Source organism: Oryctolagus cuniculus, chromosome 6, assembly GCF_051225735.1.
Source record: "Oryctolagus cuniculus isolate XC-2025 breed Fujian yellow rabbit chromosome 6, ASM5122573v1, whole genome shotgun sequence".
Taxonomy (NCBI): Eukaryota; Metazoa; Chordata; class Mammalia; order Lagomorpha; family Leporidae; genus Oryctolagus; species Oryctolagus cuniculus.
Window position 1 is genome coordinate 202,134 of NC_142872.1, and position 63,814 is coordinate 265,947.

Sequence of the window (63,814 nt, forward strand, 5' to 3'; positions counted from 1 at the left end):
AAGTGGCCTGTGGCATGCCCACAGCCAGCAGAAGAGCCACAGAGATCCAGGTTCTGACCCAGCTTCCTGCTAATGCCGATGATGGCTTCCGCCTGGCCCAGCTGGCGAGTGAACCCACAGGTGGCAGATCTCTCTGTCCCTGTCGCTCTGCCTTTCAAGTTGATGAAAAATAAATAAGCATTTTTTAAAGTTGAGGCTGAGCCCAGCTGTGTTCCAGGGGATCTGGCCAAGGAGAGACCCTTTTCCCTCCGTGTCCCACCCCAATCAGGCCCACTGGGTTGTTCTTGCTGGGGCCATGAGTCAGGAGGCCCAGACACTTCCTCCGCTCTCAGTTGTGGCCCTGGGGTCCTGGCCAGATCTGATGGGGGCTGAGCTAGGGCTGCTGCTCAGCACCAGGCCCCACTGGGAGGCTCGCTGGTCAGAGTGACCAAGGTCTAGCTCCCCCTTACACTCCAGGAGCAGGGCCTGGGCTGCCCAGCAACTCAGAGAGAGACAAAAAGTTGTTTGTCTCAAGCAGGGGTGGAAAGAAAGGGCCAGAAGGTTGGGGCCGACTGGGATGCCTCTGACCCCTCCCATGCTCATTGCCTGTAGCTTCAGCTGGCTCCCTCCTGTCTTGGGGCCCCCGTTTCCCTGACTGGGTATCCTCCCACTGCCTGTCCACTCTGCCTTTCATGCACTGAGCTGTCACTCATTGACCTGTGCCAGGCCCCAGGGTCCACAGAGCAGGCATAGGAGCAGGCCTGGAACAGGAGCGTCCAGGTGCAGGTGTCTGGTTCTCCTCCCAGGAGGTGTCCTCAGAGAAGGTAGCCCAGGTGAGGGGCCATTGAGAGGGTCTTTTTAAAAAAACTGTATTTATTTATCTATTTGAAGATTGGAGTTGGTGGCGGGAGAGATCTTCCATCTGCTGGTTCACTCCTCAAATGGTTGCAATGGTAGGCACTGGGCGAGGCTGAAGCCAGGAGCCAGGAGTTCCTTCTGGGTCTCCCATGTGGGTATAGGAGCCCAAGGACGTGGGCCATCTTCCACTGATTTCCCAGACACATTAGCAGAGAGCTAGATTGGAAGCAGAGCAGCTGGGACTGAGACGGAGCCCCTGCTCAGAGAAGGGAGCCCTGGCCACAGGGATCCTGGTCTCCCGGTGTCTCTGGCTGAAGCTGAGTGCCGCAGGCCCCACTGTGAAGCATTGGGGGCGAGGGGCTGCCAGTGCAGTGGGCAATTCTGTATTTCCTTGGCACTGGAGCATGGGGTGAGGGCCAGGAGAGGGAAATGTGAGGGGGCCTCTAGGGGCTCCAGGCTATATTGGTGTGTGGGGCTCCTCCTGCAGCCTCCCGGGCAGTGGGGAGCTCCCTCCTCCTGGGGCAGCCTGTGGCTCTGGGGAAAATCACTCCTGGTGTAGTCTTCCCAGCTCCCAACAGTACCTGCACCTGGTAGATCCAAGGCCATCTGTCCCCGAGGCTGAGCAGCCCCAGGCTTAGCTGTTCTGGGAGACATAGGCCCCCTGTCTGGTTCAGCCAGACTCACAGATACCTAGAGAAGGAAGGGAAGAAGGAACAAATGAAGCGATGGACAAGGCCGGCGCCGCGGCTCACTAGGCTAATCCTTCGCCTTGTGGCGCCGGCACACTAGGTCCTGGTCGGGGCGCCGGATTCTGTCCCGGTTGCCCCTCTTCCAGGCCAGCCCTCTGCTGTGGCCAGGGAGTGCAGTGGAGGATGGGCCAAGTACTTGGGCCCTGCACCCCATGGGAGACCAGGATAAGTACCTGGCTCCTGCCTTAGGATCAGCGCGGTGCGCCGGCCGCAGCGCACCAGCCGTGGCGGCCTTTGGAGGGTGAACCAACGGCAAAGGAAGACCTCTCTCTCTGTGTCTCTCTCACTGTCCACTCTGCCTGTCAAAAAAATAAAAATAAAAAAAAGAAGCGATGGACAAGCAAATTAACGAGTGAGTGAAGAAACTGAGCAAGCAGATTAGTGCTTGGTCACTCATTCCTTCTGCAACACCTCCTGAGCACCCAGAGTCAGTGCTCTTTCTTGAGGAGGGGCCCTGGAGACAAGACCTCCAGCCCAGGACCCCAGGCGTGCTCCTGGGTCTGCTCCCTCACCTGTTGACTCTGAGGTGACCACCACTGGGTGTCCCACACCATAAGCCTCAGTTTCTCCACTGGAGTTCTGCAAGGCCCCAAAGGGGTGTACACAGAGCACAAGTGCACAAAACACACACATGTAAGGGCACCATAGGTGGACACATGCACACAGCACACATGCATGGACACACAGAACACACACATGTACACACATCCACAGGCACAAATATCACATCCTCTCTGGGTCACCTGCACTCTTAGCATGCAGTAACATACAACCTTGGGCCTGCCACACTCACTCACCCATAAGAACTTAAAAATTCTTCAGGCAGCTCCCAGGGGAAGGACCCAGCACAGGAGAGGTGCCCTGTGCTTCACAACCAATGCAGTTGTGTTGGAGACGTCTGGGAGACCTGCCCCAGGTAGACCGTACTGTGCATGCCCTAGGGCCAAGCCCTCACAGGAGGGGGCACAGGGGACCCTTCCCACCCCTCCACAAACCATATGCTCTGAAGAAGGCCAGGCCTGATCCTGCTGTGGAGTCCTGTGGCCACCGTTTCCAACGCCTGGATGACCAGTGTCCCAGGTGTGGTCTCCCCAATCCCAGTGCCTAGTCTGACCCCCCCGCCCCATGCCTTCAGCCCAGCCTGGTGCCTCCACCTGCAAACACCAAGCTCATTCCTTAAACCAAAGAGTATTGGGCTACACTGGGATAGGAGAGGGATCTGGGGAGGGAGGGGATCCAAGGAGCCAGGGAGCAACAGAGGAGGGGAGGGCAGAGTGTAATGCTGGATGTCAGTGACTGGGTCCCAGGTGGCCTGGCCCCCTGCACTGCTAACGTAGGAGACCATGAGGCCCCTCCTGGCCCAGAGACTGGGTGCGTGCCCTGTGAGAGTGGCAGACCCTCACCTGGACCACCCCAGGGGCAGCAGGGCTCAAAGTCCCCTCTTCAGGGCCCCCCATCCATCTCCTTGGTTTCCCCTAGCCAAGCATCAAGTGCAGCTGACACTGGGCTGTGTCTGTCCCTCTGTCCCCTCTCCTGTGTACCTCCCTTGTTTCCCTCTGGGCTGCCTGACCACGTGTGGGGTTCAGGGCAGCATTCAGCAGCTCCCATAATGCTCTGTTTTTTCACTCTCTTCATCCACGGCCAACCCCTGGGCCACACCTCCATCCTGCCCCTTCCCATGCCCTCTCAATGACCTTGATTCTTGGGACAGCAGCTGCCTGATCCCCACAGAGGGGCAACAAGACCTGCACTACAACTCCCAGGTGAGAAGAGCCCAAATTCTCAGGTCTTTCCTCTTCCTGCTGATTATAGAAGGGGGTCCGAGCAGCCTGCCACCTGCATGTACCTAGGGTTAGGGTTAGGGTCTGGATATCCGCTGTCCCACAGGGCCCCGTCCCCTTGCCTCCATGGTGCCCCCTCAGCGACATGTGTCCCCTGCATTTCCTGGCCAACAGCAACCCTCTCCAGAGGTGGACGTAGTGGAAGGAGCGTCAGGCGGGGACTCCCCTCTGCTCCCGGCACAGCCACGGAGTGCTGGCCCTGTGCCTGCTCCTCCTGTCTATCATAATCAGGCTGCAGGAACCTGTGCGGCTGTGTGGGGCCAGCAGACCCTGGTCTTCCCTCCTTCTGGCCCCAGGGTGTGGCTGGGGTGGCCGCCAAGGGCCTTTGCCCCAATGGTTTCCCCCGGGGGCTACTTGTGGGACTCTCGGTCACTGCAAGGCCTCTGCTGGCAGAGTCCCAATTGAAGGAGGCCCTGGTCCAGCCTTCCCATCCCTCTTGGCCAGCACCCAGGTCCCTGCACCAGCAGAGCCAGATTTCATCCCCGGAATCTGGCAGCACTCAGTATTTACATCAAATGCCCCACCCTGTCCTCTGAACCAAGGCTGCTGGGCCTCCCTCCTGCCCTCTGCTGGCTGCCCCTGTGCTGCACCCAGGGCCTGACCACTTCCTCTCTCCTCCACGCCCCAACTCCAGCTGGAAAGACACTAGGCTCTCTTCCGTCAGCACACCCTCACCCGTGGCCTTGTCTTCGAGACTTCTCAGGCACCAGTGCAAAAGTTCCTGCCCACAGCGGCCCCAGAGGTGCCTGCAGGGGGAGAAGGTTTGTTTGGGCCCTGCTGATAGGATTTGGACCTGCAAATGAGAAGGCCACAGGGTCCTGGGGTCTTGGTGGGTGTGGCCATAGGACACTGGCCATAAGGACGCTGCCACGGGGCTGCCATACGGGGGCAGACGAGTGGGCAGGTTGGTCCCAGGAAGATGTCAGGAAAAAGGAAGGAGGCCGGGTGGGGTGAGATGGTGGGGACCAACCTGGGGACAGAAACTCAAGAGAGAGGCCTAGGGGGCCAGCCCATGGGGGCACAGCTCCTGACTCTGACTGTCGTGCTCTCTCTGGGGCAGCGGCTGGGGTAGGCTCTAGGAGCAGGGGGTAACAACCGGGGGAGTGGGCTGGGCTAGAGGCAAGAAGAGGCCGGGACAGAGCGCGTGTGCCCTGTGGTGGTGGGGTGGGGGCCTTCATGCTGGCTCAGGAAGGGAGAAGGGCAGAGGCTGCCTGGGCAGGCACAGGCCTGGGATGGGGTGACAGGGGTGGGGCAGTGTCGCAGCCTGGCTCACCCAGCCTGAGAAGCCACCGCAGCTCCCCCACCCCCCAGGACTACAGAGAGGCCAGGCAGAGACAGCATGCAGCCAGCCGGGGCCCAGGGCGGACCGGAGGCCGCGCTCGATGGCTTCTCCTGCCTGCAGGGAACACCCAGGACAAGCTGCTTGCACAGGAGCAAGACTTACTAGTCGCAGGGTCTTGGAGGTTTGCTCTTTAAGATCGGAGCCCCCTGCTCCGGCGCCTGCTGAGCCTGGGGGATGGCAGAGGAGTACAGGAAGGGTCACGTGTTTGCTGGGAAGCAGAGGAATGCCCTGGCCAGTGTCGTCTGTGTGGCTGTCCTGGCAAGGCCACCAGGCTTCCATCCCAACAACCTCATGTAAGGCAGTCACCTCTCACCTCCGGAAGCCATGAACCCAGTGCCCACAGACACAGAATCTCATGCTGCCTCTGCGGAAGCCTGAGTAATATCCAAGCCCTGGTGCAGAGACCCCACCCTCCCTCTACCTCCCACGCCTTGGGACAGTGGGGAGAGGGCTGAGATCTGAGCTCAGGGAATCTAGGGGGCCCCACCCACCTTCCCTGATCCCCACCCCATCTGTACACACACTGTCGGCTCCTCTGCGCCCAGGGCCCCTGTGCTGTCAGTGGATTAGCCAGGACCAGGGCAGGTGGCACAGGGAGGGGCTGATCCCCAGGGGGCACAGCTCTGTGGGCACCACAGGAGGGCAGCCCCCTTCATGGGTGCTAGGTAGGGGAGTGAGCCACAAGCTGATGGCCCTGGGGTCTGGAGGGACACAACCCAGGTCCCGCACAGGCCCTGGCCTCCGTGTCTGTGGGGTGGCTCCTGTCTGCGGGCCTGGGGAGGGGCAGGGCACCGCCAGGTGCAGCTGGCCATGGCGGCCTCGGCAGTGCTGGTGCCCATGGCAGTGTGCCTTGCATGGTTCAAGGGCAAGCTCCAGCTGTTCCAGAGCCTTCTGCCTGAGCAGAATGGGCCCTGGATGCCCTGACCTCTGGGCTTGCAAGTCAGACCCTGCTGTCCCTGCCTAAGAATCGGGCACCTGACACTTCCTGTCTGGGGCAGATCCTCTGAACCCCCTCACCCTGTCCTTCCATCTCTAGGGTGCAGGCAGGGACATGACAGGACACACAGCTCTGCAACAGCTCACTGTCTCTGCGACAGCTCACCCAGCTCTGTGACAGCTCACCCGGCTCTGTGACAGCTCAGCCTGCTCTGTGACAGCTCACCCAGCCCTGTGACAGCTCACCCAGCCCTGTGACAGCTCAGCCAGCTCTGTGACAGCTCACCCGGCTCTGTGACAGCTCAGCCTGCTCTGTGACAGCTCACCTGGCTCTATGACAGCTCAGCCTGCTCTGTGACAGCTCAGCCTGCTCTGTGACAGCTCACCTGGCTCTATGACAGCTCAGCCTGCTCTATAACAGCTCACCCGTCTCTGTGACAGCTCAGCCTGCTCTGTGACAGCTCACCCAGCCCTGTGACATCTCACCCAGCCCTGTGACAGCTCACCCGGCTCTATGACAGCTCACCCAACCCTGTGACAGCTCACCAAGCCCTGTGACAGCTCACCCAGCTCTGCGACATCTCACCCAGCCCTGTGACATCTCACCCAGCTCTGTGACAGCTCAGCCTGCTCTGTGACAGCTCAGCCTGCTCTGTGACAGCTCACCCAGCCCTGTGACAGCTCACCCAGCCCTGTGACAGCTCAGCCTGCTCTGTGACAGCTCACCCAGCCCTGTGACAGCTCACCCAGCCCTGTGACATCTCACCCAGCCCTGTGACAGCTCAGCCTGCTCTGTGACAGCTCACCCAGCCCTGTGACAGCTCACCCAGCCCTGTGACAGCTCAGCCTGCTCTGTGACAGCTCACCCAGCTCTGTGACAGCTCAGCCTGCTCTGTGACAGCTCACCCAGCTCTGTGACAGCTCACCCAGCTCTGCGACAGCTCACCCGTCTCTGTGACAGCTCACCCGGCTCTGTGACAGCTCAGCCTGCTCTGTGACAGCTCACCCAGCCCTGTGACAGCTCAGCCTGCTCTGTGACAGCTCACCCAGCTCTGTGACAGCTCACCCAGCTCTGCGACAGCTCACCCGTCTCTGTGACAGCTCAGCCTGCTCTGTGACAGCTCACCCAGCCCTGTGACAGCTCAGCCTGCTCTGTGACAGCTCACCTGGCTCTGTGACAGCTCACCCAGCTCTGCGACAGCTCACCCGTCTCTGTGACAGCTCAGCCTGCTCTGTGACAGGTCTCCCGGCTCTGTGACAGCTCACCCAGCTCTGTGACAGCTCAGCCTGCTCTGTGACAGCTCACCCGTCTCTGTGACAGCTCAGCCCACTCTGTGACGTGTCTGCTAGCTCTGTGACAGCTCAGCCTGCTCTGTGACAGGTCTCCCGGCTCTGTGACAGCTCACCCAGCTCTGTGACAGCTCAGCCTGCTCTGTGACAGCTCACCTGGCTCTGTGACAGCTCACCCAGCTCTGCGACAGCTCACCCGTCTCTGTGACAGCTCAGCCTGCTCTGTGACAGGTCTCCCGGCTCTGTGACAGCTCACCCAGCTCTGTGACAGCTCAGCCTGCTCTGTGACAGCTCACCCGTCTCTGTGACAGCTCAGCCCACTCTGTGACGTGTCTGCTAGCTCTGTGACAGCTCAGCCCACTCTGTGACAGCTCACCTGGCTCTGTGACAGCTCAGCCTGCTCTGTGACAGCTCACCTGGCTCTGTGACAGCTCACCCAGCTCTGCGACAGCTCACCCATCTCTGTGACAGCTCAGCCTGCTCTGTGACATCTCACCCAGCCCTGTGACATCTCACCCAGCTCTGTGACAGCTCAGCCTGCTCTGTGACAGCTCACCCAGCCCTGTGACATCTCACCCAGCCCTGTGACATCTCACCCGTCTCTGTGACAGCTCAGCCTGCTCTGTGACATCTCACCCAGCCCTGTGACAGCTCAGCCTGCTCTGTGACAGCTCACCCAGCCCTGTGACAGCTCACCCAGCTCTGCGACAGCTCACCCAGCTCTGTGACAGTTCAGCCTGCTCTGTGACAGCTCACCCAGCTCTGTGACAGCTCAGCCTGCTCTGTGACAGCTCACCCGGCTCTGTGACAGCTCAGCCTGCTCTGTGACAGCTCACCTGGCTCTGTGACAGCTCACCCAGCTCTGCGACAGCTCACCCGTCTCTGTGACAGCTCAGCCTGCTCTGTGACAGGTCTCCCGGCTCTGTGACAGCTCACCCAGCTCTGTGACAGCTCAGCCTGCTCTGTGACAGCTCACCCAGCTCTGTGACAGCTCAGCCTGCTCTGTGACAGCTCACCCGGCTCTGTGACAGCTCAGCCCACTCTGTTACGTGTCTGCTAGCTCTGTGACAGGTCAGCCACCCCAAGGCTTGAGGCAGCTGCATATCACACTTGTGTAGCCAAGGTCAGCTGAGATTGGCCAGGGGTGTGGCCGGAGGCCTTGGACAATGAGTGTGGGGCCCTGCAGGTATCATCGGGACTCGTGTGTGAGGGCTTTGCAGGCAGCAACCTGGAGGACACAGACTCGCCCTAGTCACAGGGTCAGTCCCACATGGCCTGAAGGCCTTGGGGACAGTGCCCAGAGTGGCCCTTACTCGACACAGCCAGGCTGGGAATGGTGGGGCCAGGGCTGACAACCCCATTTAACCCAGCCCCTGGCAGGGACTGCAAATGCCTGTGCCCCTCACCTGTTGCAGGGGGCAGCCAGCCTACCCCAGAATTCTGTGCTCATGACCAAGGACCCGGACCCTGGGGTCTCTGGACCTTGTGGGCAGGGTCCTCCTCGGCTCTGGGCACACCTGAGTGCCTCCAGGCTCTGCTCTGGCCGGCCGAGGATCCCTTCTGGGAGCTCAGCTCATCTCCCCAGATCAGAGTCCCCTCCCCCTCCTTCTGTCCCTCCCCTCTGAAGACCCAAGCGGCTGCGGCCTCCCCTCCCCAAACCCCTCTGCAGAAGGAGAGGGCACGCCCTGAGCGCCACGTGTGCGGCGGCGGCGCGGCCACAAGGGGTCGCCGCAGAGCGCCCGGCCCCACCGCTGCACCGACGTCACAGCCCGCCTCTGGGGCGCGAGCAGTACCCGGGCGCGGGGCCTTCTCAGTCCCGGTGCCGCCTGGGCCTCGACTCCGTGGGCTGTTGGGCGTGGAGAACGCTCCGGGTGCAGTGACCACTTGCTGGGCGGCCTTTCTCAGAGCCCTGGCCCTTCCCCTCCCTGAGGTCTGACCCCAGACTCCCTCGGTGGACCCCAGCCCAAATCTGAGTCAGGGGACCTTGCTGTGCACAGACTGAGCCTGCTAACCGCGTCCAGGCACCAGGTTGCCCATCCAGGGCCTTGTCCCTTTCCCGGGGAGGGCGTCCTTAAGCCGGCAGGGTGGGCAGGGACAAGGAACCCACATCCGGGAAAGGCCAAGGTGGACAGTGGCAGTGATGGACAGAGCAGACCCTGAGCTGGTGGGGCAGGGGCTTCACCACTTGCCACAGGGGTTCCTGAGGCTCAGCTCCTGGAGGGCTGGCCAGCAGGAGGATGGGACTTGCCAGGTCTTGCAATGGAAGATTCCAGGCCCTGCTGCAGGTATCAGGATGCCAGGCCCCCGATGTCCTCACGTCATGGTCACTGCATTCAGCTCTGGGGGTCCTGAAAAGAATCCCCCAAAATCTGGCATCATTTTCACTCCTCTTCCCCATCTCTCTCCTCCAAGCTGTCCAGCTCACCCTGTGCCACACCAGCTTCCACGCCCCACACCTGGCCTATCCCAGCTGGGCCCAGAGAAACTGGGGTCTCCCAGCCCTCACCTGGGAGGGGTGCACCCTACTGTGACCTGGAGGCTGTCAGGGCAGAGCTGCAGGACGCCACAGGCATGCCAGCCGAGGTAGGTGTTTACCACGCTTCTCTTTTTGAAAGTCAGAGAGGTCTTGTATCCACTAGTTCACTCCCCAAGTGGCTGCAACAGCCAGGGCTGGGCCAAGCTGAAGCAGGAGCCAGGAGCTTCATCCAGGTCTCCCACGTGTGTGCAGGGGCCCAAGCACTTGGGCCATCCTCTGCTGCTTTCCCAGGTGCACTAGCACCTGGAGCTGCATGGGAAGTGAAGCAGCCGGGACATGGACCACAGTGCTGGCCCTGGGTCTCACTTTAAGTTCTGCACAGACGGTATCTGACGTGTGGCTGGTGCACCCCCAGTGGCCCAGCCAGCAGTGCATGCGACATGGAGGCACTGCTCACTGCTTCTGGGGGGTGTTTCTGCATCCACAAAAGGACCTCTGCCTTTGGTGAGGAGAGGGGTTTCCCAGGCCCTGCCTTCGGCGGCTGCATCAGGGTGGTACTCACACCTCAAACACTTGCTGCCCCAACAGTCCATGTGCCCTGCCTCCTGGCTGTCTTCTGCCATGGCTGGCCGGCAGCTCCGTGGCCACACCTGCATTTGGCAGGGTCTGAAGCTGCCCCTACTGGGGTCTCATGGGTTCTCTTGCTAACAGCAGCCCTTCCTCACCTTCCACTGACTCACCCCTGCCCGTCCATGCGCACCTTTACAACACCTGCAGGAGATCCGCTGGCTTCTGGACCCTTGCCTCAATAGCCCCTCCTGGTCAGAGCCTGTCCCATCCATCCGCACCAGACAGCTGTGCTCAAAGGTGGAAAGCCCTTCCCTCATTCTCCTTGTTAGGACGTCGCCCCTGCAGGCACCTTCTCCTCACCTCTGCTGCAGGACCCCCATTGCTAGGTCCTCCAGGCGATGAAGGCAGGGTGCCGTGGCAGAGTCTGGCCAAGGGTCATTCACAGCCTGTGTGGACGTGCACAGCAGGACCCTTGGCCACTGCCACACTCCACAGTAGCCTTGGTGGACCTGGTTGCTGTCCACATGGCTGGGTATCACCTCACTCACATGGCAGATGGCAGGTGACCTTGGCGTCCCCACTGTCACTGTCACTGCAAGGGATCCTCTGGGGTCACACCATGGCTGACTTAATCAAAGCCGGTAGGTGCCAGGACCATCGTGTAGACAAAGTGTGTTCAGAGTGCGGTTTTACTTCTAACAGTGACGCCCTTGTTCCAGCTGTGCCTGGAGTATTTGTGGAATGAGTGAAGAGAAAAACGTTTTTTTTTTTTTTTTAAGAAAACGCTGCTGTCCATTCCCTGCCCACTTCCCAGTCAGTTCCTCTCCCAAGGGCCTGGTCTTCCAACCCCCCACACATCCTCAAAGTTTCTCTGGCCACAGACCGGCTGCTGGCCTCCTGAGGCCACATACAGCACACTCAGCCCTTCTGTGTCAAACTCACTGAGTCCACTGGTCACCTGGCCTATCAGTGCCTCTCTGGCTGCTGCAACGACTTTCACAGAAAAAAAAAGGCAGGAGAGGGGCAAAAACAAGAAGGTGGTAAGAGGGAGGTTGGGATTTGCTGACCTGAGACGTCTCAGAGCTGGGCATCCAGCCTGGAGGTAAAGACGTCCACACCCGAGTCCGAGCACCGGGTGCGAGTCCTGCCTCTGCCCCCAGATCAGCTTCCTTCCTTGAGGCAGTTGACAGCTCAAGTGCTTGGGCCCCGGCCACCCACATGGGAAAGCCAGGTGGAGCTCCTGGCTTCTCCTGGCTGTCGTGGGCATTTGAGGAGGGAACCAGCAGATGGGACCATGTGTCTCTCACTGTCTCTCAAATAAATACATTACAAAATAAATACATTACAAACTGTTTGTAAAAATCTATAGCACACGATATTAATGTCTCAACAACACTGCTTTTTTTTTTTTTTTTTTGACAGGCAGAGTAGACAGTGAGAGAGAGACAGAGAGAAAGGTCTTCCTTTACCGTTGGTTCACCCTCCAATGGCCACTGCGGCCGGCGCACCGTGCTGATCCAAAGCGAGGAGCCAGGTGCTTCTCCTGGTCTCCCATGCGGGTGCAGGACCCAGGGACTTGGGCCATCCTCCACTGCACTCCCCGGCCACAGCAGAGAGCTGAACAGGAAGAGGAGCAACTGGGACAGAGTTCGGCGCCCCGACCGGGACTAGAACCCGGTGTGCCGGCACCGCAGGTGGAGGATTAGCCTATTGAGCCATTGTACCGGTGACAACACTGCTTTCTTAATACCCACCTGCTGTCCACTCCAGAGGCAAGGGCATTGACCACCTACTGCCCACTCCAGGGACAAAGGCTTTGCCTACCCCGCTGTCCACTCTAGGTGCCTCCTACCCTCTGCTCCAAGGGCGAGAGTGCTGCCCACCCTGCTGTCCACTCCAGGGGTGAGAGTGCTGCCCACCCACTGTTCACTTCAGGAGCGAGGGCAATGCCCACTCAGTGCCCACTCCAGGGACAAAGGCTCTGCCCACTCTCCTGTCCACTCCAGGGGTGAGGGCAATGCCCACTCAGTGCCCACTCCAGGGGCAAAGGCTCTGCTCACCCTGCTGTCCACTCCAGGGTGTCACAGCACAGCTGTGGTGCAGGTTCTGTGTCCCAAGGCCACAGTCCCCCAGTTTGAATTCACACAGGCTTGCCCCGCCTCCTCAGCCTCTATTCCGAGGTCTTTATTTTTATCTCAGCTTTGTTTTCCACAAGAATCCAGGCATCCAGGCCTCACTGCTGTCTGTTGTCTCTTTCTGCAGCCCGGTATCCCCTACCTCCACCCCCATGGGGCTGGGCAGGCCTGGCTGTCACCCACGTGCCCTTCCTCACACTGTAGGCTGGAGCTCTCGGCCTCATGCTGTGATGCTCAAGGCTGTGACCTTTTGTGGGATTCCCCTGCCTCACACATCTGAGGAAAATGAAATCCTGATGTCAGTCACCTGCACTGGACCCTGTAGCACTGTCCACAGCAGCAAGGTGGAGCTGACCTAGGTGTCCACCAGCGATGAGGGCACTGGGAGTACCACCCAGCCATGAGAAGGACGGGACCTTGTGGGCCAGACACAGCTGGACAAGGGCTGAGAGTGGGGAGGTGGTGATCGAGGCTAGGACGGGGTGGGGAGCAAGGGACATGGCCTCACAACCGGATAGGGGAAGCTCCAGGGCCCCGCTGCCCACTCAAGGGGCCGGTGCAGAGCATGACCATGCATTGCGAGTTTCCAAGGAGCTGGAAAAAAGGGCCTGGGATGCTTTCACCAGGAAGAAACTGCCGGTGCTCAGCCTCAGGCATCCGCACAGGAACTTCACAGGGTGCCCCACCGACATGCACAATTTCTGTGTCTAAACAAAAATATGTCCACACTTTCCCAAGTCTTTATTCCAGTTTTTGTTGCAGTGAGTCAGGCTGCATGTGCATGGCCGGGCGGGAGATGACTCCATCTCTCCGAGGAGCTTAGAAGCTCTGGCTGCACAGCGGTCCGGCAGCAGCAACAGCACCTGGGCACAAGCCTGCAGCAGCCCCAGCTCAAACACGGATGTCCCTCTGTCCTGAGTCACACAGGCACAAGAATGGGTGTCGCTGTGCAAGCTCAGCCTTTTGCTTCTGCTGCCCTGGCCCGTGCAGCTCCTGTCTGTGTCCCGGCTCCAGCCCAGCCTCCGCCTGCACAGAGCTTTGCCTGCTGTCCCAGGAGCCCTCTCTCCAGAGGAGCTGACCATGACGTCCAGTCGGCCGTCACAGTGGCTGGAAAGTGGCCAGGGAGAAGTTGATCTCTTTTTCTCCAAGATTTCTTGGGCTACTTATTCCAATTTTCACTCAATAACCATTTTTTTTTCATCCTGAATTGGACATTGTTTGCCTTCTTAATTCCTTCCTCATAGATGGCATTCTTTCGCAGATCTTCTAATGATGCTAAGGACACTTTACCTAACACTGTGCTCTGAGCCAAGTCTGTTCTTCCAACGTCGCCCAGGGTGTCCTGTGAACACGTAAGTCAAAACACACCTTGCTGCTGCCTAAAACCTGACACCTGGGAAGCAAGGGTGGAGGGAGGAAGATCAAGGGGGCAGCATGGACAAGCAGATGCAGTGCCCAAACCTCAAGTCCAAAACCCAAAATGCTGCACAGTCTGAACCTTGTAAGCCCGACATCACCCACCAAAGATGCTCAGCTGGCAAAGTCTTTGCAAATAGTCCAGAGTCTCAAAGCTCTGAAACCTGACGCACTCCCAGGCATGTCTCAGCAGGGATCCTCAGCAGGCACAACACATCATATTTTACGAGTTCACGTGGTTTTTGACAATACTGCAAGAAACGTGGAGTTTTCTCTATTGAACAACAATGTCAGGGCAGATGAAACCGCAATCAGAACCTTGAGCTGTCACCTAGGCGGGTGCCACATCTGGAGACCAGGCTGCCCCTGGGCACACCCTGGATCGAACCCTGGATCCAGGGAGGACCATCCCAAGGTGGAGGGAATTTCGTGGGGTGTCCCTGGGAGATGCAGTTGAGCCCTCACGGCCGGCCTGCTGCTAGAAAGTGGGAGTGGGGCCTGCTTGGCGAGTGACACTCACCCTCGGGTAAGATCCACTGAGTGCTCCCTCCCCTGTCCCCCGTCCCGGCTCTGTCCCCCCCCCCCCAGTCTGCTCTGGCAGCCGCACAGCCGCTCATAACCACAGCAGGAGCCAGCTACACCCCCAACCCCCACCGTTTCCATGGACGTGGGCCCAACACAAACACGTGCATGACTCCCCCTGCCAGCCAGGACCCCCCACCTCCAGCCTGGCCTGGGAGCAGGTTGGGTGGGCGGATGAGGTCATTGCCACAGTACTCCCCCCACCCCGCCCTGCAAGGGGGCAGTGTTTGTTTGGCCTTGTTTCCCTGGCAACCCGCTAGTCCCTCCTCTATTCCGGGGCGGGGGCTGTGCCCATGGTTGGGGTGGGTGGGGGTTCAAGTAGAGCTGCCCCCCCCCACTGCCCTATGCCTGGCTTGGCCAGGACAGGAGTCTCCAGACCAGAATCTGGGGCCACCAGGAAGGGGACCGGGGCCATCAGCCCCACCTCCAAAGCTGATGAGGAAAGCAAGGCCCTGGCGCTAGCAGGTGGGGAGGCAGGACCATGCAGCCTCCATGGTGTGTGGAACCCCAGGGGCCACCCCTAGGGAGCTGAGCCTGCACAGAGGTGGGCAGGGGCCTGGCTGGGGAGGGGGTGGGGCAGGTGCAGTGGCAGGAGGCAGGGAGGCCCAGCTGCACTGGATGTGCTGAGAACACAGACGCCAGGGGTGGGAGAAGTTGGTCACAGGGTGCAGCAGGGCAGTGCCCCAGCGAGGACAACAGTGGCGACCCCCTGCCCCGTGCCTGCACAGGCCCCCCTCAGGTGCAAGGCCACAGAAATATGCATGCACGGGGGTGTGCACATCAGTCTCTGCAGCAGCTTGGTGGGGGCAGGGAGGGAGGGACCCTGACCTCTGGCCTTTCCCCTCTTGGCCCTGAGCAGATGCTGGGTGCCTCCTGGGATGGGGCTCTGGAAGGCAGCCAGGACACCCTCCTGGTTCCTGGTGGTCCCAGAACCCCATGACACAGGGGCTGGGAACATCACACTTTGCACCTCCCCCCACACCCCCACACTGCTCTGTCCCTTCAGTCAGCCTGGAAGGCTACATAGCGAGGCCCCTGTGGAGACATTACCTAAGCCGCCTCCTGACCTAATCCCCTCGCCATCACAGCAGAGAGGGGAGGGCCAGTGGAGCTGCCACCTGTGTGGTATGCCGGGCCCACCTCTGAGCCCTCAGGGCCAGCTCTCGACTGGCAGGTGTCGCCAGGACAGACACCCTGGCCTCCAGAGTTTCCCCAGGGTCTCTCGCTGCCCCTGGCAGGTCTCCAAAATGTGTCGACCCACTCGGTGCCTGGGCTTGGAAAGCTGGGCAGGCCTCCTTTCCCCTGCCTCAGACTCAGGTCCATTGGCTCAGACCTCACTCACCACATAAGGCCCTGCGGCTGGCCTGGACAGGGGTGAGCTGCAGCTTGGCATAGCCCCCCATGCACCCAACACAGACCTGGGTGGGCAGACATACATGTACCCAACAGTCCCAGGTGTGCACGCAGGCCTGCACACACACACATACACATACATGCATGTGGACACATACACTCATGCACCCAACAGACCCAAGTGGACAGACACACACAAGCATGCATATAGACATACACACACACATATGCACCCAACAGACCCAGGTGGGAAGACACACAGGCATGCATGTGGACATACATACACACATGCACCCAACAGACCCAAGTGGGCACACAGGCCTGCACATACATATGCATGCATGTGGACACACGCAACAGACCCATGTGGGCAGATGTACATAGGCCTTCACGTGGCCACACATGCATGCATGTAGACACACATGACACACACGTGTGGACACAGACACCCTGCAAGACTGGCCATACATAGACTGTCCACCACACAGGGGACCCTGGCCTGCAAAGCTGGGATGCAGGTCCAATGGAGGAGACCCAGGCACACCAAGAAGGCTCTGCTCTCAGGGTCTGCGTGCCCTGGCAGCAGGTTGGCAGCGCACAGGGACCTGCATGGTTTGTCCCAGACCGGGCTCCTGTAGCTTCAGTCACCCAGGAGACGAGGCCCCACCAAGGCCACCTACTCCCTGGCTTGGGTAGCTTGAAGCCACCCACCCAGCATCCCTTAGCTTCGAAGCCCTGTGCCTGGCTGGAGAGCCTGGGGCTACCCCTGGGCTCCACTCACCCCTCAGGGCTGGGGTGTGGTATCCGGGTCATGCAGGAGACAGTGAGAGTCCCAGCGAGTTCATTACAGCAGAGAGCAGACCACGAGGCAGCTCAGAAGACTGGGCCTGCAGGGGCTGGGGCCTGAGAGGCTAAGAGCCAACCAGAGAGAGCCTGGGGTGGGGTCTGTTGTGCCTCAGGACCCCATCAGGGCAGGAAGACTGAGGACCAGTGTGGGAGAACCCAGGAGCCAGGGCACAGGAGCAGGGCTCTGAGCACAGGGCCCTTTCCCCAGGGACAGGACAGTGAGGCTTGGACACGGGAGGGGGCTGGGGCCACCCCTAGTCTGGGTCAGAGCTCACTGTGGGTTAGCACAGACCCCTCCCATGCCACTGGCTATGCGAAGGTAAGAGACTGAGATTGGCTATAACTTAAAATACATTTATTTAGTGTTTCCATTTGTTTCTGGTTCTGTTATACAAAGCTGTTAAATAAATACATTCTCCACAGTCAATCAGGTACACACCGACTCCCTGCGCAGATGAGGTAGAGAAATCAATCAACTGGCTCCTAGAGACTCAGCATGGGGTGGGGTGGGCCCTCCCTGTGCCACACCCACCAGACCAGGCACAGGTTCCCCCAGGGGGGGCGGCCAGCACAGCCCTGCAGCAGGAATGCTGGCAAGAGGGACCCTTGCCCCCAGACCATTTTTCCCAGAAGAGGCAAAGCAGCAGCCCCCACGCCCTCAGGTAGCAAGCCTCGCATCCAGGACCCACCAGCCGCTGCCAGTCTGCCTTGTGAAATGAGCACTCTGAATACCGAGGACACAGCCCAACATGGCGTTCAAGGAGAGAACAGGCCCCACCCGCAGCCAGGGCAGGGACAAGACTATCACATGAGGCCACCACGGTCACTTCTTGGAAAGGAGGCCTTGGGTGTGGGCTTAGAAGGCTTCAGCTTCAGCCCCACGCACCGGGCAGCCCTTGGTGGGGATGTTATCACAGCCACAGGAGAATAAACCTTACCATTTATGATACGGAACAGAAACTGACATCAACATAAATAGGTTTTCTTTTAAAAACACAGTTCCTGGAGGAATCCACTCACTCAGTAGTCCTGTGCCCACACCTGCTGCCCGCCCAGACCCTAACCCATGCCCACAGAGGTCGAAGGCTGCTGTCCATGCTGACGTGAGAAGCAGAGCCCACTCAGCGCTCCAACAACTGCTGAGCACAGCGTGCACACACACACACACACACACACACCACACAAACCAAGCCGTGTCCATGTAGGCCAAAAGCAGCTGTTTTCTGCTAGCCAGGGCTGCCCCCAGGAACAGAGCAAGTGAGGCTCGCCCCGCCACCCTGCCCCAGAGTCTGCATCCATGGTGGGTGTGGGGGCTGCTGGCTGGAGCACACTCTGGGCCGTCCGCCCATGGGGCTAAACAGGGACCACTGGGGGCCCTGGCCGGAGCACACTGGTGCACACAGAGGGCTGTGGCAGCCCCGCGTGCTGCCTGCCTCTGACAGCAATGCCAGCGTCCACCTTGGCTTAGTGGTTTCAAAGACAGAGCAGGTGGGAGGGAGCAAGGTCAGGAGCGAATGTTAGGGAGAGAAGGAGGGGTCCTCGCAGGCCGGGGTCAGGTGGAGAAAATAATAATTATTATAATAGTTAAATAATAGTAATAACTTAAAAGTCACTGATATTCACTCCAAAGAGAAGTGCTCAACGTCAGAGAGGGACAGCGGCATCCCCAGGGCCGGGCATTGGCGGCCAGGCGCTGGGGACAGGGCAGGCTGCCTGCTCTCCTAGTGGTTTGCTCTCTAAAGGCAGTGCTGGTGCAGGGACGGCCCAGGCCACGCCCATCTCCACAGCAGCCCTGTGGTCACCAAGGTGCACCTGCTCTCCTGGCCTCAGAGGGAGCCCAAGGCGCAGGAGGGGGAAGGTCACACCTGGATTGGCACGGCAGGAACGGGAGACAGCTCAGAAAGCATTGGCCGCAATGCTCTCGGGTCAAGGGGAGGAAGCCGAGGCCCAAGGCACAAGCAAGAGGCCGGACAGACAGGCAGGAGCTGGCTCCCACCTCTGGGCCCTTGAGAGGAGGCCATGGTGAGCCCAGACAGCCCTGAGGACCCTGGCCCTCAGCACCAGCTGTGCAGCCAGCAGATGAAGCGCTCTCAGCCCTTGCAGGTGTAGACCTCCTCGCGCTGCGTGCACTGTCGACACTCCACATAGCAGCACCAGCGCACCTGGCACTGGCAGGGTCTTGTCACCACCCGGCTCTGTGTGTTGTGGCCGCGGCCACAGCAGATGCTCTCACAGTTCTTCTCCCGGTGGCACCTGCGGCCAGCGGTGCCTGGGGAGAAGCGGCCAGCCAGGCAGAAGCTGGGCGAGTCGTCCAGGTGTACGAGCTCTGGTGTGCGGGGCAGGGGGTCACTGCCGCCCATCCCCGAGGCCCGGCCCCGTGGCGGGGAGATGGCGCCCGCCTCGCCAGTGGCTTCATTGGTGGTGCTGCCCACCTTGAGTGCAGTCTCATACTTGTGCTTCAGGTGCTTGCCCACCTCGTGGAAGGGCGCCAGCTGCCGCCAGCAGGTCCGCACCGTGCACGAGCCAGACACACCGTGGCACTTGCATGTGGTCTCCACCCCGGCCTTGATCACCTGGTGGGAGGGAGGGAGGGAGGGCATGAGGGACCCTCTGGTGGGCTGGACCCCACAGCCACGCACCCAGACCCATGCCTGGCTGGCGGTGGGCACCAGCACCCAGCACACTCTGAGGACCTGCTCACATGCGAGGACTGCCCAAGACAGAGATCCCACAGCCAGCACCTCTGACCCCCAAGGCCGCCTTTGGCAAGGGCTCAGCCCTGTGCCCCACCCAAGGATCTGCCATCTGGTCTCCACACACTGCTGGCTGAACTGGCCAGGACAACACTCTGGCTGGACCCTCTTGGGACTGTCTGCCAGTGGGGCAGACTGGGGCCACTGGCCGCTGGCTGGTGGTCTGCATGTCAGCCAGCCACACCCCCATCTGAATATCAGGGACAGTGAGTTTGCACACGCCTGGAGGTGCCTGGTTCAGCCAGCTGGCAGGGGCAGGGGTGGACACTCAGGTCAGAGACTCCCCCACACCTGGGTGAGAGCTCCGCACTACAGAGGGGATGGGCTGTAGCCCTCACCCACGCAGGGTGAGCCTTCCCTCCCAGCCTACCTGCAAGGACAGGCCAGCTGCCCTACGGGGCGCAGCCTGACCTCATGTGCGGGAGAAGCTGGGTGGAGGCCCTTCCCAGTGGGCCCCCAGCCAGCCAGCAGAGCTCCCACACTAAGCCTGGGGTCAGCTCAAAGGGGACCCCCAGCAGGCAGCCAGAGTCCCATTTAACAATCTGCTGAGAAACCAGGACAAATGTAGGGACACTGGGCTGACCTCGGCCTGCTCCACACTCACACTTTTCATTAAATGTTTGCAAAGACCACAGCGTGGCAAGGAGGGAGGAGCAGAGCAGAAAGAAGAAAGGGGCTCACCTTGGGGACGGGCCCTGCCCTGGTGGGCTGCACCTCACCTGCGAGCCTCTGCCTCAGAGTCTGGCTGCAAAGGACAGTGCTGGCTGCCTAACAAGTGGGTGACTCAGAACCAGCTGCTCCGTCATGAGGGGCTATCTCTCATGGCTCGGCCCCTTCCCAGCCAGGGTCCACATCCCAGGGGAGGGCAGGAGGAAGAAAGTCCCCGAGCCCCTCACACAGGTGCTGGCCGAGGCTGGGGTCACATCTGGGGTGCGGGTCCGGACCTCCCTCCAGCAGCACGGACACAGGAGCACAGCCCCACTCTCCCTCAAGTCCTGCTTCGCAGCTGGGCACCTGTGCACTGAAGAGTGGGGCTAGACAGGGCAGGGGAGGGATCCTGGACCTCTGGGACTGGGCCAGTGCACTCTGTGACCCCACCCCTACCAGTCCCTGCTGGCTGCTGTTGCTGGAAGGTCCGCCCCCCTCCTGGGCACTCACCCAACGTGGGACCTCCCAGGGGCCCCACGGGCCAGGGTCAGCCGGCGGTAGGGCCAGCCCCCAGCCACCAGAAGCAGCAAGGTGGCTAAGCTTGCATGACAACCACTCCATGGACGCCCCACCTCCGGGGCAGGGGTCTCCAGACCCCGTTGGCACCGTGCAGGGGCCACCTCTACCCAGCCCCTGGGGACCACCTGGCTGGCTCCCCGCAGCTTGCCTTCACGCCCACGAGGTTGTTATGGAAGTCCACACGCGCTCGCAGGTCCTTGCTGGACCGCCGGCCCAGGAACTCCTTGACGAACTTGCTGCTGTACTTGAGGTTGTCGCCACAGCCGCCCCACTGCCAGGCCTCGCGGTTCTCCAGGTCGGGCGCCTCGTCGCACGTACAGCGCTCCATGCGCCCCGCGCTGCACGCCTTGGCCAGCGCGTGCGTCAGTCCGGCCGAGGAGATGGCGTAGAGGAAGGCCGTCTCCTTGAAGCCTGGGGTCAGCACGGGGGTCAGCACAGCCGGGCACTGGGCCACGGCCCACCCGAGAGCTTCCACGACGTGCGCGGCAGCCAGACCACAGCCTCCCCCAAGCGCTGGTGCTGCTGGGAGCACCCGGGCCCTGATAGGGGTCGCGGAGCGTGGGGAGCTGCGCCTGCACGGGAGCCAGCCCAGGAGTGGGGTGGGAATCCGAGGCCCACCCGCGCGTCTGACCCACTGGCCTCCCCGCAACCCTGTGGAGAGGCCCTCAGGAGAGCCAGGGCCCCAGGCAGCCCCTGGCGCAGAAGGACCGAGGCAACGACAGGGTCTGTTCTGGGGTGGAGGCTGCAAGACCCTGACCACCTGGTGTTCACTGATAGCCTCATGGGCAGCCTGGGGCCCTGCGGAGGCCAGGCCAGTGCGCAGAGAGGGGCGGGGTCGGAGGGAGGGCACACGCCGCCCTCCCCAGCCCCAGTCCGAGGCGGCAGGCACTCACCTCGCTTCAGCAGGCTGGCGCGGTAGCGGCCCTCCAGCGTGCAGTTCCAGCGCTCGAAGCGGAACTGGTACTGGCACTCGAGCGCACTCATGCTCACCGCCTCCACCAGCGTCTCGGCCACGCCCGGGTCTCGGCGGCACATGCGCCGTTGCTTCCGCTCCAGCTTCAGCCGGTCGCACGCTTTGTAGTGCGCCTGGGCAGCCGCCTCGGGTTCCAGGCTCAGAGGGAGGATGGTCAGGGGCTCGCTGCCCGTTAGCCTGGGCACGGAGAGGTGAGGGTGAGCCCTGGCCCAGAGCAGGGTGGCTGGGGCAGGGCGGTGGGTGGGGCTGGGGAGCGCCAGCGGAGGAACGCCATGCAGAGCCCGGCCTGAGTGTACAGGCCCAGGAGCGGTGTGGGACCAGGCACCCCAGAAAGGGCCTGCAGGGGGCCGGAGGCAAGAAGGGACCCTTTGGGACCTGCCAGTCCCCATCTGGTTCTCCTCCTGCCCCAGCTGCCGGCTGTGCACACCCACTGCCCTCACCCTAGCAGCCACATGGCACTGTTGCTGCTGACCCGTCCCTGGCAGCTTTAGAGTCCAGCTGATGCCAGGACCAACAAGCACCTTCTACCCCAAGAGACCGCAGGCCATGCCTGAGGAACACCCACTGCATGCCCCGGCCTGTTTCTCCTCCCCAGGACTCAGCCTGGGGACCCTCACCCTCAGCTGTCACCACTTTGGGGTGACCCATGGCTCTGCTGCCCTTGGCGGAGCACTTTGGCTCACTCCTTCCTCCTGGTCCTCCTGCAGCTTGGGCATACGCCTTGTGGCCTGGCCGGAGTCTCCCAGCCTCAGGACCCTGGAGCTCTGGGTGCAGGCCATGCCGGTGGGGAAGACCCAGCTAAGCCCCCTGCACAGGCTGCCCCCAGGGCCACTAGCCTCGGCTCCGCAGCTTCTGTGCACCAAGAGCTTCGCCCTGAGCCTCTGCCCCTCTACCATCCGGGTCCTAGGTCCCGGCCTCCAGCTGTCTCATTTCTCTGCTCAGACCTGCCTGGCCCCAGCTCCTCCAGCTTTCCTGGGGCCCTCAGCACAGCCACTCTCTGGCTGCCGAGACATGTGCCCAAAGGCTGGCTCCTCGCCCTCCACCCAAGCATGGCCATCACATGCTGAGCCCTGACCCCTGGCCCTGATTCTAGGGAATATCTGGCCTCACTTCTGCCTGGTCTGCTCAGAACTACAGAAGGGACATCTGGGCCCAAGACATGTCCACCTCCAGCCATACGCAGGACTCAGCCCTTGGTGGGAAGGAGGCCCAGTTGAGCACAGGCAGGGTCAGAGCCCCCACCTCCACGCCCCTGAGGTTGAAAACAAGCTACCTACACCTGTGAACAGCTTGGCAGCCTGGATGGAGATGAGCAGAGGGCCCAGTGGGGATGTGCACGCCTGGGCCTTGTGTCCTAACTGAGCTCACACTGACAGCTCCAAGCCCAAAGATGGGAGATGAGAGGCCCAGGGATAACTGCCCACACAGGCAACAGAAACCAGGGCAGGAGGGGCAAAGCCACACGTGAGGGCAGCTCACGTGGTGGAGACCTCTGTCCCCAGATAAGAGTGTCACCGCTGTGCCCAGGAGTCACCAGAGAAGCTGGGGTCACCCAGCTGTGCCTCCCAGGTCCAGGTCTCCCCAGACTGACAGGAGGAGACACTTCCCCTAAGACCCTGGGCGGTCTTCCTGGCAGGCCTAGGGCACGGGGCAGCCAAAGCCCATGCCCCCACACCGTGAACCTGGGCCAGCATTGCAGTCTGTGCCCAGTGTCTTGATGAGTGAGACCCTGCCTGGCTACAGACAGCAGAGCAGCAAGGCTGGGAGCTCCTGATGGTGCAAGGAGGCTCCCTTGGGACCACGGAGGCTGCACCATGGGCCCCAGGGGGCCCAAAGGGTCAACCAACTTCATCCCCTGCCTTGGACAGAGGGTACACACGAGCATCTGTGGCCCAAAGGCTGGCCCTTGCCGAGTGGCCCTGCATCTCTGCCCCTCTCCTCTCCCAGCCCTGGCTGGCCCCTGCCTCAGGTGTGCAATAAACAGGTAGAGGGGAGGCCCCCCAGGGCTCAGAGGCTGGGATGGAGCCTGGGTGTGATGGAAGCAGCCCCAGGGCTGGAGAGGTGGGGCCAGTGGATGAGCTTGGTCCCTGTGTCACTGGGAGCCCAGAAAGTAGGACCATGAATCCATCAGAGTATTGGCTTCAGACTGAAGACCTCTGTCCTTCCCTCTCTTTGTGTCACTCTGCCTTTCAAATAAATAAAATAAAATTTTTTTAAAGAATTGGATACTCTTTTTTAAAAAGGGAGGGGGACTCTTTGCATGGCAAAGCCAAAACAAGCAAGCAGCACTGTCAAGAGCCAACAGAAATCACAGTGGGAGACCCCGAATCCCAACCCCAGCCTTCTGTGCACGCGCAGGCAGCGAGTGAAGGGACCAGTGGACACCGGACCAAGGACAGGCAGAGAACGGCAGACGCTGGCCCTCAGCCTGACTCAGAGAAACCCCTGTTAGCACCGAAGTGCAAATGCCTGGTGACAGGGAGAGAGGCTCCCACAGCTGTCCCGAGTTCCTCTGCTGGAACCCTGCACCCATAGGTGAGGATCCCAGAAGTGAGGCCCTGTGAATGGGATGTGCACCCTTACGGAAGGGATCCAGCAGGTGGGCCATGGCCATGACTCCCAACCACCAGCACTGTGAGCAGTACTGGGGCCAGTGGAATAAGCCAGCATCCCTTAGGAGTGCTGCTTTGTGTCCTGGCCACTCTGATTCCGAGCCAGCTCCCTGCTGATGCGTCTGGGAAAGCAGTGGAAGATGGCCCAAGTGCCCGACTGGTGTTCCTGCCTCTTGGCTTCACCCTGGCCCAGCCCTGGCTGTGGCAGCAGGTTCAGGAGTGAACCAGCAGTGAAAGACCTCTCTTTCTGTCCCTCCCTCTGTGTCACTCTGCCTTTCAAATACATAAAACGAATCTTATAAAAACAAGACTCAGCTGTGAGCAGCAGAGGAGCCCCCCCACCCCCACCCCCACCCCCACCCCCAGCTCTGTGTGCTGATTCACCCTCCACTGGGAAGCATTAGTACGGCGGGAGCCTGTGAGAGCAAGTGGGGGCCATGAGAGGCTGTGAAGCGCTGGTGACCTTGGCAAGAGAGGGGAGCACAGAGCAGAAACCACCCTGACGCTCACCAAGTGACGTCCTGCCCCACTTCAGAGCTCGCCTGCAAGGCCAGCAGCAGGGGTGGGCCCTCGTGCTGAGGAAGCTGCCAGTGCCCACCGGCCTGTTGGGGACTTCAGGCTGCAGCCCGGGCTGCTGTCCCTTCACCCTCACTGCGACTCTTGATTTGCGTCCTCCTGCAGGTCAGCGGTGTTGAGCTGTGGGCCACTTGCATGGCTGCTGAAGTTTCCCATGCGCCTGACAGCCATCTTGGAGAAATGTCCCACACCCTTCCTTCCCTCTTGCCCCAGGGAAGTTCTCGCTGAGTTGTCTGTGCACACACACACACACACACACACTCGCACACTTACACAAACACAGACACACACACACAAATGAACATGCACACACTCACACCCCGGGGGGGTTCTTGCTGAGTCGTCTGTAAACACACACATGCAGGCACACACATACTCGCACATTTACACAAACGAACACACACACACAAATAAACACATACACACACAGGCACACACCCACACGTGCACACACATGTGCACACACATCCGGGGCAGTTCTTGCTGAGTCATCTGCGAACATACACATGTGGCACACACACACACACACTGGGGCGTTTCCTGCTGAGTTGACTGTGTTCTGTGTCCTTCGAAGTACACACACACCCTGCTGTCCCCTTACGCGGTCCATCGTCCTTGGCCATGCAGAAGCTTTTTTTTTTTTTTTTTTTTGACAGGCAGAGTGGACAGTGAGAGAGAGAGACAGAGAGAAAGGTCTTCCTTTGCCGTTGGTTCACCCTCCAATGGCCGCCGCGGCCGGCGCACTGCGGCCGGCGCACCGCGCTGATCCGATGGCAGGAGCCAGGAGCCAGGTGCTTTTCCTGGTCTCCCATGGGGTGCAGGGCCCAAGCACCTGGGCCATCCTCCACTGCACTCCCTGGCCACAGCAGAGGGCTGGCCTGGAAGAGGGGCAACCGGGACAGAATCCGGCGCCCCGACCGGGACTAGAACCCGGTGTGCTGGCGCCACTAGGCGGAGGATTAGCCTAGTGAGCCGCGGCGCCAGCCAGAAGCTTTTTCATGATGCAATCCCACTTGTCAATCTTTGGTTTTGCTGTCTATGTTCTGGGGTCTTCCGCACCCACTGCTGAGTAGTTTTTCCTCCATTTTCTTCTAGGAATTTCAGTTTCTGGTCTTACAGTTAAGCCTTCAGTCCATTTTTACTTTTGTGGGTGGTGCAAGGTGAGGGTCAGTGGGGTGGCTGGCAACACCAGGCCAGCATCCAGCACAGCAGTGGAGATGGCTCTGAGGAGGGCTGCATCCCACACCAGGGGGCCTGGGTTCAACTCCCAGCTCTGCTTCCATCTCCAGCTTCCTGCAAACGTGCGCTCTGTGAGGTAGCCCAGGTACCCGGGTCCCTGCCACCCACAGGGGAGACCCACATAGAGTTCCAGGCTCCCAGCTTCAGCTGAACCCCAGCTGCTGCAGATATTTGGAGAGTGAACCAGCAGATGGGGAAACCTCCATCTGTCTCTCGAATAAATGTCTCTAAGTAACTTAAAAAGGTGAAGTGAGGCTGGCGCCGCGGCTCACTAGGTTACTCCTCCGCCTTGCGGCGCCGGCACACCAGGTCCTGGTCGGGGCGCCGGATTCTGTCCCGGTTGCCCCTCTTCCAGGCCAGCTCTCTGCTGTGGCCCAGGAAGGCAGTGGAGAATGGCCCAAGTGCTTGGGCCCTGCACCCCATGGGAGACCAGGAGAAGCACCTGGCTCCTGCCTTCGGATCAGCGCGGTGCGCCGGCCGCAGCGTGCCAGCCGTGGTGGCCATTGGAGGGTGAACCAACGGCAAAAAGGAAGACCTTTCTCTCTCTCTCACTATCCACTCTGCCTGTCAAAAAAATAAATAAATAAAAAATTAAAAAAAAAAAAAAGGTGAAGCGAGGCAGAGACCGGAGCCTATGAAGGCCAAACCAGGGCTTTATGGTTTACTAGAAGACACAGAAGGCACCGTTCCCCCGGGGACACCCAGCTGGGCTGGTGGCACCTTCAGATGCACGGCAGGGCCCGGGGGGCGTGGGGGTGCTGCTCGGCCTGGTCACCAGGCCATGGCCCTGTTCAGTGTTCTCGAGGAGTACAGTGTTAGCACAGCAGGCACGCCCACAGTGCTCACACCTGGCGCGTCACACCCGCCAACCAACCACTGTGAGACAAACTTGGAAAACGCCCTAAGCCACAGGTTCTCGGATGCCCCACACTTCCGTGCCTCACTGCAGCTGGCGCTGGCCTTGGTGTGTGCTGTGAGGCGAGGCCCCAAGTGGCTCTCACGGGAATAGTGTCCACAGGACGACGTGGAGCGCCTCTTAGCTGCCCTGCACCTGGGCGAGGTGGAGGCGTCACCTGTCCACAGCACCGAGCTCCTCAGCACACGGACGTTCCCCAGAGTTTCCCAGTGTCTCCCACCCAGGGTCTCCTCGGCTAAGCTCCCTCTCAGATCCAGGCAGAAAACCATCTTTCTAGAGTACATCTTGTGTCTGTTCAGCTGCACGCCATCACTCATCTCCAAACAGCTTCCGGCGCTCCCCAGACCTGAGCATACAGGCTGCCAAGAGGTGAGCCCGGTGGCGCAAAAGTGATGATCCAGACAGCTGCATGTACGACAGCCACATGTGTGACTGTACCACGTGAGGCTCTGGGACATGTGTACATTGCACAGTGGCATGTGTGCCTGCACATAGGACGCTGACTCACATGTATGCTGCACAGCTGTGTGACTGCACATGCAACACTCACATGTACACTGCACATCTGCATTGTGACTGCACGTGACACTGACTCACATGTACACTGCACAGATGTGACTGCACGTGTGACACTGACTTGCATGTACACTGCATAGCTACATGTGTGACTATATGACACTGACATGTACACTGCACATCTGCATTGTGACTGCATGTGACACTAACAAGTACACTGCATAGCTGCATGTGTGACTGACACTGACAGGTACACCGAACAGCTGCATTGTGACTGCACATGTGACACTCATGTGTACACTGCACAGATGTGACTGCACGTGTGACACTGACTCACATGTACACTGCATAGCTACATGTGTGACTGTATGACACTGACAGGTACACTGCACTGCTGTGTGTGTGACTGCACATGTGAGGCTGACTTATGTTTACACTGCACAATGGTTAAAAGAAGCTCATAAGCAGATTCATCACCTCGCATACTCATGTTTGTGCCATAAACCCCAGAGACCTTCCTCGGAAACTCTGGACCCTTTGGTCAGGATCTCCCCAGTGGCCTCCCCCAGCCTTTGGTAACTCCCATCCCATCCCCCCAGGTGTTGTTTTGAGAGACAGAAAAGAGACAGAGGGTTGAGAGGGAGACCAATTCAATCTCCAAATGCCCACAACAGCAGGGCTTGGCGAGGTCTGGAGCCAGGAGCTGGGGGCTCCTGGCAGTAACCAGACTGCCTCTGGCACTGCCTGTATCAGTGGGAGGCAGGAGCTGGGAGCCAAGCCATGACGTGAACCGCACGGTGAGGGGAAGTCTCTCCTCTGGCACGCCCACTCCCTGACAGCCATCAGGTCGACTCTCAAGTGCCCAGCTCACTCAGCAGGGACCCAGGCTGTACCCTGCAAGCTTCCGTCCTGAGTCTGGACACCTGGGTTGATGGACAGGCAAGGAACTGAGTGGCGGGCACCCCTTCTGCTCTGCACAAACCTAGAGGCACCCTCTGGACACAGCAGCAACGACAATACAGCACCCAGGGGCAGGGCCAGAGAAAGGTGAAATCCTTGTGTCCCTTAAAACCACCAGCCACACCCCACTTTTTGTGAGATGCTGAACCTCAGAGGACAGCCTCTGACACCTGCCAACTGTGGCTGCCAGACGGCGGCCAGGCTACCCTGCTCCCTTGCCTTTCACTTGGCGAAGAACCTCCAGTTACCATCAGTGAACACCAAATGCCATCAACTGTCACCCAGGTCCTTCAAGTCTCTGTCAACCTGCCAAGGGGAGGAGCCACAGATCCTGCCTGCTGCTCTCCACGGGAGCTGCCCTCCCCAGGGTGGCCCTGGAAGGCCCAGGGTCAGGCTGGGGGTTGGCCTGGGCTCCTCCCTTTCTGGCTGGCCTGGGACCCCACGCCTGTGTTTGACTCTTTCTGTCCCTCTTACCCTCGCCCGCTTCTTTCCAAGATTTGTTTATGTTGAAAGTCAGAGTCACAGAGAGGGAGGCAGGGACACAGAGAGCCAGCCTCCGTCTACTGGTTCACTCCCCCCATGGCCACAATGACCAGGGCTGGGCCAGGCTGAAGCCAGGAGCCAGGAGCTTCTTCTGGGTCTCCCTCGTGGATGCAGGGTCCCAAGGGCTTGGGCTGTCTTCCACTACCTTCCCAGACCTCAGTAGAGAGCTGGACCAGCACCCACATGGGTCCACTGTCCCTAGGTGTTCTTCCCTGTGCTCTCCTTGCTGGACTTCACTGCCCTGGCAGAGCCTGCATCATGAGGACCATGGGGGAGAGGCTGCTTTCCAGCAAGATCTCCTGTCCCGTGCACTTTCTTTTCTCCTCTGTCTCTGATCAGCGTTACTGAGAGAGAATTCCCACAGCAGAAGATCCACCCAGCTAAAGGTCTCCATGCCCCCACAGCCCTGTGCAGCTCCGAGAAGAAACCCACCCACTGCTCCCCCAAGCCCTGAGGAACCACTCAGCTGTGTTCAGTGTTCCATGTGCTCCCAATACAGCATCTGGGTGGAACTGTGACACAGCATCTGCATGCAGCTGTGACACAGCTTCTGGGTGACACAGCATCTGGGTGACACAGCATGTGTGCGGAGCTGTGACACGGCGTCTGCATGCAGCTGTGACATGGCGTCTGGGTGACATGGCGTGTGTGTGGAGCTGTGACACGGCATCTGTGTGCAGCTATGACACAGCATCCAGGTGACACGGCATCTGGGTGACAGCATCCGGGTGACACGGCATGTGTGTGAAGCTGTGACATGGTGTCTGGGTGACATGGCGTGTGTGTGGAGTTGTGACACGGCATCTGTGTGCAGCTATGACACAGCATCCAGGTGACATGACATCTGGGTGACACAGCATCTGTGTGCAGCTATGACACAGCATCCGAGTGATATGCCACCTGGGTGACACAGCATCTGCGTGCAGCTGTGACACGGCATCTGGGTGACACAGCATCTGTGTGCAGCTATGACACAGCATCCAGGTGACATGGCATTTGGGTGACACAGCATCTGTGTAGAGCTGACACAGCATGTGTGTGAAGCTGTGACATGGCATTTGCGTGGAGCTATGACATGGCGTCTGCATGCAGCTGTGACACAGCATCTGAGTGACATGGCATCTGGGTGACACGGCGTCTGCGTGCAGCTGTGACACAGCATGAGTGACTTGGCATCTGGGTGACACGGCGTCTGCGTGCAGCTGTGACACAGCATCTGAGTGACATGGCATCTGGGTGACATGGCGTCTGCGTGCAGCTGTGACACAGCATCTGAGTGACATTGCATCTGAGTGACACGGTGTCTGCGTGCAGCTGTGACACAGTGTCTGGGTGACACGGCATCTGTGTGCAGCTGTGACACAGCATCTGGTGACATGCCACCTGGGTGACACGGCGTCTGCGTGTAGCTGTGACACAGCATCCAGGTGACATGGCATCTGGGTGACACAGTGTGTGTGTGGAGCTGACACGGTGTCTGCATGCAGCTGTGACATGGCGTGTGTGTGGAGCTGTGACATAGCGTGCAGGTGATATGGCATCTGGGTGACACAGCGTCTGGGTGCAGCTGTGACACAGCATCTGAGCGACATGCCACCTGGGTGACACGGCGTCTGTGTGCAGCTGTGACACAGCATCTGGTGACATGCCACCTGGGTGACACAGTGTCTGCGTGCAGCTGTGACACAGCATGCAGTTGACATGGCATCAAGGTGACACAGCATCCAGGTGACACGGCATCTGGGTGCAGCTGTGACACAGCATCTGAGTGACATGACACCTGGGTGACACGGCATCTGCGTGTAGCTGTGACATAGCATGCAGGTGACATGGCATCTGGGTGACACAGCATCTGAGCGACATGCTACCTGGGTGACACGGCATCTGCGTGCAGCTGTGACACAGCATCTGGTGACATGGCATCTGGGTGACACAGTGTGTGTGTGGAGCTGACACGGCGTCTGCATGCAGCTGTGACATGGCGTGTGTGTGCAGCTGTGACACAGCGTGCAGGTGATATGGCATCTGGGTGACACGGCGTCTGCATGCAGCTGTGACACAGCATCTGAGTGACATGACACCTGGGTGACATGGCATCTGTGTGCAGCTGTGACATAGCATGCAGGTGACATGGCATCTGGGTGACACAGCATCTGAGCGACATGCCACCTGGGTGACACGGCGTCTGCATGCAGCTGTGACACAGCATCTGGTGACATGCCACCTGGGTGAAGCCGTGCACCATCTGTACTTATGTGATGGACTCATCTCCCTCAGGCTTTGCCCACGCTGTACTGCGTGCCACAGTCCTGCTGCACACAGACCCCACGTGAAGCTGCTGCGGTGAGTGTCCCAGGCCTGTCCTGTGTGCAACTTCACTTCTCTTAGAAACAAACCAGGAAACAAAGTCGTTGGATAACAGGGAGGCTGTATGCATGACCCACGGAGGAACGGTCAGGATGCCCTCCCAAGTGACGACCTCGCTCCATGTACCAATGCCCCATGAAACAGACATCTGAGAGGGGAAACTGTGACAGCTTCCATCTACCGCCCCCTCCCCAAATGTCTGCCGCAGCTGAAACCAGGCCAGGCCAAAGTCCGGAACCAGGGACTCAATCCAGGTCCCCATGTGGGTGACAGGTGCAATCACCATTGCCTCCAGGGTCTACACTGGCCACTGGAGTCAGAAGTCAGGGTGGGCTGACACGCCCAGGCTCTCCGCTCCATTCTCTCCTCCTCTTCAAACGCCCGGGCTGAAGCTTGGAGCCTGGAACTCAATTCAGGCCTCCCCCATGGGTGGCAGGGACCCAACCACCTGACAGGAAGCTGGCACCGGAGCCCAGGCACTGGGCACCCACACGGGCTTCTCAGGCATGGTCTCGGCAACCCCCGCCCTGCCCGTCTTCTGTCACGCCAGGGCTTGTCATGCCTCTGTTTCTCTTTGTTTCTGTTACTTTCCCAGTTTCACTAATGTCATTCACATTTTCAGATTTTCGGACATGAAGCCATTCACTGCTTTTCCCTGCTTTCTCTAAGAATCTGCAGGCTCCCAGAGAGGAGACGCCTCCAGTGCTTGCACAAGAAGGGTCATAAATGTAATGGCTGCACCGGCCCAGTCTCCCTCCTTGTGCCAAGTCCACCTCGCCACGCTTCCCCTTGTTTCTGAACCATGGTTTGCTCAGCGACCCCGGCTTTTCAGTGTGGTGCTCAAGGCTCCTTCTGATCCACAGCCTCTGTCACGTGGCAGCTGTCACCACCAGCTCTGCTCCCGGGGCACTGCCATGTTCCCTGCCCTAACATCTGTGCCTCCCCAGGGCTGAGTCATACCTCGACCCCCTGCCCCCCGCCGGGCCCCAGGGCCACCGTCGGCCCACCCTGCTCTCCTGGCTCCACTCCAGCTCCCCTCGTTTGAGGCTCTCTCTCCTCCCCACCCCAGCACCAGCACAGGGGTCCATTTGCTGTGTTCTGCCCCAGTCTGGGCCCCGTGTGGGTCACGGCTGCTCCCCCAGCAGTCCCCACAGGGCTCCCTCCCTCCCTCCACCTCTGGCTATAGCTGAGACCCAGCTGCTGGGAACCCCACCCACGTGTTGGTGTCTCCCCTGCTCTGCGACTGGCACAGGCTACGTTCCAGTGGGAACTCCCTTGCACCTGACTGGGCAGACAGTGGCTTCCTGGGTCTTCACATTCCATCCAGGTCCAGAAAATCCTCTACCTTGCCCTGCAAATGTCAGCTGTGGCCCCTCCCAGTGCCCCCACCTCTGGGGCCTCCTCCTAGCGGCAGGTGCCTGCCTCTCCGAGCTCCTGACCCGCCTTCCAGGTTGCTGCCTCCCTTCGGCCAACTCCCACTGGATCCGGTCCAGATCTTTCCCTCCAGCTCTGTGTGGCAGGAAGCGTCCACTTGGCGTGCAGGCCATGGCTGTTGTCCTGGTGCCCCTGGCCGTGTTGCCAGGCAGGCCTTGGTCACCGTCCAGGAGAAAGGATTGCAGGAGTGTGGTGAGGCAGACCTAGGCCACACGCTGTCCCCAAAACCTCAGAGAGACCTCACGGGACGAGGGTCTCTGCAGGTGCAGCTGAGGAAGAATCTCAGAACCAGATCCCACTAGATGAGGTCCGTGCTGAAACACAGATGCAGGAGAAGTGGGGATGGCGGGAGCAGAGTCCTAGCCGCACCGTGACCCCCGTCTCATGGCCTCTAGCCCTAGGACACAGTGGTCCCCGTGCTGTAAGCCACCAGCTTGTGCTCAGTTGTGAGGGCTGCCCCAGGGCACAGTCTGCATTCCAGAAAGGTCTATGCACACTGCCAGGCTTCCAGGGCTCTTCCTGGTCTCAGACCACCCAAGATAAGGGAAGGCCACAGACCCTGAACTGTGCTGGGCAGGCAAGGCCAGACGGCCCTGTGGCTGTGGCCTAGGACCCCAGCTCGTGGTGGGAGGGCCTCCTCTGATAGGCCCTGGTCTTTGCCCTGCCCCCTCATCTTGTAAGACTCAATGTTTTCTGGTTCAAGGTCTTTCTCATTTCCATAGGTTCCTGTCACCCCTTTATCAGCTCTTCCACACTTTTAAATAGGCACGTACATGCACACATGTGTACAACATACACCCAGAAGACAAACACACATGTTTAACACATCCAGACGAACAACACACATGTACACAACCCACATTCATACAACACACGTGTATACACACCCAGAGACACACATATGTAAAACACATAACCACAACCACATACAATACACATATGCACACACATGCAACTCACCCACACCCAGAGACGTACAACACACCCACATACTATATATGCAAATGTGCAACCCATACCAAGACATACAATACACATATGTATAACACATACCCACACCCACATACAACCCACATATGTACACCCACAACACATGTACAACACACATTGAGATATACACTACACCCATGCGCACATATGTGCAATACACACCCACACAAAGGCACATAATACATACCCAGAGAGATACAATATACACACAAACTCACATAGAATACATACATGCGCACATGTGCAACACCCATATGGTACACACTTGTGCACCTATGTATAAGAACACAATACATACACGTGTGCACATGTGCACAGAGACACAAAAACACACATGCACACCCATGCATGCCTGCCCACATGCAACCACATAACACACTCATGTGTACACATACACCTGCCCACTCATATGTGCACACATGTGTCCACACAAGGCATGCACCTACATGTGCACACACATGCACATGCATAACATAGCTTCAGCTGCCTCCAGCAATGAGTCTCAGAGCTATGTGGGCCATGTGAACACAAATGGGTGCCTCCAATCTGTTTGTCACATGTCGTTCTGAACAAAATGGCAACAGTGTTTTGAGTTCCACAAACAGGCAGAAACTGGAGGCGCAGGGGTCTGAGTGACGTGGCCGGGCCTGTGCAGCTCGTGAGGAGAGACTGGACACAGACCACCTCCTCAGTGGAGACCAGCAGTGCCCGGAGAGGGGCCCAGACGCCACCCCAACCTCCCCGTCTCTGGAGCTGCAGTCACACAGGCAGCCGTGAGGCCACCTGCAGGCTCTGGCACAGCGGGCCCAGGAGCCGCCTGGCCTGGACTGCCACGTGGGACAGAACAGAGAAGAGGTCCAGGCAGCAGAGACCCTGCAGAGGGCAGCGGCGGACATGGCAGAGCAGGGCACACATCTGCTCTGTGTCCCACTGGCCAACACCCAAAGCCGGGCAGTGTGTAATGAAACAGGCTCAGCTCTGCAGGCTGAGCCCTGCGGAGACGTGTGGAGCAGCCCAGCACAGGTCACAGGACGGGCAGGAGGTGTGGAGCCACTTGGGGTCAGGCGCCTCTGTTTTTAATAGTAGTTTTTTCCCAAATTTTTAATTTCTCTTATTTATTTGAAAGGCAAGAGCGTACCAATTTGCTGGTTCACTCCCCAAATGCCTGCAATGGCTGGGGCTGGGGCCAGGCTGAAGCCAAGGGTTCAGAACTCCATCCAGGTCTCCCATGTGGGTGGCAGGGACCCAAGCATAAGCAGGAAGCTGGCACTGGGACCTCAGGGAGGGCTCAGACTCAGGGATGCTGGTTTGGGCTAAGGGAATCCCAAGCAGTATCAGATTGGTGGGTTATTTTTATTTTATTTTATTCAAAATCCAAAGAGACAGAGAGAGACAGAAAAACAAAGACCTTCCATCTACCAGCTCACTCCCCAAATGATGTCAACATCCAGGACTGGGCCAGGCCAAAGCCAGGAGCCCAGAGCTCCATCCAGGTCTCCCACACAGGTGGCAGGGACCCAAGCACTTGAAACACCTCTGCTGCCTCCCAGGGTACCCATTAGTAGAAAGCTGGAATCAAGAGCCAGGACTCGAACCCAGGCACAAACGCCCCAAACGCCCACCCGAGGCTCTGGCTGTTGTAGCAACCTGCTCCTGTGAGAATGCACCCCAGATAAGAGTGGATGGCATCCCTCCCCAGATGGCTCAGGAAGCCTGCCCCCCAGGCCACAGGCTCCTTCCCACTCGAAGCAGAGGCAGACAGAGCAGCCCCTCCCACCAGCAGGCCACACTGAGAGCCTGGCCCTCCATGGGCCAGGGTGGAGAGAGACAAGGCTGCCATCCCAGAAGCTGCAGCGCCCAGCGGATGAAACCTCAGCCCGCCAGGCGGCATTTAATTTCTGTGTGAAACAAAAACCAAGCGAATTCCAGGGCTGAGCAATGTGCTAGGGTGAACCCTCCATCCCTGCCCCCCGCCGGAGGCCAACTCCGCCTCCCTCAGGGCAATGACAGCAGTGGGTGCCCTGAGCGAGCAGGAGTGGCAGGGACCAGGAGGACATATGGCCAGGGCAGCCCAGTCTCCTCGCCTTGCCATCCCGGGGGAAGCTGGGTGGGCAGAGGCCAGCAGTATCCAGCCACTGCCCCAGCACCCGAGGCACTGCCCAGCAAGGCTGGGGCCCTCACACCCAACAGAAATGCCCTGAGGACCCTAGCAGGAGCTGGCCTCTTCCCACAACAGCCACCAAGCCAGCCCTGTCCTGCTCGTGTCAGCACAGTGTACACGGGACCCTCTGTGGCCAACCCAGCTCTGCCAGTCCCTGAGGGCTGCCCCACCTACAGCAACCTTGGAAGAGCAGCCTGCGGGAGCCCAGGACTGGCAAGGCAAGCGACCCACTGGAGCACTAAGGTAGCAGTCCCAGCCCCCCACACCCTTTCAGGTGTTGGCAGGCCCCCAGCTGCAGAACAGGTGGTAGGGCAGGGAGACCCTGGGCCCCTCGGGCAGCTGCTGGCATCACCTGCCTGGGGCAAGTGCTCCATGCCAGGCACAACAGAGATGGCCAGAGACCACCCCACTCCACACGGGGACCTCGGGGCTGAAACCTCGGCTGGCCCTGTCAGTGCAGGAGGGAGCAGCCCTGCTGTCCTCAGGCCCCGGGAGCCTCTGGCAGCGCCTGCTCCTGGGCCAGACCTCCAGCCCACTTCCCCTGGCTGCCCGACCTCAGGTATCGCAAAGAAAAACAAACGCAGCTTGTGGCTTGCCTTTTTCCATTGCCTCGTCCGGCCGCCGGCCCAAGGTGCCGGGGCTGCCAGCTGGGCGGCTGGGTTTCCTTCTGCGGGCAGCGGCACTAGGCCAGCCAGGATGGCACGAGGAGGGGCCAGGCTCCCGGAGGGCCTGGCCTGCAGCTCACAGAGCAGGGGCAGCCCGGTGCCACCCAGATAGGCAGGCACCTGCGCCTGGCTGACAGATGTGCCTTCAGACAAAGCCTCTGGGGAATAGATTGCCACACCCATGCTGTGGCGCTGCTGCACCAGGGCCTCAGGCTTGTCCCTCACCCATACCCGGGACAGGACCTCCACTCTGCCCTGTGGTGTGGACCCAGCCTGGATCGAGTTAGGGTCCTGGGCAGGGTCAGGGCTGGAATGTTGGGTGAGGCCCCTGTGGGTCTCAGCAGGGGACACACAGAAGACTCAAGAGAGACAAGCAAGGGCTCAGAAAGGACTCAGGGGGACACATGGGGGACTCACAGGGGACACACATGGGGCTCAGAGGGGGACACATGGGGGACTCACAGGGGACACACACAGGGCTCAGGGGGACACATGGGGCTCAGGGGGGACACATGGGGGACTCACAGGGGACACACACGGGGCTCAGGGGGACACACGGGGGACTCGGGGGACACACTGGGACTCAGGGGGGACACACAGGGGACTCAGGGGGACACACAGGGGACTCAGGGGTGACACACAGGGGACTCAGAGGGACTCAGAGGGGACACACAGGGGACACATGGGGACTCAGAGAGGACAAACAGTACTCAGAGGGGACACACAGGGGACTCAGAGGGGACACATGGGGGCTCAAAGGGGACACACAGAAAATTATCAGGCTCCCTCCACAGTTGAGAACAACACACCCAGAATGTCACTGGGTTTCCTGGAAGAGGTGGCAGCCCAGGCGGACCCTGCTGGGACAGCACAGGTCAGCCTAACCTCACAGGGCAGGTGAGGCCCTACAGGAGGGGTGGCTACCCTGCACCCTGTCAGAGGCCAACACCCAGCTAGGGCCTCCTGCAGCCCACCTCCCTTCTCCAGGGGCACTGGCTTGGTCCACAGGCACCTCCCCAGAAAACTGTGCCTCGTGCAACCCCTGCACAGCCTGCCGGGCATGGCCGGCACAGCCTACCACAGCACAATGCACAAAAGCTGATCAGGAGGGCGCTACAAAGTCCTCCGAACAGGTGTATTCTTCCTGCGCCAGCAGCGGGGGCCAGGCAGCCTCTCCACAAGTGCCCTCCCTGTCCTGCGGGGCTGGGGACCGGCACAGGCCCGAGGAACCAGCCGCGTCCTCAGCCACCCTGGGGGCAGACAGAGGGCCCTGCCTGGACGGGCACCAGAGCAAGCGGCAGGGCTGGGCGAGATTAAGCCAGCTGTCCCTGGGTCCAGACGGCTGGGCTGTGGGCAGGACATCTGCTCACACAGCTGAGGGGCCAGGTGGGGCTGCTTCCGCCTCACCTCAAATCCCACCACAGGGCTGCCAGACGCCACACCCCGGTCTCCAAGGGAGGACAAAGAAGCACGAGGACCCCTGCCCCACAGTGTGGTCTGTGCTTGTTTTAGGGGCCAGGGCAGAGACCATAGCCCAGGGACCTGCAGAGACACAGAGGCTGGGCATGGGGTCTATCCCCCCAACGCCAGGGGGAGCAAGAAAGGGAGGGAAACAGCCCCCACCCAGGGGCTCCTCCCACACCACTTCCTCACACCCACACTCGGTCCCCCAGACTGGGAAAAGGAATCCGTGGGCAGAATCCAGGAGGAAGGCATGCCTGGATCTCTCCTCGCCACCTCCCAGAAGTCCCCTCAAGCTCTCGTCTGGTTCCAGGCCCTACCCCTCCACCCCATGCTGCAACGTCACCAGCAGGCTCACTTCCAAGAGGCCTCTGGCAGCCCTCTAGATGCCCCAGCTGCCCCTGTGCACCCTGTGGCCTGGACCCTTCTCTGACAATTTCTGAAACCCCAGAAGACTTTGGGTGGCCCCTCCTCCACACAAGGGCCCTCCTAGGGTTCCAGAGGGGTCCCCTGAGCTGGGTGGGGGGGTCTCTGCAGACAGCACCTGCCCAGGACATGGCAGTCCCTGCACACCTGACCCTGAACTGTTCATCTGCCCCAAGCTCTGTACTTCCTGGACTCTGGCCCGCTCAGCCCATGGCAGGGCCCCAGGCCCTTGGCCACAGATGACCCTGGACACCCTCTTTTCAGCCAGCCCTCCAGCCCCCAGGGGTCCCCCACCCCCGCCCATCATTGCCTTCCCAGTGGGGCCCCCATTCCCCACCCATCACTGCCCTCCCCACCCCCGCCCATCACCAGCCCACCATGTGGCTGGGTGATTCTACACCTGTGGGCTGCTCCTGCCCTGGGACTCTCCCTGGCCTTTTCTCTGACCTTCCAGGAGCCGGCCAGGGATCCTCAGTCAGTGGCCACACAATACCCTCAGCTGGGCCTAGCTTGGTGCAAGTGAGGCAGAGCAAGGGGTGAGGGCAGGGCAGTCAGGGGCCTGACGGAGGCATCCATGCAGGAAGCACAGTCCCCCTCTCCCTGAGAACAGCCCCTCTGCTGCCTCCTCTCTGAGTCCCCTGGGCCCAGAATGGGCTCCCACCCCCTGCGCCAGCGGACAGGGGATGGCACCCCACACCCTGGCTTACCCCACAGCCCTTGTGCCATCTGCCAATGTCATCTCTGTGGAAAGCAGCCCACCAGGGCACGGGTCAAGAAATAAGGCTCTCCTCGGGCTGCGAGAAGGTCCGGGGTATTGAAGGAGCCCTCACAACTCAACGAGGAAAACAGAAACCAGCCAAGTAGAAAAATGGCCCAAGAAAGGGAACAGACGTTTCTCACAGCAGGTGCACAGGCATCCAACAAGCACAGGGAAAGACACTAGCTCATCACACCACAAGGAGACGCCGCCTCGTGCCCACTGGGAAGGCCAGAATAAAGTTTAAAAACCAAATAAAACAAGTGTGGGTAAGGAGATGGGAAACTTGGAACCTGTGTGCACTGCTGGTGGGAACCTGAAACAGCCTAGCCAGAGCTACCACAGGACCCAGGGTACCCCAGCGTACGACCCACGAATCATAAACAAATAGACCCCTGCCACAAACAGTCCACATGTGGCAGCCGAGAGACAGACAGCCAGGGATCGGTTCTCATGCTGCCTCCCCCAAGTGGAACGTGACTTAGTTGTAGGCAGGAGGGAAAGGTTGACTTGTGCTGCAACATGGGTGAACCTCAGCACTGGGACGCAAAGGCCACCGACGCAGGACCCACGAACGGAACAGGCAACTCCATGGAGACAGTGGGTTCCCAGCTGCCAGAGGCTGAGGGGGGCGTCTGCGGTGAGAGGAGTGTTCTGGAACTGGACAGTGGTGGCGGCTCTGAGCTGGCTGTGTTCAGGGGGAGCGCTGATACGATGTGAGCTATGTCCAGCAACTCAAAGAATGGCTGTGCCAGCTCCAGTGACCACCGGGCCTCCAAGTGGCCAGAGCTTTCAAAGCCTGTCTCTCCTTGTACCAGTGCATAGCCTAATCCTGCCTCCTCCATGCAGGCTTCCAGGTTGCCTTAGGGTGCCCCACAGCCCAACCAACACCAAGGACCAGCCTCAGGGCTCCCCAGGCTCCCTGCCGCTTCTCTTAAAGAACCCAGCAGGCAGCTTCACACCTCCTGGGGACTCTGCTGAGGGCTGCTGTGCTGCAGAGGATCCTCAAGAAAAGGTCTTGGAGGTGTCCAGCCCAGCAGGAGCAGCCCCCAGACCCGACTGCATACCCAAGGCTTGCAGCTTGAACGCCAGAATGGCCTGTGGCACCCCCGCCAAACTGGACATGAGTCCCGAATTTTGGCCCTTAGGATCCATTCTGCCACCTCAGTGGAACAGAGGCAGGCCATAGGGACAAGCCACACTCCCTAGAGAGAGGGTCCCAAACTGGCCGTGCAACCCCTCATCCTGCTCACCCTCCCCAGGAAGGGGTGGGCCAAGCATCTAGGCCCAGGAGCACAGACACGTGGGCAGCTCTGGGGGAGCCAGATGGGAATGCCACCTGCTACCCGGGCAGAGACATGCCCGGGGGGACGAGAGGGGAGCCCCTTCCAGGGGCAGCTGGCCTGGAGGGTCCCGCAGGGTGGCCAGCAGCCTGAGGAAGAGCAGCTAGAGAGGGGCAGGGTTGGGTTGCAGCTGGGGAGGGGGCAGGGAGGGCCCCCTCAGGCTCACGTGACCCTCCCCGGGCCAACCTCTCCTCTCTGGGTTCCTGGGTTGTAACTGGAGCCGCGTTCCTGCCTGGGAGCCTCCGTGCCAGGCAGAGCTTTTGAGAGGGGGAAGGGAGAGGAGAACTGAGGATTCCAGCTCCTGCTCCTTGCTCCCTCTGCACTCAGCTCGGGCCCACGCCCCACACCCACAGGGACCCTGCAGGCTCAAGCCCTGCCTGGCCTCTCCTGTCTTGGGGGCCCTCCCCTCCCTCGGCCAGAGGGGCTGCTGGGCTTCCCAAGCCTCCTGCAGGAATCCACTCAAGAGTGAACCCAGGCTCCAGCACGACACCCCCACCCCCACCCCCGGGGAAACTGCTGGCTCTGCTCTCTGGTTCAGTGCATAAGAGGGAGTCCTGGCCCCCATGCCCTCACCCACTCCAGCAAAGCCACACCTGCCTTCTGGATGCCCTCCTGGGGCAGCTACAAGGAGGAAATTGCCCCCGGCCGGGCCCACGGGGCCAGAGGACAGGGCCCAGAGTGCTGAAGCCCTTACCACCTGCACCACGCCAGCAGAGTGTCCACAGGCACCCACCAAACGCAGCAGAGCCAGGAAACTCCCTGAGACAGAGGGGCAGGGGGTCGTGCCCACCGGTTAGGATCTGGGGGCACAGGGCCAACAGCATGCAGCTCCCAAGTGGGAGGAAGCCTGCCTGCCGCACAAGCCCAGGGCTGTGGCCGCCTGGGGAGCAAGGCTGGCTGACAAGGGGCCGTGAGTCACCCCCGACCTGCGGCCAAACGGGCCACCCTCCGGTCCTCCCCCTCGCGCGCGCGCCGAGGCTGGGGCCGCGCAGATGGCGAGCGGGGGCTGCCAGCGGGGCCGGTGCTGTGCCCGCAGTCCGAGCCAGGAGGCGGCCTGGGGGTGGGGGCCCAGCAGGGACGGAGACGCAGGGCTGACCCTGGATGAAGACCTGGCGGAAAGGGACAGAAAGAGGGGAACGGAGGGGAAAGCAAACACAAAGGGAAAGTTTCCCATGAACAAATTTCGTTTTCTTTGAGAACAGGATGCACCTGCGGGGCTTCTCTGCCCAGCCGGCCCTCCCCGCCCTGGCGGGCGTCGGATTCCTGGGCCAACGGGGCCCTCTGCCGGCCAGGCCGCCGCGCGCCGGGCTCCCGGGCCAGGGGCGAAGGAACAGGTGACCGGCGGAGGGCGGCGGTCCAGGGCGCGGCCCGGGGCAGGCGCTGGGACTCGCGGCAGGGAAGGCGCGGAGACGCGGGCGCTGACCCGCACGGGACTCTCCCCGGTCTCGGCGAGGGTATCCTGAAGGGGCCGCCGGGCGCAGGCATCCCAGACCCGCGGAAGGACGAGGCGAAGGCGCAGAAGGAGGCAACGGCAGAGGGGCACGCGCCGCCGACCCCGCGAGCCGCTGTCGCTGGGACCCCGAGTTGAGCGGCGGTCCGCGGGTTGGCGACGTGCGCGGCCCGGCCCCGCGCACCGAGCCAGGTCCCGCAGACTCACGGCGAGAGCCGGATCCGGGCCCTGCCCAGGCGACGTCAGAGGCAAAGCGCAAGAAAAATAAATTCCTCCAGCTTGCAGGGCTTCCCCCTCTGGGGCTCAGCGCAAGGAACATCTGGATTTTGTGCGTATTGTTGTTGTTGCGAAATTAACTCTCGAGGAGAGACAGGAGGCGGGCGGGCAGGCGCGCGCGGGGCGGCGACCCCAGGTCATGGGGCACCGTCGGGAGCGCCCGCCTCGCCGCCCCGGCCCGCGGGCCGTGCGCCGCGCATGCCGCCCGCCACCGGCTCCTGGCCGCCCGCGCCCGCCCGTCCCCCAGGGGCACCTACCCGAAGTAGGCGGCCGCGGGGTGCAGCGCGGCGAGCAGCAGCGTCAGCCCGAAGGCCGCGGCCGGCCAGCGCGCCAGCAGGGCCCCATCCAGCATCTTGCCGCGCCGCGGCGGCGACCATCGCGCTCCCGGATCCGCGCAGGGCGCGCCGCGGCCGCCGCCCTCTTATAGCGCCCGCAGCCGCGGCCGCGGGGCGGGGCGCGGCCAGCTGGGCCCGGCCCGCCCCGCGCCCGGGGGAGGGGGTCACGCCGGCGCCGGGGGCGGGACGAAACCCGAGCCGTGCGCCGCCCCGGCCACCGCCGCTCCCAGGGCGGGCCTCGGACGCGCCCCGCCCGGTGCGGGGGAGGTGCGGGCCGGGGCGGGGCGGCTGGGGCGGGGCCCGGAGACAGCCGGGGGCGTCGGGGGACCTGGGAGAGGCCGGGGAGGGGGCTTTGGCGGCCAAGGCGGCGCTCGGCGGGGCTGCAGGCCTGGGCGCGCGGCGCTTTTGCCTCGGGGCCCGGGCTGCCTGTGCGGGGCCAAGGCTGCGCAGCCGCTGCAGCCCGGGAGCGGCTGCAGGTGGAGCCCTGGCCCTCCGCACCTCCCACATCTCAGCTGCCGGGCCGACGAGGCGCTCCTCGGCCAGGCGAGGGCGGCCCTCTGGACCCCGGGGCGCGGGGGCGGAGGCGGGTTGTCCAGCCGTCTGGGAACGCTGCCGTATCCCCTCCCTTAGATTGAGGAAGGTGCGCTGGCGGCTGTGGCCACCGCCAGCCTGACCGTCGGGTAGCACGCTTCTTGGAGCCCTGTCCTTGCTTCCCGTGGACAGCAGCGGTGGCCGCAGCCACCTCAGAGGCCACACAGCTTAAGGGACTCCAAAGCCCGGATTCAAAACGGACACCAGGAGAGAGCCACCCTGGAAAGCCCCTGGGTGGGAGCCGCAGCCTAGCGGTCAAGACGCAACAAAAAAACCAGGCTCCTTGGTCAGGCTGTGGGCCAGGCAGCGCCCCGCCAGCCGAGCCTGGAGACCCCAGGGACATGCCAGCTCCCTGTTGGAACCGTCGCGTGCGAGGAAAGCAGGTGGGAGGGGCACAGGGGCTGGCACTGACACAGCGCCTTTCAGAGGGTGGGTGCCCCTTGGCTTCCCCTGTGGGCACCCAGGTGAGTACCAGGCGAGCTCCACGTGCGAGTGTAGCTGGGTAAGGAGGCTGGGCCCACAGCATCCTCTCTCGGCCTGTTTTCCTGTGGAGTGGCACCCTGTCCACGTTGCCAGCCGTGCTGGCTGGGGAGCTGTGGCCGCCCTGCCTGGGCCCCTGACACCAGTTCTTGTGTGGAGAGGGCAATCCTCACCCCTTCTGCTCAGCCCCTGCTCCTCCCCAAGGGGCAGGCAGAGCTCACCCAGGCTGCAGGGACTGGAGGACCCTGCCCACCTACTACTGCTGGCTTTAGCACCTGGAAAGTGAGAGGCAGGAGACGGGAGACCCCATGTGCTGACATGTTTAAAGGCAGGCAGCTCTGGTCTCGTACACATGTGGGGTAGGGGGTGCTGGCAAGAATGGTCCTCGTTTATGGAGCTGGGAAGGGAGGGTCCTGCTTTCTTCTGTGGGAGAAGGGATGGGGAAGGGGTGCAGGCCAGACCCCAGAGGCCCACCAGATAACACCCCAGGCACCCGCCCAGCTCCAGCCTGGGACCAGAGTCTGTGCCAGAGGTGGACGAGGGCTCTGCAGATCACTGCAGCACTTCCCTGCCTGTACCCGGGGAAGGGACAGCAGATGCAGGTGGCACCACCCCCTGCCAACACTCCCTGTCCGGATTTCCCAGGCCTTGAACCTCCCTCTCACTGCCTCACTTCCTCAACAGCAAACGAGCCCAGGGCGTGACATCCCTGCCTCCCTGGCACGCACCCCACCCTTGCCCTGCGCACTCTCATCTTTCTGGCGTTTCCACATCTGCCCAGGCTGTCAGCGTCAGCCCAGCCCCACGGTGCACAGCATCTGCACCTGCCGGGAGGTGTGTCTCCCCATCTGTGTCGACTTCCACCTTTCTCCTGTGTACAAAGGGGACAAGAGCTGGGAGAGGAGGGAGGCCCGTGAGGTGGGACAGGGACAGGAAATGGCTGGCGTTCTGCACCTCCTGATGCTGAGCGGCTGGAGGTGATGGCTGCAGCGGCTATTTGATGGAAGACCATTAGCGAGCACCTGCTAAGCCCCTCCCTAGATGGCAGACTGGGCCCCTAGAGCCTGGCAGAATTCACCTGCCTGTGGTGCACAGCAAGCTGAGGGGACAAAGCCTGCACTGGCTGAGCCATGTCAGGGTGGTTTCCCCAGTCTCGGGCAGTGTCGGGAAGGGGTACTCTGCAGGGAGGGCACACTCTCTGCTGCACCCATGTGGTGCACTGCAGCCAGTGGTCCTGTGTCCTGCTAGTGAGGCGGGACTATTGGGTTTCCCTGGCTCCCCACCATGGCCCCCAGGCCAGAGAAGTCACCTAAGGAGGTTGGAGGGGGTGGGGGGCAGCCCAGCAGCTGCAGGGCCAAGTCAAGTGACCAGAGGTCTGATTCAGTCTTAACAGAAGCGCATGGCCCCTGAACCCCAGGCTGGCACCCCTAGGCCCCTTAGAGCAACAGAAGTTGGGTCCCCATGATGAAGAACCCCAATAAATGGCCACTCAACCCAGGCTGGCACCCCTAGGCCCCTAGAGCGACAGAGGCTGGGTCCCCTTGATGAAGGATCCCAATACATGGCTGAAAACTTTACTGTTGCTCTTTCAGCTTCTCCAGAGGGACCCCAAAGGACTTTTGTTGGGGAAAAAGAAGTAACCAGACCTTTTGAAGATGCCAGGACCTTGACTCTGGCCTGACATTGGTTCCAGAAGACCCCCGACATCCCTGCATCCTCCAGTGTGATAGGGCTTGTGGACCCAGTGGTCATGAAGTCTGGCTCCATCTTAGGATGGCCCCGTGGCTGCCAAAACCTGTCTTGTGTTCATTTTCCCACTTCCAGAGGCAGGATTGGAGTGGACACACCCAGCAGCTAGCAGAGTCACCATGGGTGCAAGGGAGAGTGAAAAGAGGCTTCAGGCTGGGCTGGATCTGCCTCTGCCCCTGCCCCATACACCCAGGGTTTAGAGCAGGGGCCAGCACAGGCACAGCCCTGCCAGGGTGGCCTTAGTGTTGGGAAGGGGGCGTCCACTCAGAAAGGAATCCCCCGGCTAAATGGAGAAGCAAGGGCAGCAGCCATGGATCCAGGTACAGCATCAGGGAGACTTCTGCCTTGTGAGCTGCTAGCATCCACACAGCTGTGAGTCCCTGGTTATGCTGATAGGAGGGGGTGTCTGCTGGGACCCCAGCCTGAGCAAGGACAGCCCACCTCCCTGGGCCATGCCCACCCTCTTCCAGACCCAGCCTGGATCCTGATGCCTCAGGGCAGCAGCAGAAACTGGGAATTGGAGGGCTCAGGGCTTGCAGCCTTTCATGACGGGGCCCTCCAGTAAGCCAGGGAGCCCTGTTAGGCAGAGCAGAATCCCAAAACTGAGTTCACCCCTCTCAGAAGCAAAGGCTCATCCCTGGAGACCCCTCAGGAAAAGTGGACGCTTCAGAGGCAAGACCCTCAGGGAACTCTCGCCAGGGCTCCTGCTGCATCTCTTATGTATGACAGCGACCACGTGGTGCACAGTGGCTGGGCTGGGCCTCAGGACCATCAGGGATTCCTCCCCTGTCCCTCTCACCCAGCCACAAGTGTCCAAATCTGAGCCAGAGTCAGAGATGGACACAGACAGCCTCACTTCCCAGACATGTGCCAGAGTCAAAGATGCACAGAGACAGCCCCGCCTTCCAAACCCGGAACACGGTCAGAGATGGACAGGGACAGTCCTGCCTCCTAGACCTGGGCTACAGGCAGAGATGGACAGGGACAGCCCCGCCTCCTAGACCTGGGCCACAGTCAGAGATGGACAGGGACAGCCCCACCTCTTAGACCTGGGCTACAGGCAGAGATGGACAGGGACAGCCCCGCCTCCTAGACCTGGGCCACAGTCAGAGATGGACAGGGACAGCCCCACCTCTTAGACCTGGGCTACAGGCAGAGATGGACAGGGACAGCCCCACCTCTTAGACCTGGGCTACAGGCAGAGATGGACAGGGACAGCCCCACCTCTTAGACCTGGGCTACAGGCAGAGATGGACAGGGACAGTCCTGCCTCCTAGACCTGGGCTACAGGCAGAGATGGACAGGGACAGCCCCGCCTCCTAGACCTGGGCCACAGTCAGAGATGGACAGGGACAGCCCCACCTCTTAGACCTGGGCTACAGGCAGAGATGGACAGGGACAGCCCCGCCTCCTAGACCTGGGCCACAGTCAGAGATGGACAGGGACAGCCCCACCTCTTAGACCTGGGCTACAGGCAGAGATGGACAGGGACAGCCCCACCTCTTAGACCTGGGCTACAGGCAGAGATGGACAGGGACAGCCCCACCTCTTAGACCTGGGCTACAGGCAGAGATGGACAGGGACAGTCCTGCCTCCTAGACCTGGGCTACAGGCAGAGATGGACAGGAACAGCCCCACCTCTTAGACCTGGGCCACAGTCAGAGATGGACAGGGACAGCCCCACCTCCTAGACCTGGGCCGCAGTCAGAGATGGACAGGGACAGCCCCACCTCTTAGACCTGGGCCACAGTCAGAGATGGACAGGGACAGCCCCGCCTCCTAGACCTGGGCCACAGTCAGAGATGGACAGGGACAGCCCCGCATCCTAGACCTGGGCCACAGTCAGGGATGGACAGGGACAGTCCTGCCTCCTAGACCTGGGCCACAGTCAGAGATGGACAGGGACAGCCCCACCTCTTAGACCTGGGCCACAGTCAGGGATGGACAGCCCCACCTCTTAGACCTGGGCTACAGGCAGAGATGGACAGGGACTGTGGGGAGCAACTGGGAGCAACTCGGACTAGACTAAGTTACTGGAATTAAGACTTATTCTATGCATCTGCTCTCCCACAATATGGCACTGGGAGAGGAGGAAACAGCTTCTACACAGCTGCCTCCAGTTCAACCAATAAACTGTAGGACCTGCTCCTGATTGGAGGAGAGCAGCGTACTCGGCGTGTGGGCAGCCGAGTTGGGATTGGCGGAAGAGGACTATAAAGGAGGAGAGAGACAACATGCACGGGGGAACATCTATCTGAAGGAACACCTGTGCAGCCCCCGAGAGAGCCGGCCGGCGGTGTGCCGCTCCCCCGCGGAAGTGGGGAATGTGGCAGGGGGAACCGCCCTTCCACGGAGGTGGAAGGGTTGGTAGCCAACCCGGGAAGAACCAGCAGCAAACCCGGGGAGGGCTGAGCAGACAAAAGAACAGCGCAGGGTCCTGTGTCGTTCCTCCACGAAGATGGGGAGTGACAGGGACAGCCCCGCCTCCTAGACCTGGGCCACAGTCAGAGATGGACAGGGACAGCCCCACCTCTTAGACCTGGGCTACAGGCAGGGATGGACAGGGACAGCCCTGCCTCCTAGACCTGGGCTACAGAGATGAACAGGGACAGCCCCGCCTCCTAGACCTGGGCCACAGTCAGAGATGGACAGGGACAGCCCCACCTCTTAGACCTGGGCTACAGGCAGGGATGGACAGGGACAGCCCTGCCTCCTAGACCTGGGCTACAGAGATGAACAGGGACAGCCCTGCATCCTAGACCTGGGCCACAGTCAGAGATGGACAGGGACAGCCCCGCCTCCTAGACCTGGGCCACAGTCAGAGATGGACAGGGACAGCCCCACCTCCTAGACCTGGGCCACAGTCAGGGATGGATAGGGACAGTCCTGCCTCCTAGACCTGGGCCACAGTCAGAGATGGACAGAGACAACCCCACCTCTTAGACCTGGGCTACAGGCAGGGATGGACAGGGACAGCCCTGCCTCCTAGACCTGGGCTACATTCAGAGATGGACAGGGACAACTCCACCTCCTAGACCTGGGCCACAGTCAGGGATGGACAGGGACAGCCCCGCCTCCTAGACCTGGGCCATAGTCAGGGGTGTACAGGGACAGCCCCACCTCTTAGACCTGGGCCACAGTCAGAGATGGAGATGGACAGGGACAGCCCCACCTCTTAGACCTGGGCCACAGTCAGAGGTGGACAGGGACAGCCCTGCCTCCTAGACCTGGCCACAATCAGGGATGGACAGGGACAGTCCTGCCTCCTAGACCTGGGCCACAGTCAGAGATGAACAGGGACAGCTCCACCTCCTAGACCTGGGCCACAGTCAGAGATGGACAGGGACAGCCTCACCTCCTAGACCTGGGCCATAGTCAGGGGTGGACAGGGACAGCCCTGCCTCCTAGACCTGGGCCACAGTCAGGGATGGACAGGGACAGTCCTGCCTCCTAGACCTGGGCCACAGTCAGAGGTGGACAGGGACAGCCCTGCCTCGTAGACCTGGGCCACAGTCAGAGATGGACAGGGACAACTCCACCTCCTAGACCTGGGCCACAGTCAGGGATGAACAGGGACAGCCCCACCTCCTAGACCTGGGCCACAGTCAGGGATGGACAGGGAAAGCCCCACCTCCTAGACCTGGGCCACAGTCAGGGATGGACAGGGACAGCCCCGCCTCCTAGAGCTGTGGTGCGCAGCAATCAGCACAGGACATGTCCTTGATGTGTCCAGGCAGATCTGGGCTCAGTTCATGATAGAAGTTTCTGCACTTCACCCAGCAGAGTGAGGGTGGGAGAGGGAGAGGGATATGTGGGCCCTCCTGAGGACTCTCAGAGGCAGAGAAAGAGTGGACACCTTCTCCCTAGCTGACAGAGTCCTGAGGCTCCTGGCTCCCTGCACTGGGACCTGGGAGATCATGTGAGAGGCTGGGCTGGGGAGACCAGCTGCCCTCTAGGGTGGTCTGGAAGGAGTATGGAGAGGGCCCCTTATCAGGAGACATTGCCGAATTGAGAGGGTTATGGGGCCAGGCAGGGGGGTCTCTCTGGGGAGAAGTCAAAACCTACTCATGAGTCACTTGAAATGGAGCCTGAGAAAGAGCTCAAGCAGAAAAGATCTCACCCCAACTGCCAGCCACAAGCAGAATGAGCTCAGCTCATGAGCGTATAGGCACGCGCCCACGTGTGTGTGTGTGTGTGTGTGTGTGCACGCACACCACAAATCCAGGCTGACTCAGCCCAGCCAAGTGCACTTACACCAGGCTGCCACCAAGGCCAAGGAGGGAAGCCCATGCACCCTGCAACAGCACCCACATCAGCACCACATCAGCACCCACATCAGCACCACATCAGCACCCTGTAACAGCACCCATATCAGCACCCACATGGCCCCTGCAACAGCACCCACATCAGCACCCTGCAACAGATCCCTCTGACAGCCTGGGTGATCCTGCAGGACACACACAGTGACTGCGCTCAGCCACAGAGGGAGGGGTGCTGCCCCTGTGACAGCCTGGGTGATCCCGCAGGAGACTATGGTAAGTGAAGTAAGTTGGGCACAAAAAGGCAAGACCCACTGGTGGGAGTTCTCTAAAGCATTCCCATTTAGTGTGCTGTCTCCTGGGCTGGGGACTGGGTGTGGGGAAGGGGTGGGGTCGGCTCTCGGGAGCGCACAGCAATGCAAAGAAAGGCCCCCAGGGATGCGTGCATTTGGCAGCTGTACCGTGCTGTGCACACGAGAACAGCTAAGGAGCAGGATTGCATGTACTGTGTTTCAGAGCACAGTAAATCAGGACACGATTCCACATCTGTGTGGTAGCACCTGGAGGTGGGGCTTAGGGCAGGAGGAAGCCTTGAATCAACTTTGGTGCCCTGGGAAAAGAAGATCCACAGACAGTCGCTGTGTCTGCCAGGTGAGGACCGGGAGAGGCATCTCCTACATACCAGGAGGCAGACCTGCCTTGCTGGGTCTCCAGTGTCCAGCCCGCAGACCGTGAGAAGCAGAGCTCATGGCCAGCACCATCCCATCCACGGTCCACACTGTGTTCATCACAGGCAGCCCCAGCCGCCACAGGGAAGCATCAAGAAAGAAAAATAAATAAAACAAAAACTGGACACGGAGAACCGCTGTGCAGGATGGGAAGCCAGCCCGCGCCGAGGGGCGGGGTCTGCAGCCCTGCAGACTGCATGGCCTCTGTGAGAACTCAGCGACATGTTTGTCTAAAAACACAGAAGCAGAAAATCTGATCTGAAAATTTATATCAAATCTCGGAGACACTGATAGCCACAGCAACATTCGGAGGAAGAAAGCTGAAGTTCGCATGCTCCCTGACTTCAAAAGTTGCTATAGTGAAGTCATCAACACAGGGCTCTGGACCAAGAGCCGGAGAGAAGCCCTGTACTTGGGCAGTTACGTCGACAGGGATGGCAGCTCAGATGGACAAGGTCCCTGTGCCCACAGTGAGGGGCGGGAAGGTGCAGTTCAGATGGTGGAGGTCCCTGTGCCCACAGTGAGGGGCTGAAAGGTGCAGCTCAGATGGTGGAGGTCCCTGTGCCTACAGTGAGGGGTGGGAAAGTGCAGTTCAGATGGTGGAGGTCCCTGTGCCTACAGTGAGGGGCGGGAAAGTGCAGTTCAGATGGTGGAGGTCCCTGTGCCTACAGTGAGGGGTGGGAAAGTGCAGTTCAGATGGTGGAGGTCCCCATGCCCACAGTGAGGGGCATGAAGGTGCAGTTCAGACGGCGGAGGTCCCTGTGCCCACAGTGAGGGGCGGGAAGATGCAGCTCAGATGGCGGAGGTCCCTGTGCCCACAGTGAGGGCTGGAATATGCAGTTCAGTTGGCCGAGGTCCCTGTGCCCACGGCGGGTTGGGAGCTGCAGGCTAGGCCCCTGCCAAGGCCTCGTCCTGGTGTGTAGGAGACCATCTCCTCTCCGTGCCCTCAGGGATCTCCCTTTCACCGGCACACTCTAGGAGCGGGTGCCCAGGTCTCTGCTGCTGCTCTCCCCAGGCCAGTAGGCCTGCCCTGGACCCTGATCACCTCCAGGGAGGTCCCAGCTCCATAGGCAGTTGGTGTACAGATTCCATGCAAATGGTCAGCTGATTCCAATGAGGGTGTCAAGACCATGTAACGTGGGAAGGGGGTTTTTCTGCAAACTTCCTGAGGCCATGAGAATTCCAAGCTTCGAGTGTCACCGCAAGACCCTCACAGGGAGACACGGCGATCACGGCACTGGATCCTGCAAGAGTGTCTTAGCCGAGACATCAGAAGCAGAAAAATAACAGTACTTTGTCATAATTTAAATCTTTTGTGCATCAAAGGACACAGAGTGAACAGACAGGCTATAAGATGGGGGAAATACTCACAAACCATGTTTTGGATGCCAGATGAATGTCCAGAAAGCACACGGGCCCTGAGGACCCAGAACCAGGTCTCAGAGTCGCACCACAGGGACCCAAGTGGGACCTGGCTCTGCCCAGGAGCCTCCTTTTTTTTAAAAAAGTGACTCTTTCTCATTTAAATTTTTTTTGACGGGCAGAGTGGACAGTGAGAGAGAGAGACAGAGAAAAAGGTCTTCCTTTGCCATTGCTTCACCCTCCAATGGCCGCCGCGGCCAGAACGCTGTGGCCGGCACACCGCGCTGATCCGATGGCAGGAGCCAGATACTTATCCTGGTCTCCCATGGGGTGCAGGGCCCAAGAACTTGGGCCATCCTCCACTGCACTCCCTGGCCACAGCAGAGAGCTGGCCTGGAAGAGGGGCAACTGCTTTTAATTATTTTTATTGTCATTTATTTGAAAGGTAGAGAGACAGAGATCTCCCATCTGCGACTAACTCCTCAGGTGCCAGACAGGTGGGCAAGGCTGGTGCCAGGAGCCAGGAGTTTAACTCAGGTCTCCCATGTGTGCACAGGGTCCCAGGTCCTCGAGCCATCACTGCTGCCTCCCAGGGTGCAGGTCAGCAGGGAACTGGAATGGGAAGCAGAGCTGGGGCAAGTGCCCAGGCACTCCGATACGGGGCACCCATGTCCCACGTGGCAGTTTAGCCTGCACAGAATGCCTGCCTGCTGGATGCTCTTTCTAAACAGGCGCCTTTGGGATGGCCAAGGACCCTGGAAAGTGGTCACAGGGCAGGTTAGTGTCCTGATTTCAGCTGTGGTTTTCAGAGTCCCCAAGATTCTGCCTCCTGGGCACCCACTTGTCATTCAACCTGACCTAACTCCTCCCCCAGCCCACAGCTGCTATCCTCGCCCCAAATCTCCCCAGGCTACTAAGATTTAAAATGTTGGTGGAGGGGCTGGCACTGTGGTGTAGCCTGCAGTGCCAGCATTCCATGTGGGTGCTGGTTTGAGTTCCGGCTGCTCCACTTTAAATCCAGCTCTCTGCTATGGCCTGGGAAAACAGTAGAAGATGGCCTAAGTGCTTGGGCCCCTGTACCCGCATGAGAGACCTGGAAGAAGCTCTTGGCCCCTGGCTTTGGCCTGGCCCTACTCCGGCTGTTGTGTTCATTTGGGGGGATAAACCAGTGGATGGAGGATTTCTCTCTCTCTCTCTCTGTGTCTCTGTACCTCTATCTTTCAGATAAAATAAATGACTCTTTAAAATGGGAAAGCTGGTGGAAGGGGTGAGGACGTCTCATGCTGTTGGGGAATTTGAATTGGGTAGAGGTTTGCGTGAGACTGAATGACAGATGTAGCAAGTGTGCAGGTGCCACCTTTGGGGGTTAACCCACAGGAGAGCTCCAGGGAAGAGAGACCACTCACCTGCCCGCTGGCGGCAACAGGCACCTCCAAGGAGTGGGGCTCTCTCTAGCCCCACGCCCTGTCCACCCTCTCGGCCTTCAGCCTCTCAGAGAGCGAACTTCCCAGAGCAGCCTGGCCAGGCGGAATGGAAACATCTAGGGCGCACACTCAGCAAACAGACCGTGGGGTTCTCTTGTGCCTTCTCTGGAGAAGGTCAGCATGGGCCTGGGGGAGGAGGGGGTGTCCCAGGGGAGAGGGAAGGGTGGTGAGGCAGCGCCTGCATGAGGAAGGCACGCAGGGGAGGGGGCGGCCTGGAAGGGATGGCCGAGCAGGGGCTGCAACAGAGGCCAAGGTGCCCAGCAGCAGGAGGAGGGGACTGGATGGGGTGGGGTCTCTATCACACAACACACCTCGGGAAGTAAGACCCCTGCTGCAGGTGCAGAGTTAGGATCTGTCTTCGCCGTGTCGTGTGGACTGCAAACCCTGCTGCCTTCTGAGGAGGCCAGGGCTGGGTCCAGTGCCTGCCCCACTGAGCCTGACTCAGCTGGGATCTGCCAGCTGCGGCCCACCTGGGGCAGGTGAGCTCTCCACGGCAGATTTCGGGCACAGCCAGAGCAAGCTGAGCTTGTGAGCTGGCCAGACTGCGCGGAGAGGAGGGTCTCAGAGCAGGGCCCACTCCAGGGCAGGGCAGGGCTCTGCTGAGCTGCTCCCGGCAGTGGTCACTTGCGTGCGAGCTGGAGTCAGAGTACATGCCAGCTGCATGTGAGCTGGGGCACAGACACCAGCTGTTTCCACCAGTCAGGCAGCCCTGTGGATCAGGGCTGTTGACACAGATCCCTTCATTCAGCTAACAAGTTGTTTGGTAAGTGCTGGGGGCCGAGACCTGTCCGGGATGCCGGTCAGACCCAGGAGGTGGACCTGGAGGCAGGCAGGTAGATGACAGGACCCAAGAGTTTGTGAGAAATGAACTTAGAAGACAAGTTTTGCCTGGTACAAAAGTATTTTGAAATCATGGGCCAGTCTTGTGGTGTAGTGGGTAAAGCCACTGCTTGCAGTGCCAGCATCCCATACGGGCACCGGTTTGGGTCCCGGCTGCTCTACTTCCAATCCAGCTCCCTGCTAATGCACTTGGGAAACCAGCAGAAAATGATCCAAGTCCCAGCCATATGGGAAACCGGATGGTGTGCCTGGCTCCTGGCTTTGTCCTGGCCCAGCCCTGGCCTTGCCTCCATTTGGGGAGTGAGCCAGAGGATGGAGGATCTCTCTCTCTCTCTCTCTCTCTCTCTCTCTCTCTCTCTCTGTAACTCTGCTTTTCAAATAAACAAGTAAATCTTTAAAAGCCAGTTTGAAATGCATGCATACAAGGGGTCCTCAAGAAGTTCATGAAAATGCAAAATTATGAGAAAACTGCACCTGCAGGATTTTCCTGCAAAAAAATAAGCCCTTGTAGGCGATGGGCAGTAAATAGATGGATACACTCAAATCCAAAAAACAGGCAGCTGCCTCGACAGGTGTCGGGAAGGTGTTTGACGAGGTCTGGCATCCAGGTGGAAACTCAGTGGAGCAGGGACGGCATGGACTGCCTCGGCCGAGCAGCTGCCCGGGGTAAGCAGAGGTGCTTGGAGCCTGCACGCCATGGAGACCACCGTCCAGGAACCCGCACAGAGCACTAAATGCATGTGGCATCCCAGAGAGGCCCTCGTGGGGGGTCTCCAGCGAGCCTCGCAGTCAGAGCCTGGGGAAGCAGCCTCAGGGCTCACAGTCGCTGCTGGAGTGGGGGGAGGGGGAGGCCTGGGAAGCTGGTGGTCTCAGTTCCCCTCTGACATGGGACAGGAGATGCCTGCAGACAGAGAGCAGGCCAGGAGGCAGCTCAGGGCCTCGCAGCTCCTGGCAGCCAGGGGGGATGCAGTGGGCAGTGGGCCACAGAGCTGAAGACAGAGGTGCAGGGTACTGGGGCCCCGGCCCCTGCCCAGGGACCACCAGGGCAGTGGGCAGAGGTGGACAGGAGCATCAGGGGTTCCAGGCTGGGGGTATCCAAGGACCATGAGCTGGGCGCTGAGGCCACAAGCCCTGATGTTTTCTCCCTAGCAGCCTGCGGAGCAGGCAGGGTGCGTTGCCTTCTTTCTTCACTTCCCGGCATCTGGGGCCTGGGAGCACCTCTCTTTGGTCTCCCAGGAAATGGTTCCAGTTCTGCCCTGAGCACACCAAGCCCTTCCTCTTGCCTCACTCTGCTTTGGAGCAGGGTCCCCAGCTTGCCCTGGAGAGCTCTGGCAACCTCGGTTCCACTTTGAGATCAGCATTTAAGCTCCTGCCCGGACGCAGGCTGTGTCTCTATGCTGGAAGCCTCATTCCCCTGCACGCTGTCAGACAGTTCCATGTCCCCTGGGAGGCTGAGTGCACCCGACACGTGTCCACCCACTCCCACTACACTCTGTACTCCCTGGGTGCACCCCAAGTGTGTCCACCCACTCCCACTACACAGTGTACTACCTGGGTGCACCCCACACACATAAACCCATTCCCACTACACTCTGTACTCCCTGCGTGCACCCCCACGTGTGTCCACCCACTCCCACTACTCTCTGGACTCCATGGGTGCACCCCACGTGTGTCTACCCACTCCCATCACACTCTGTACTAACTGGGTGCACCTCACGTGTGTTCACCCACTCCCACTACACTCTGTACTCCCTGGATTCACCCACATGTGTCTACCCACTCCCACTACACTATGGACTCCCTGGGTGCACACGACACGAGTCCACCCACTGCCACTACACTCTCTACTCCCTGGGTGCATCCCACATGAGTCCACCCACTCCCACTACACTCTGTACTAACTGGGTGCACCCCACGTGTGTCCACCCATTCCCACTACACTCTGTACTCCCTGGGTGCACCCTACGCGTGTCCAGCCACTCCCACTACACTCTGGACTCCCTGGGTGCACCCCACACGAGTCCACCCACTTCCACTACACTCTGTATTCCCTGGGTGCAATACTACATGTGACCACGCACTCCCACTACACTCTGTGCTCCCTGGGTGCACCCCACATGCGTCCACCTACTCCCACTACACTCTGTATTCCCTGGGTGCACCCACGTGTGTCTACCCACTCCCACCACACTCTGTACACCCTTGCTGCAACCCACACGTGTCCACCCACTCCCACTACACTCTGTACTCCCTGGGTGCACACCCACGTGTGTCCACCCACTCCCACTACACTCTGTACACCCTGGGTGCACCCCACATGTGTCCACCTACTCCCACTACACTCTGTACTCCCTGGGTGCACCCCACATGTGTCCACCCACTCCCACTACACTCTGTATTCCCTGGGTGCACCCAATGTGTGTCCACCCACTCCCACTACACTCTGAACTCCCTGGGTGCACCCCACACGTGTCCACCCACTCCCCCTACACTCTGTACTCCCTGGGTGCATTCCACACGTGTCCACCCTCTCCCACTACATTCTGTGCTCCCTGGGTGCACTCCTCCATGTGTCCACGCACTCCCACTACACTCTGTGCTCCTTGGGTGCACCCCACACGAGAGCACCCACACCCACTACACTCTGTGCTCCCTGGGTGCACCCCACATGTGTCCACCCACTCCCACTATACTCTGTGCTCCCTGGGTGCACCCCACACGTGTCCACCCACTCCCACTACACTCTGTGCTCCCTGGGTGCATCCCACATGAGTCCACCCACTCCCACTACACTGTGTACTGCTTGCTGCAACCCACACATGTCCACCCACTCCCACTACACTCTGTACCCCCTCGGTGCACCCCACGTGTGTCCACCCACTCCCACTACACTCTGTACTGCCTGGGTGCACCCCACATGTGTCCACCAACTCCCACTACACTCTGTGCTCCCTGGGAACACCCTATGTGTGTCCACCCACTCTCACTATGCTCTGTACTCCCTGGGTGCACTCCTACATGTAACCACGGATGCCCACTACACTCTGTGCTACCTGGGTGCACCCCACACGAGTGCACCCACGCCCACTACACTCTGCACTTCCTTGCTGCAACCCATACGTGTCCATCCACTCCCACTACACTCTGGACTCCCTGGGTGCACCCCCACGTGTGTCTACACACTCCCATCACACTCTGTACTAACTGGGTGCACCTCACATGTGTCCACCCACTCCCACTACACTCTGTACTTCTGGGTGCACCCACGTGTGTCTACCCACTCCCACTACACTATGGACTCCCTGGGTGCATCCCACACAAGTCCACCCACTCCCACTACACTCTGAACTCCCTGGGTGTACCCCACACGTGTCCACCCACTCCCACTACTCTCTGCACTCCCTGGGTACACCCCCACGTGTGTCCACCCACTCCCACTACACTCTGAACTCCCTGGGTGCTCCCCACATGTGTCCACCCACTCCCCCTACACTCTGAACTCCCTGGGTGCACCCCACATGTGTCCACCTACTCCCACTACACTCTGTACTCCCTGGGTGCACCCCACATGTGTCCACCCACTCCCACTACACTCTGTACTCCATGGGTGCATTCCACACGTGTCCACCCACTCCCACTACACTCTGTGCTCCCTGGGTGCACTCTTACATGTGACCATCCACTCCCACTACACTCTGTACTCCCTGGGTGGACCCCGACTTGTGTCCACTCACTCCCACTACACTCTGTACTCCCTGCGTGCATCCCACACGAGTCCACCCACTCCCACTACACTCTGTGCTCCCTGGGTGCACCCCACGTGTGTCCACCCACTCCCCCTACACTCTGAACTCCCTGGGTGCACCCCACACGTGTCCACCCACTCCCACTACACTCTGTGCTCCCTTGGTGCACTCCTACATGTGACCACCCACTCCCACTACACTCTGTACTCCCTGGGTTCACTCCTACATGTGACCACCCACTCCTGCTACATTTCCTCCCTGGTGCTGAGTTCACCCCCATGTGTCCACCCAATCCCGCTACACTGTGCTCTTTGGGTGTTGGGTGTACCCCCACGTGTTCACCTACTAGCCCACTGTCGTTTCTGCATCTCAGCTACTGTGAGCACAGCAGCAATAAATATCAAATAATGTGACGTTTGGATTTCCGTCTTCCTGTAGCCCAGGAGTGAACTATCAGCTCCACCGAGGTCCCCGCGTGTTTCCACAAGGTGGCAGTGTTCACTCAGAAGCGCAGCTGTGGCAGGGGCTCCTGACACACAAACCCAGCTAGCAAAGGCTGTGCTCTAAGGCCTTGGCCTCACGGGGGCGGAGCCTCGGCCAGGGGTGGAGCCAGCACCCTAGCCTGTGTAGACCCTGGAGTTCTGAGCCCAGATCTGCGACCCCCAGAATCCATGAAGCCAGACTGGTTGTGTCCCCGTGGGCCATCTCTGGGATTCCAGGACGCAGCATGCAGGGCTGCCCGTGTAGGGACCCCAGGACTTGAGCTCCATACCCTCCCTCACTCAGTGGCTCTGGGTCCTGAGATTGGTGGTGGCTCAAGAGCTTGGGACCCTGCCCGCCCTCACACGGGAGACCTGGATGGACTCAGGTCATTCCAGGCAGGTGGGCAGTGAGCCGGTAGATGGGAGCACTCCCTCTGCCTCTCAAATCCATAAATAATGTAGCATTGGGACTTGAGCTGTGGCATAGAGGGTAAAGCCATTGCCTGCAGTGCCCGCATCCCATATGGGTGCTGGTTCAAGTCCCGGCTGCCCCATTTCGAATCCAGCTCTCTGCTATGGCCTGGGAAAGCAGTAGAGGATGGCCCAAGTCCTGTGGGAGATTGGGAAGAAGCCCCTGGCTTCAGATCGGTGCAGCTCTGGCCATTGCAACCATCTGGGGAGTGAACCAGCAGATGGAAGTCCTCTCTCTCTCTCTCTCTCCCTCTTTCTCTGTGCCTCTGACTCTCTGTAACTCTGGTTTTCAAATAAATAAATCTTTAAAAATAAATAGCACTATTTTTAAAAGAAGAAGAGGGAGAGAGGCCAGAGCACACGACGCGGGTGCAGCCCTGGGGCTCTGCCTGACTGGCGCCTCCAGTTTCACCTCCACATGGGCAGAATAGTCCTCGGCTCTGCCTGAGCTGGCAAATTCAGATGGAATTCTAACTCACAGCCTGAGGAGGCTGGGTGGGTCGGAGCAGGCAGTGCCGCCGGACAGAACCTGGGAGCCACACCCACCCTAGCCTGCCCCCCGCCCCCCAAAATCAGCCAGCGCTCTGGTCTTGCTCTTGTGGGAGATGCAGCCCACAGAGAGAGGTGCCTGGGGTACAGTGTTCTGTCCAGGGGTCCCAGCAGGGAGCTGCGCACACAGCGGGCACCCCCAGCATCCACTCCAAGGTCTTGAAGAAGTCATCCAACCACCTTGCCCTCCAGTGCGAACCTTCAGGAGAGCTGAGCAGTCACGGGAACCAGGGCTCTTGGCTGGACCCCCCCCCCAGCCCATGGGGGCTCCGTTCCAAGAGCTCAAGGGATGCCAGAGACCCTGGGCCATAAACTCTCCCTGTTCTTTCCCTGCACGTGCACATCTCTGATGGGGCTGAATTAGTGCATCATGCACAGTAAGAGATAAGCTGACGATAAGACGGAGCAGTCGTAGCAATCAGCTGCATGGAAGTCCGGCAACCCCTTTCCTTGCTGGGGATGCTCTGTCATTCCAGTCAGTGTCGCCTTTTATGCCGTGGGGTGCACGGAGGAAAGCCGGTGCCTCAGACCAACCAGGACGGGGCGGCAGGAGTCTCGCCATGCCAGTCATGGTGAGGCAGAGTTTGAATCGCCCTCTCGGGGACTTCAGACTGTAGCAACTGAAACCATGGGGTGGGGGGTGGGGGGCAGGTAAAGCGACTCTGTAACCCCAAGTGCAAAGGACAAGCGAGGAACAGACGCATGCACAGCCAGGATGGAGGCCGAGGAGGAAGGCAGCGGGGGAGGGACAGGAGAAGCAGAGAGGCCCGGATCACCGCATGCACGAAGGGGTCGGCAGGGCAGAGACCCTGGGTTTCAGAGCTGGCAAAGGAGCAGCTTGGAAAAGTGCATGGGGGAGGCAGGGACAGCCGAGCCGCACACAGGCTAGGAGACCCTGCACAAACACAACACACAGGACCAAGTGACCCTCGGGAGATGGACTGTCCCAAGCTTGGAGCTGCCACCGCCAAGGGCAAGCAGGGACACACCTGTGTGGCTCAGCACGGCTCCCAGGCTGAGCAGCAGGGAAGAGGGTACAGGGACGTGGAGCTAGACAAGTGCGTGGGAGGGCCCACGGCTGTGACAGCAGACACCTGCAGACCAATGGAAAGACAAGACAAGCAAACCCAGGCATGGCGGGTGGGGGAGGCAGGCAGAGCCAGGCCTGCAGCCCCAGGGGAGCCTGTGCCTTGTGGCTCCCCTTGGGTCTGGCTCAGATGAGCTGAGCACCTCAGGACCGGCCCTGGCTGCCTCTTCAGAGCCAAGGCACCCTGGTGCTGCAGCAAGTGTCCAGAGACTGCAGAATCCCCTGGTCCCTGCAGGTGGACATGACGTGCTGGCTCCTTCCACAGACCCCTCCCCTTGTGCAGCCAGGTTTGGGGCCACTGCCACGGTTGGCAGGGAGGGCCTGGTACGCATCAGTGTGGCTCGGGTGGGTGGCACAGGTGGTGGCACGGTGGTGGCAATGGGTGTGCAGGCATCGCTTGGCACAGCAGGTGACTGCAGCTATTCGGGAATGAAATTTAAAATGTCTTTACTTCTTGGAGCAGGTGTCAGGCACAGGGTGAAGCTGCAGCTGGGGACGCCCACATCCAAGGTCAGTGCCTGGGCTCGAATCCTGGCTCTTCTCCTGATTCCAGCCTCCTACTAATGTGCATTCTGGGCGGCAATAGTCACTGCTTGAGGGGTGGGGGACCTGAACTGGGCTCCTGGCCCCTGGCTTTTCCTGACCCAGCCTCTGCCGTTGCAGCCATCTGGGGAGTGAACTAGCAGATGGAGATCTCTCTCTCTCTCTCTTTCTCTCTCTCTCCTCTTTCCTGTTACTTCCAAATAGACTTAAAATTTTTAAATACATTATTTAGGGCTGGCATTTTGGTGCAAAAGCTTAAGCCCCTCTTACGACACCCAGCATCCTATATCAGAGTGTGTTCAAGTCCCGGCTGCTCCACTCCCAATCCAGCTTCCTGCAGTTGAAGGTGGCCCAAGTACTGCCATCTACGTGGGAGACCAGGGTGGAGTCCCTGGCTCCTGGCTCCAGTCCAGCCCAGCCTTAGTTGTTGCAATCATTTGGGAAGTGAACCAGTGGATGGGAGGCCTCCATCTCTCCTCTCACTGTCATTCTGCCTTTCAAATAAATATATAAATCTTAAAAAAATACATTATGTCTTTAATGCACATAAGTTTTTAGAAACTACTAATTATTACATCATTTGAACCTCATCACATAATACACAAAGCGGCTAGGTATTTCTTTTTTAAAACAATTAATTTATTTGAAAGGAAGCATGAGAGAGAGAGACTTCCATCCACTGGTTTACTCCTCAAATGGCCACAATAATGGCCACAATGGCCAGGGCTGAGTACGCCAAAGCCAGGAGCCAGGAGCATCCTCTGGGTCTCCCATGTGGGTACAGGGGTCCACTGCTTTCCCAGGCATATGTGCAGGGAGCTGGATTGGAAGTGGAGCCGCCAGGACTTGATCTGGCACCCATAAGGAATGTCTGCACTGCAGGCCAGGGTTTTACCTGCTGCACCACTGTGCCAGCCCCTGTTAGGTATTTCTGTTCACACAAAGGGAAAGTCTGGGGCCCTTTGCCTCTGAGCTCAGAGGACCCACCCTGCAGGTCAGAGAAGCTTCCGGAACAGATGAAACCCCCACTGGCCAGGGGGTGGGGGTGGAGGGTGTTGCCTCTTCTGACTCCTGAACCCCACTCTGTCCTGCTCACTGGACCTCATTCTCCAGCTCTGTGGCTCCCCAAACTCTTCCCTGGGTCAGGCAGAAATACAGGCTCTGCACCACCACACAAAGACCGCCCATCAGGGATGGTGGCCTCCTCTAGGTGCTTGCTCTGGAAGCCCACCCCAGGGCCCTCCAACAGCCCCACGATGGACCAGAAACCTGTCTCCTGCAGACTCACCCATAACTGTGGTCTCTGTGTCATCAAGCCTGTGGCCGCCCCTCCTCCCAGGTACCCCCACCATCACCACAAGCCACTTTCCCACGTGGGCTCCGGAGGTCTCGCTCTCCTCCCTGTCTGCACCTACGTGCTCTCCAATGGGCAGGCCAGGGCTGCGGGCTGCTCACCAGATGCCTGTCCCGTGCCTGCCCCATGCGGAGCAGGGTCTGGCTGGTCAGGGACATCTTTCATTGTCAGCCATGGCCAACACGGAAGGGGCCCTGGCATAGTGCTTAGCACTTCTAGGGCAGTGAGCACAGCCTCAAGTCGGACTGGACGCTGGCACAGTGCGTAGCACTTCCAGGGCAGTGAGAGCAGCCCCAGGTCGGACTGGATGCTTCAGGCTGCAAATCAGAGATCTTGTCTCCTGCCTCTGCTTGCACTGACTGGAGATGGCCTGGGGGACCCCAGCTCAGCTTGCCCCAATCAAACCATGCTCAGGGCCTTTGATGGAGCCCAGAAAACAGTTTCTGTGCCAGCCTGTGCCAGGCACAGGGCATCCCCTGCCACCCAAGCAAGAGTCCCTGCCCCTGCTCCCCTCTCCACCAATTCCAGCCCCACATAGCTGTCCAAGGCCAGCATTCTCACATAGACCAAAGGAGGCAAAGGCAGAGCCCCCTCAGCAAGGGGCCCCACACAGGGAAGGGCAGCCCTGAACGACCCCAGCCAAGCACCACCTTGCAGCCCATCCTGCCAGCGCCCCTCCACGGGTATCATTCCAGTCTCTGAGAGTGTGCCGGGGAAGAGCCCCCGCCTGGGAGCTGAAGCCTTCTCTGCCTTCTGGGGCATGGCGAGCGGCCGGGCACCCATGGGCAGGGGGCAGGGGCTCAGCAGGATCCATGGAAGCAGCAAGGCAGAGGCCAAAGGGGCAGGAGGCCAGGCTGCAGGATGGTGCCTGCCTGACAGCTGGGAGGCTGCTGGGCAGCTTGGGCATGGCCACCCTGATCCGTGGCCCCACCCACCTCGTTCCATGGCCCAGGTCCCCCAGGAGCACAGTATGTATTCGGGATCTCCACGATTGGACAGAGGGTGCTCAGAGGAGAAGCCAGCCCCTGCCCCTTCTCTGCCTCACCCCAGAATTCTTCCCCCTTCCCCTGGGGTGGGAGGCATGCAGCCACTAGTGGGGGAGCATGAGAACACTGAACTGGGTCCCCAAGGTGATGTGAAGGGAGCTCCTCCTGAGTGGGAACAGCGCTCTCTGTGCCTTGGGGACAAAACCCCAACTGCACGGCTCCCTTGGGACACCAGGAAGTGGGGAGTGGTCAGCCTTCTCTGACTGTGCAGCCAGGCCTCTCCCCACACCAGGCAGCAAGGCTTGGGGCCGGGAGCCGCAGGGTCCCCAGGGCTCAGTCTGAGGCCGGCATCTCCAGGAGCCTGCTCAGCTCAGGGACAGGACCAGGGTGGGGTCTCCGGCTTGGGTCTTCCCTGCTCCAGCCACAAGGGTGACCTCAGCAAGCCACTCTCCCTCTCTGTTCTTCGCTGCCGTGTGGCGTCTAACACAGAAATGATTGCCTTTGGAAGGTCCGGGTCTGGAGCGCTGGAGCGCTGGAGCTGGAGCAGAGGCTGCCTTCCCCCGGCCCCCGCCCCTCCCCGTGCCGGGCCGTGTGCTCTCTTCCCCGTGCGTGTCAGAGACAAGCGGAGGGGCCTATCCTTGGGCCGCAGGCAGGGCCAACTCTTCCCGGCGTGACCAGAGAGCGCCCATCGGGCCGCTCTCCCTAGGCCAGGTCACGCGCTCCCCGGTCTTGCGCACCGGCCAAGACTCT

At 60.2% G+C, this 63,814-nt stretch overlaps 1 protein-coding gene across 2 annotated transcripts; it reads right to left on the bottom strand.

The window, feature by feature from the left end:
• Nucleotides 1–832: 832 nt before the first annotated feature.
• On the bottom strand, nt 833–42,494 carry WNT9A (Wnt family member 9A). 2 transcript variants are annotated; one of them, XM_089334666.1, is made up of 6 exons: nt 42,276–42,494; nt 21,247–21,503; nt 20,502–20,764; nt 18,536–18,946; nt 1,419–1,527; nt 833–1,053 (listed from the first exon to the last, which is right to left on the bottom strand). In XM_089334666.1, the coding sequence occupies exons 1-6, from the start codon at nt 42,368–42,370 to the stop codon at nt 1,043–1,045; spliced, it is 1,146 nt and encodes a 381-aa protein (XP_089190792.1). In that variant the 5' UTR covers nt 42,371–42,494; the 3' UTR covers nt 833–1,042. The 2 variants fall into 2 exon arrangements, with proteins under 2 accessions (XP_089190792.1, XP_051696050.1); XM_051840090.3 differs by lacking the exons at nt 833–1,053; nt 1,419–1,527 and having other exon boundaries at nt 16,712–18,946; nt 42,276–42,491.
• Between the last annotated feature and the right edge of the window lie 21,320 nt (nt 42,495–63,814).

Excerpts from the sequence above, each read along its gene's own strand:
- WNT9A (XM_089334666.1), bottom strand. The coding sequence starts at position 42,370 with ATGCTGGATGGGGCCCTGCTGGCGCGCTGGCCGGCCGCGGCCTTCGGG. Across the intron at positions 21,504-42,275 it reads CCCGCGGCCGCCTACTTCGG|GCTAACGGGCAGCGAGCCCC; the intron begins GTAGGTGCCCCT and ends CTCCGTGCCCAG. Across the intron at positions 20,765-21,246 it reads CGCCAGCCTGCTGAAGCGAG|GCTTCAAGGAGACGGCCTTC; the intron begins GTGAGTGCCTGC and ends TGCTGACCCCAG.